The sequence below is a fragment of the Cnephaeus nilssonii genome (genome assembly GCF_951640355.1).
Source record: "Cnephaeus nilssonii genome assembly, chromosome: 13".
Classification (NCBI taxonomy): Eukaryota; Metazoa; Chordata; class Mammalia; order Chiroptera; family Vespertilionidae; genus Cnephaeus; species Cnephaeus nilssonii.
Genome location: NC_137084.1, coordinates 5,382,399 through 5,433,813, shown reverse-complemented (window position 1 = coordinate 5,433,813; position 51,415 = coordinate 5,382,399). Strand labels below are relative to the sequence as shown.

General features: G+C 48.5%; 1 long non-coding RNA gene across 6 annotated transcripts; it reads right to left on the bottom strand.

The window, feature by feature from the left end:
• Nucleotides 1–18,022: 18,022 nt before the first annotated feature.
• On the bottom strand, nt 18,023–48,193 carry LOC307109158. Of its 6 annotated transcripts, XR_013814381.1 has the most exons (5): nt 48,061–48,193; nt 29,118–29,232; nt 26,511–26,645; nt 23,568–23,686; nt 18,023–19,496 (listed from the first exon to the last, which is right to left on the bottom strand). It is a non-coding gene; the product is annotated as an uncharacterized lncRNA (long non-coding RNA). The 6 variants fall into 6 exon arrangements; XR_013814382.1 differs by lacking the exons at nt 29,118–29,232; nt 48,061–48,193 and adding an exon at nt 27,220–28,690; XR_013814383.1 differs by lacking the exons at nt 29,118–29,232; nt 48,061–48,193 and adding an exon at nt 27,220–28,690 and having other exon boundaries at nt 23,568–23,639.
• Between the last annotated feature and the right edge of the window lie 3,222 nt (nt 48,194–51,415).

The following is a 51,415-nucleotide window of genomic DNA, read 5'->3' as shown; positions in this document are numbered from 1 at the left end:
GCTCAGCTGTTTATGAATTGCTCAACCTTGGCCAATTCTTTCTTTGAACCTCAGTTTTCTCACCTATAAAATGGGTGGAATAATCGTATCTGCTCCTCCGTAGGTGTGGTTGTCTGAATAATGTCCACTCAAAGATGTCCACCTCTTCGTCCCTGGAAGCTGTGGATTATGTTATCTTACACAGTCAAAGGGAAAAGGGACTTTGCTGTTCTGATTAAGTTAAGGGTCTAGAGAGGGGGAGATGATGCTGGATTATGCAGGTCATAAGGCAGAATCCTAGGAGACATACATGGGAACAGGAAGGTGGAGTGATGGGAGGAAGGGGCCATGAGCCAAGGAATGCTGGCGGCCTCTAGAAACTGGAAAAGGAAACGGAAACCATCTTCTCTGCAGCCCTCAGAAGGGACACAGCCCTGGTGTCACCGGCGTTTGGACTCTGGCATCCAGAACTATTTTAAGCCACTGAACTTGTGGTAATTAGTTACAGTAGCCATAGGAAACCAATACAGGAGGCATGTTTCCTGTATGCTGAGGATGCGTGAGTTCACATGTGTGAGGGCTTCAGTGTTTAGCACATGGTGAGTGATCGATAAATGACAGCCCTCATGTGGATCCCAGGACTGCTTGTAATAATGGGAAAGGGGGATAATCCAAATGCCCACCGGCAGGGCAGCGGTTGGAAACTCGCTCCACTGTGGGTGGAACCACAGCAACAGTTAGCAAAAGAGGCTGCCCCGCAGGCCCCGAGGGGGAGCGCTCATGATCGCCACATCACAGCTGCCTTCCCACTCTCCCTGCATCATCATTCCTGATCCTCCTAACAATATGCGGGCTCTGTTTCAATCTGAGAAACCACAAAGTAACTTGGGCATGGAAAGTCTAATATAAAGAATTATTGGCATGGCTCAGTGGTTGAGCATCGACCCATGAACCAAGAGTTCACCGGTTCGATTCCCAGTCAGGGCACAGGCCCGGGTTGTGGGCTGGATGCCCAATAGGTTCAGGAGGCAGCTGATTGATGTTTCTATCTCTCTATCCCTCTCCCTTCCTCTCTCTCTCTAAAATCAATAAAAACATATTTTTTTAAAATTTAAAGAATTATTAACGATAACAGGAGACTGGAGTAACAAGGGATTGGCTAGTAAGAAGTAAAGAGATGCCCTAACCAGTTTGGCTCAGTGGATAGAGCGTCGGCCTACGAACTGAAAGGTCTCAGGTTCGATTCCGGTCAAGGGCATATGCCTGGGTTGCAGGCTGGATCCCCAGTGGGGGGCATACAGGAGGCAGTGAATCAATGATTCTCTCTCATCATTGATGTTTCTATCTCCTTCTCTCTGAAATCAATAAAAGTATAACAACAACATCTCGCCCCTGTCTGCCCAGGAGGTTGATACCTGCCTGCTGGCCCCACGGAACTTGCTGAAAGCCGTCCTTTAGGGTGCTGAGAAGAGACCCTCCACCCCTCCTCCCAGGGTGCGGTGGGTCCTGCTGGCCACCTGCGTGGCAGGCCTGGTGCCGGAGCAGCTGCCCCCTGCTGGAGCTGAGAGGAGCCCCTCAAAAGCGGACGCAAAACCTCTTCCTCAAGAAACGCTGTCCGCGCCCTCTACTGGCAAAAGGTAACATCGTGCCAGCTGGCAAAGGGGAAATACTTAAAGGACCCAGATCCATTTCACAGAGAAGAACTCAGAGCTGAGAGCCACTGCGGACGGAACCGGCCCCAGAGGGAAGCAGCGCCGCCAGTGCCAGGGTTTGCTGTGCTCTACAAAGCATTTAGGAAGCTGCCTGCGCCCAGCTGTGGTGGCTCAGCGGTTGAGCATTGGGCTATGAACCAGGAGGTCACAGGTTCGATTCCTGGTCAGGGCACAGGCTGGGTTGTGGGCTCGATCCCAATGTGCAAGAGGCAGCTCTCTTCCTCTCTGAAATCGATAAAAATGTCTTTTTTAAAAAAGAAGACAGGTTGCAAAATAAGCCGTGTTCCATCCCCATGGTAATAACTCCACTAACCATAAACTGCACAGGCATCCTCTCCCGCCTGGAGGAAGATGTGCCAAATGCCAGTGGTTCCCTCCAGAACCCGGGGATCCCTGCTATCGTATTAGGTTGGACAGTATGAAATTGCTGTGTTTGGAGTTAAAAATAGTGAAATAACTGGCAATTTCATACAGTTCAGCATCATATTTATATCTGATGTAATGAGAGTAAATTACTTTTATAAACAATAAATTATATATAGGTATATGTATACTAACACACATACATGTATGTATACATATTTACTTATACACACAATAAATGTGTGTGTGTAGTATGTATGTATGTATCTTTTGGAAAGTCCTCCCTCCAGCTGTCTTTTGCCTGTGGTGGGACCTTTTCCTCCCAAACAATAGAAACTTTGAAGCTAACAGTTCAAGACTTCAGGGGAAATATGTGCTCAACACACTGCATGCTCCCAAGAGCGACTTGCTAATGGCCCACGCTCTGTATCTGGAGAACCCACCATATGAAAAAACTGTCATTTGTGTCCTTTCATTTATCTTAAAAGATTTAAGTCATGCCCTGACTGGTTTGGCTCAGAGGACTGGTTTGGCTTAGAGCGTCGGCCTGCGGACTGAGGGGTCCCAGGTTCGATTCCGGTCAAGGGCATGTACCTTGGTTGCGGGCACATCCCTAGTGGGGGGTGTGCAGGAGGCAGCTGATCGATGTTTCTCTCTCATTGATGTTTCTAACTCTCTATCCTTCTCTCTTCCTCTCTGTAAAAAATTAATAAAAATATATTTTTTTAAAAAGATTTAAGTCATGAAACAGAGAAATTGCTATTAAACAATGGTGGAGCTCATGTGGCAGTTAACCAGATTTCATTTTAGAAAGTATTTGAATCGTGCTTCATCTGAAATCTAAATATTCAGAGTTAAAGAAAACATTTCAATGTCTGCACAAACATGAGAATGACTTTAGGGTAAAGTTACTTTGCCTTCATACGATTGCCTTTCACAAAAACAAAAGGTTGGCTCTGGCCTGTTGTGGTAGGCAGGATAATGAACCCCAATGTCCATATTCGAATTCTGAACATGTGTGAATGTTATGTGACAAAGGGGTGATTAAGGTTAGAGCAGTGGTCGGCAAACTGCGGCTCTTTGGCCCCTTGAGTGTGGCTCTTCCACAAAATACCACGTGCGGACGCGCACATACAGTGCGATTGAAACTTTGTGGCCCATGTGCAGAAGTCAGTTTTCGGCTCTCAAAAGAAATTTCAGTCGTTGGACTGTTGATATTTGGCTCTGTGCCCAATGAGTTTGCCAACCACGGGGTCAGAGTATCCAAGATTATCCAGGTGGGCCTGTACCGCAATCCTCAGTCCTTGAAGTGAAAAAGATCCAACAAGCCGAAACCGGTTTGGCTCAGTGGATAGAGCGTCGGCCTGCGGACTCAAGGGTCCCAGGTTCGATTCCGGTCAAGGGCATGTACCTTGGTTGCGGGCACAAACCCAGTAGGGGGTATCGATGTTTCTTTTTTTTTTTTTTTTTTAAATATATTTTATTGATTTTTTACAGAGAGGAAGAGAGAGGGACAGAGAGCTAGAAACATCGATGAGAGAGAAACATCGACCAGCTGCCTCCTGCACACCCCCCACCGGGGATGTGCCCGCAACCAAGGCACATGCCCTTGACCGGAATCAAACCCGGGACCCTTGAGTCCGCAGGCCGACGCTCTATCCACTGAGCCAAACCGGTTTCGGCAATGTTTCTAACTCTCTATCCCTTTCCCTTCCTCTCTGTAAAAATCAATAAAATATATTTTTAAAAAAGAACAGAGTTGAAGGACTTACTCCAAAGCAGTAGTAATCAAGACAGTGTGGTACTGACATAAGGATAAACATATAGAGACACAGACTAGAATTAGGGGTGCTGTACTATCTTGACTGTGGTGGAGGTCACACGGTACATACATGTATAAGAACTCATCAACCTGTACAATTACAAGACATAAATTGTATTGTATGTAAACAATACGGATGGTTTTGTTTTAAAGAACACGCCTCCTGATCCGAAGAGTAAAGCCGAACAGCAGGCTTCCCAAGCACACCTTCAGCACTCCCCCAGCCCCGAGGAGTTTCCCCGCTCCCACGGCAGGCTGAGGGGTAGGACCACGTGCCATGTCTCTGCTTTTGGCTTACCGGTCACACTTGTTTGCAGATAAAAATCTTCCCCAACAGGTGATTCCTGGGGGGAGACTTGGAAGGAGCCCTTGGTTTGAGGGGGGCGGGCAGCCAGGAGGTGGGCACGGGCAGGCCGCAGAAGGCCCCTGCGTCGGCCATGGAGGTTGACCATCGGAAGAAAAAGGCTGCCCAGGAGGGTGGCACCATCAGATCTGTCAGAACATCCTCAGGGGCAGCCTGGAGGAGGACCGGGCGGAGGGGAGCACCGAGGGGACGCTGGGGGGTGTGGGTGTCGCTGAGGGAGCCTGGCTGGGCCAGCGCAGAGGTGGGGCAGGGCAGAGCTGTGCAGGGGGAGGGAGGGAGGGAGGCCAGCAGAGGACGGGGCAGAGGGCGGGAGCGTGTGGAGCAGGAAGGAGGCTGCGGACTGTGTGGGGCAGAGTCAGGGCGGATCATGTGGGGGTGAAACAAGCAGCTGGTGGGCTCGGCGGCCTCCCGGACCGCGCCGTGTCCCAGCCCCCGGCCTTGTTCTGACTCTGGGCGCCCGCCCTCGGGAGCGGCAGCCAGGGCTGAGGACGCTCCGAGTGCCAGGCCACGTCCGCTCTGCCACTGGGTGGGCACACGCCCCCGCCCGCCCCCGGGGAAGGTGTGTTGAGAGTGTGGTGGGCGTGTGCCAGACAGACTGCCCGGGTTCAAATCTCAGCTTTTTTTTTTTTTTTTACAAAAAATTATTGAATTTATTGAGGTGACCCTGGCTAATAAAATTATACAGGTTTCAGGTATATAATTCTACAACATCATATGTATATTGTATTGTGCGTTTAAAACCCCAAGGCAAGTCTCTTTCCATCGCCATTTACCCGCCCTTTACCCTCTTCTGCCTCCCCTCCTTCCCTCTGGCAAGCACCACACTGTCGTTGGTGTGCATGAGTCTTTCTTTCTTTTTAAAATTAATCTCTTCCCTTTTTTGTTGTCGTTAATCCTCAATGGATATTTTTCCATTGACTTATGGAGAGAGTGGAAGGGAGGGGAAGAGACAGAGAGAGAAACAGGGATCAAGCCTCAACTGTGGCACCGTGCCCTAGACCAGAATCGAACCTGTGACCTTTCGGTCCGCGGGCCGACACTGTCCACTGATCCAAACCAGCTAGGCCCTTCACCTGTCTTCCCGACGGACTGTGGATGGCCTGCGTGTTATTGGGATGAGCGACCGCATGAGGGCAGGTGGGCAGTCTAGTGGGTGGAAGGATGAGGGGCCAGCATTGACTCCCTAACCCTGGCTCACTGGGCGGCAGTGGGCCCAGCTCCAAACACCTGTTTGCCTGTCTGTTGCCTGGGCCCAGGAATGCCTGGTTCCCCGGGGTACCAGGTCCTCAGGGGGCCCATTTCAGCTACGAGGGGGCCAGCCTGGGAACCTGCGGACTCCCACCCCCCCCTCCTCTGCCCCCCGCCCCCGATACACATTATTTCTCTGGGAAGGCGGCCCAGGTCAGGGCAGCAGTGGGAACCCCCGCACCCTCCTGCTCTGTGTCCTTTCATCTTCCTTCCCAGGCGTGCTGGCCCACCTCTGCCATCGCCCCAGGTCCCAGGCAGGCCCTGGGCAGGGATGGGGCTCAGGAGAGGCCAGAAAAAGAAGGGGTGGGGTAGGGTGGAGAAAGAAGGATGGAAGCAGAGGGCTGGGGGGGGGGGGCACTGGGGTGTGAACTGCGGGTTTTCCAGGCTGCTGTCCTGGCCACACTCTGCAGTACCCACCGGTCAGGGGCTTTGGAGCTGAGCCTCGGTGGGGCAGGTGGTCTGGCTAGGCGTGGCACGCCTGGTCCCCTTATAACGTCCAGGGCTTTAAACACCCTTCCCTGAGCCCAGCCCCGCAGTTCCACCGGGGTGTACTGCGGGCTCCTCAAACTGAGCTCTTGATCCCCATAAACCTGCTCAGGCTCGCCTAGCAGCAAACGGCAACTCCACCCTCCCAGGCCTGAGGCAGGGCCATCTCACCCCTTCCTCTCACATCCCACGCAGGGGCTCCAAGCACCTACCCCCCCCATCTCCACCCTCCCATCGCCTCCCCACGCCAGGCCACCGGCCTCTTGGCGGGGCCCCTCACTAGTCCCCCCACTCCCACCTCTGCCCCGGGCAGTCTGTCCTCAGCCGCCAGAGGGACCCTTAGGGGAGGCAGTTGGTCACCTGACTCTGCCACGCACCTTGCAAAGCCCGTTGCAGTCAGGGAGGGTTGGACCCTGTCCTTGGCCTGTAGCCCGCCTGCTTCCGGTCTCCTTCCTGCCACCCTCCTGCTGGGCAGCACCGCCTCCAGAGCAAAGCCCTTCCGTTCAAGCGACGTGGCCCGTGATTCCGCCTGTTCCAGGTGCTTCTAACCGTCGGCCCAGTCCAGTCTGAGTGTCTGTCTGCAACCATAATGTTGAAGTATACGTAATCCTAAGTCTAATTGCTGTGATTCCCAGTAAAAGAAAGAATCATTATACATCCTGGGGTTTCGGCACCAAAAAAAGGGGAAAAAATCATTATAACTTGTTGGACCATTTTTGCAACTTTTCTGTAAGTCTAAAAACATTATACAATAAAGTTTATTAAAACGAAAAAGAGAGCCTGGCCGGGTATCTCAGTGGGTTAGAGCGCCGTCGCCCGGTTCGCCAGAGTTGCGGGTTTGATCCCAGGTCAGGGCACGTACAGGAGTCAACCAATGAGCGTAAATATGTGGAGCAAGCCAATGCATCCCTCTCTCTCTCTTTCACATCAATTAATCAATCAATAATATGTTAATAATCAACAAATAGCCCTGGCTGCTGTGGCTCATGTGGTTGGGCATCGTCCATGAACCGCAAGGTTGCCGGTTCAATTCCCAGTCAGGGCACGTGCCCGGGTTGGGGGCGTGCACACGGCAGCTGGTAAAGGATTCTCTCTCTCTCTCTCTCTCTCTCTCTCTCTCTCTCTCTCTCTCTCTCATCGATGCTTCTCTCTCTCCCCCTTTTAAAAAATATTTTAAAAGATAATAAATAAGAAAGAAAGGGACGGGGAAGGCGAGTAATTGTAGTGAAAAAGGAGTCACTGTCCAAAGGCGGCCTAACTTCGTCAGAGCCGCTGTCCTGTGGCAAGTGTGCAGCACACGGGTCTGTGGCTGGGCCGTCCCGTGCCGCGTGGGGGCGGCGTTTCTCCTGTTTTGCTGAGTGAACAGAGCATGGCCCCCAGGCGGACAGGAAGCCAGGCACCGGCCTGGGAAAGGAGGGGCCCTTGGGAAGCGCGTGCGAGGCAGCGCGCGGCGGCGCCAGCAGAGGGCGTCAGGCACCAGGTTCCCTGCGGGAGCGTCTGAGCTGGACCGGGCGGAGTGGGATTTCCAATGCGGGACTGGGAATCTTTCTGCCCAGGCCCATTTGGGTTTTATAACATCATCCCAGGCCTTACAAGTTTATCAACTTAAAAATTAGCCTGTGGCTGGTGTGGCTCAGTGGTTGAGCGTCGGCCTATGAACCAGATCACCATTCAGACATCCCACAGGCCTCTCAAACTCAACAGTCCAACACCCCCCTCACTGTTTTCATCTGCCTGCCTCCACCCAACCTCCCAACCTGCTCCTTCCCACCCTGCTCTGTCTTGGGGATGGCATATCCATCCTGTGGCCCTGACACCAGAATCCGGGGGGCCTTTTTCAAAGCCCTTCTCTCCCTCAGTCCTAGGGATTTCACTCCCTCCACGCCCTGGTCTCCAGACCTTCAGTCCTGCCTGCTTTCCAAAAATTAATTTAAAAAAAATAAAACTTGCCCCAGCTGGTTTGGATAGAGCATCAACCTGCAGATTGAAGGGACCCAGGTTCGATTCTGGTCAAGGGCACATGCCCGGGTTGTGGGCTTGATCCCCATTTGCGGGGGGGGGGGGGGGGGGAGGAGGCAGCCTATCAATAATTCCTTCTCATCATTGATGTTTCTCTCTCTCTCTCTCCCTTCCTCTCTGAAATCAATAAAAATATATAGGAAGGAAGGAAGGAAGGAAGGAAGGAAGGAAGGAAGGAAGAAAGAAAGAAAGAAAGAAAGAAAGAAAGAAAGAAAGAAAGAAAGAAAGAAAACTTGCTCTAGCTGGTTTTGCTCAGTGGGTAGAGCATTGGCCCTCGGACTGAAGAGTCCCAGGTTTGATTCCATTCAAGGGCACGTACCTCAGTTGCAGGCTTGATCCTGGCCCTGGTCAGGGCATGTGCGGGAGGCAAGCAATTGATGTGTCTCTCTCTCATTGATGTTTCTCTCTCTCTGTCTCTCTCCCTCCCTTCCACTCTAAAAATCAATGGAAAAATATCTTCGGTGAGGATTAACAAACAAATAAAGGAAAACTTTAAAAACTTAAAATAAAACTTCTACTCTTCAAAAACATAGCTACAAAAAAATCAAAAGGAAAGGCACATATATTTAAAACATATGTATCTAGTAAATGAAAAAGCTCTTAACTCAACAATAAAAAGATAAAAGCCCCATAAAAACATTGGCAAAAAAATTGAATAGATCTTTGGCCAGTGTGGGTCTTGGTTGGAGAGTCATCCCCTATACCGAAAGGTTGAGGGTTTGATTCCCAGTTGGGGCACATACCTAGGTTTTGGATTCGATCCCTGGTCGGGGCATGCACAAAAGGCAACCAGTTGACTTAGTAGTTATGTGCCCTTGACCAGACAACTGAATCCTTCTGAGTCTCAAATTTTGATAATAAGAGTGCCTCAATCTCATGAGGCACTCAAAAAAAAAAAAAAAAAAAAGGCAATCAGTTGATGTTCTCTTGATGTTTCTCTCTCTCTCTTCTCCTTCCTCTCTAAAAATCAATAAACATATACTCAGGTGAGGATTTTAAAAAAATTGAATAGACACTTTATCAAAAAAGATATATAAGTGGCAAGTAAACACATGAAAAGATGCTCAACATCGCTAGTTATTAGAGAAATGCAAATTAAGCCACAAAGAGATACTACATATTCACTAGAATGACCAAATGATGGTGATAATGAGGAGCAATTTAGGACCTTGTTGATGGGAATGCAAAATGGAACAACTACTCTGGAAAATAGTTGGAAAATTTATTTAAAAGTATGCATACACCTACAACATTCCAAGAAAACGGAAAGCATATGCTTGCACACACTTGTACACCAGTTTTATAGCAGCTTTATTTATAATTGCCAAAAACTGGAAATAACTCAAATTATAATATTCGTACAATGGAATATTACTCAGCAATAAAAATGTTGAGCCCAGCCCGTGTGGTTCAGTGGTCTTCAACCCATGAACCAGGAGGTCACAGTTTGATTCCCACCCAGGGTTCAAGCTCGATCCCCAATAGGGGGCATGCAGGAAGCACCTGATCAATGATTCTTTCTCATTGTTTCTGTCCCTCTCCCTCTCCCTTCCTCTCTCTGAAATCAATAAAAATATTATTGATTTCAGAGAGGAAGAGAGAGGGAGAGAGAGAGAAACATCAATGATGAGAATCATTCCTCCTGAACGCCCCCTACTGGGGACTGAGCCTGCAACCCAGGCATGTGCCCTAACTGGAATGGAACCGTGGCCTTCTGGTTCATAGTTCAATGCTCAGCCACTGAGCTACGCCTGCCAGGAAATAAAAAATTAAAAAAAAAAAAAAAGTTTGTTGACTGTGTTACAAAGTAGTCCAAGGACAGTTGCAGTACTCCGTTTGCACACTAGATGGCGACAAAAGCCAACTTATGTCCAGTTCCATCAATCAGTCTGTGGCTCCTCTTCCTTATCTGAGCAGGGAAGGCCGGCCATTACTCCCAATTTAACCGGAGAAAAAACTCAGGCCTGGAGAGGGCAGGTGATACTCCAAGTTTGCCAACTTGTCAGAGCCAGGAGCCAAGATCTCACCCATGTCTCCTAGATATTCTGGGCTTCCAAATCGGCCCTTCCCAGGGAGACACTCCCACATTTCAATTTCTACCCACACCCTGTCGGAAGCCTCCCCCCCCCCCCCCCCCCCCCCCCCCGTCCTCTCACTTTCCTAGTCTCAATCCTTTACTGAAGCCAGAAATTTAGCCAGTTTGCTCAGTAGATAGAGCATCTTCCTGCAGACTGAATGGTCCCAGATTCCAGTCAAGAGCACATGCCCGGATTGCAGGCTCGATCCCCAGTGTGGGTTGTGCAGGAAGCAACCGATCAATAATTCTCTCTCATCATTGAAGTTTCTCTCTTTCACCCTCTCCCTTCCTTTCTGAAATCAATAAAAAAAAATTTTTTTTTTAATCTGCTGTCCAAGTCCATACCAACTAGCCCTGGGCCTGGGGGCTTGAGGGGAACCTCAGGGAGGCTGGGATATGGGGGAGCTACCACTTGGATTCAGGTTTGTTTACCCCTGCACTTCTGGGATTGCCAGGATGGAGATCCAGGGAAACATGTATAAAAGACATACATGTTTGGGGTGTATGTTGTCAAGACCTATACTCTTGACTTGGACATAACTTTCAGGAAAGTTTTACATTGGTCTCCTCCATTCTGTGTGTGCTCAGAGGGTGGAGGTGGCTTCCGGCCTGCTTTTCTCTTTGTGCCTTTACATTTCCAGTCGCAGCCAACTGTGAGCCTGTGCAACACAGGAAACCAAGTAGCCCCTAGCAAGTCTCCACTCCTCCTACTTCCCTGCTAGTAAGTCTCAGTGCCTCGGGGAGCCTCCCGCTCTGGACAAACACGGGAGACCTTCCTCCACTGAAGGCTCCTAAGATGCTGTGACTCAGCATCAAGGGAGAACATGGTGCCTAGTGCCGCTTCTCCCTTCCTCTGCCCCTCCTGGACCACTTCAGGAGCAAGCCCCTCTGCCCGCAGCCCGAGTATGCTGGTCATTGGTCATCTGTGAGGACATTCCTGCGCTGAAGAAACAGCGGGAGTTGAAGTGTTGGAAACTGACTAGGGTTCAAATCCCAGCCTTGCTGCCTCGGCAAAGTGACCCAATCAGTCTGCAACCCCTTTGCAGCAGTGAATCCAGCCATTTACTGAGGCCCCTCCACGGGGCTGAGTCACAGGATCCCCACGCAGGGAGCAGCATCTTTGGTCCTGGGTCCCCATTCTCTAGGCCTGGCTGGCTTTACTGGACTGAGCCTCTCCCACCGTTAAAGGAATAGGCTGATTAGAAGCAGAGGCCTCAGATATTTAGTGGCCAAGGGAACCACGTGTTATTTCAGTATTTCATTTGCAACTTGAGGAAATACTGATACTCATGCGGTTGCACAGAACAGGGGAGACATGACCAGTTTGGGCCGCTGACAACTCAACTGACAAATGACAGTGTGACCAGCCCAGGACCTAAGCGGTAACATCAGATGCTCTTTATTGGCTGCAGTGGTGCCTCTTCAAGGCTTGCAGGGAAGCAATGGAAACCCTCTTCCTCCCGTTTCCACCCCACCAGCTCCCAGCAACTGACAGCAACGGGCTGCTTCAAGGTCCTATTGGTTTCTGGGGGTGCTATTTGGGTCCCTCACCCACCACACGTCCCTCCGCTACTTGAAGATTGTGCTGTATCACAGGGATGTCTACTTGTTATTAGACCACAAGTTAAACAGGAACAAGGTGGGACCCCCACAGAACACCCATTTCTCCCATCTCCTCAGGGAAAGAATCACACCAATGAAGACCTTTTAAATTTTTATTTATATAAAATCTTTATAAAGTTTTTAGCCGTAATAAGTGTGGTTCAGTTGGTTGTGTATCAGTCGTCCCAGGCACTAAAAGGTTGCTGGTTCAATCCCCCTCCCTCACTAAAGAATTAAAAAATCATTTTTTAAAAAGTTCATTGTAAGGCTTCTCAACACAAGATGCATGGAAAATACCTGAAAATAAAAAATAAGGCAGTTACATTGTCTCCAGTAAATACAAACTGACTCAGGATTCTGTCGACTTCAAAAGCTACTTTACTCCCAACAGCTGGCCCTGAAGAAAAGAGGAAAGCGGGAGGGGGGGGGGGGATCCTTAAGGCAGAGTTATTCAAGCAAAGACGCCACAGGGACTCGAACCCTGTCCTGGAAACCAGGAGTGCCAACCACCAGCATCTTTTGCTTTTTTTTAAAAAGCTAGGAAAAGGCGAAAAAGCAAAACCTGAGAAAACAAAAGGTTGTTTTCTCAGGAAAAGAAAAACCTTTACAAGCCCTAGTGAAGAGCACTGGAGAATCTGCTTCAGCTAAGATGCTAGCTTGGCCAAATCTGTATGTTCACCTGCAAAAGTCTTAGCAGAGAATTGTGCAATCCCACCCACTCAACCACTAAAACCTATCTTCAGTTACAAGTTCCCACCCAACATTGCAGTTTTTAAATAAATGTTATTCTGCATTTACTGGTTTAAGTCAGTTTTAATCACTGGTAATAGTGCTGAATATTTAAAACATTTTTAGAGCTCAGTGTGGTTTTAGTAACAACCATTTGCAGGCAAATTAATGGCCTTTCTAGTAGTGCAACCCACCAAGACCTCAGACCGCTGTTACCTTGCGACAGGTATGGACCAGGCCAAGGATCCGAGCTACTGGCAGCACCGAGGTGAGGGGTGAAGGGTCTGCGCTAGGCCACAGGCAGGGAGTGGCGATGTGGCAGAGAAGTCACTTGTGGGGAGACCTTGCTTTTTAACAGGCTTCTGGAAAAGCTAGGGAAAAGGGGTTGCCGCTTTACCCCTTTCCCGCCCCTTCAAGCATCACTTGAAGTTTGTTCAGGCTTTAAGAGCTGCTATAAAAACAGCTTAATTCAATGTTCGGACAAGCCCAGGGGTTTACAAGGTATGCAGGCATCCCTTTGGGCGCTTCACTCCCCAGGAAAGAGGACCACTGCATGCCTGCCAAGGGTTAAGGCAAGTCCTCGTTTCTGAGAGGATGGGGTTACGAGGCCGACACCCTTTTGACCTGAGTATAAGAGCGCTTTGTTGTCTCTTGCCACAGGAAGGCTCCGGGTTGTCCTACTTTAAGCCTTCGGTGCCTTTAGTGAGGTATACCTGAAAAATCTTAAAGAACAAGGCTTAGCGCCCACCTCACCCCTCCGCCCCCAGGCCAACAACGTGCTCATGTGCGAACTATTTGCTCCAGCATAAAGCTGAAGCCTATTCCACACTAAGTTCTTTACCCGTGACTGACTTGGTATGAAACAGAAAAGGCTCGGTCACCTGTTGTCCTCATTTTGTCCACTGGTGAATGCACTGGCAGCTCCTTCTAGTCTGAAGAATACCACCTGAAAGAACTAGTGGCTCCCAATCCCCACACAGAATACGAATATTTGTTTGTTTAAGTAAATAAGCTATTTTTCCTTACTGGGGCTGGCTTCTCTGGCCCTTCGCATACGTCTGCTGTTTTGCATGTTCCTGTGTGTAAGAATTAAGACCAAGGGAGGGGAGAGAGAAACCCACACAACAATGCACTAAGACCACTGAACTGTATTAACATTTCCACTTGCCAGGTAAATTTCTTGAAGACTTGCTTGTTTGGGGTTATTTCTTGTCACTGAGTTTAAGTTGCATCTGGAAAAGACTAAAGGCTTCAGTGCCCTCCCCACCCCCCTACCAGGAAAGAACAAAAAGCGTTTTACCTAAAGCACAGCAAAAGGTTACTTGGCTTCAATCACAAACATGAATACTTAAAGCTGCAGAAATGTCCTCAACACACAGCCTTTATCACTCAGCTGGGTTTTCCTTCAACAATCACTACTCCAAGCATTGGGGCAAACACAACTTTTAATCATACTCCAGTCGTCTCACAATGATTCTAATAGCAGCGGATCAGAACAGTACTGCATTACTTGCCAACAGAACAGACAGACCTGAGGTCAAGACAACCGCATTCTGTGTAGTCTGTAAAAAAAAAGCTGACAAGTAAGCCCCACCCCCTCCTCCCTTCCCTCGAAGATCCAGAGGGGGAATGTTACTTGAGTATGCTGAGAAACTCACTGCAAGGTCTCACACACTAGGAGAACAGAAGGCAGAGCCAAGCGCTAGATGCAAGTCAAAGTCCTGAACAGCTTCATGAGGGATGAAATGAAGCCTCTGCAAAGGAAAATTCTTAAAAAACCCACATGCCCCACTTGTGTCTACATAAAAGGCCAATAGTGTGAACATTAGCTAATACTGGGTGAGATGGACATAAGCATTGAAGTTAACATGCAAACTTTGGATATGTAAACAGTATTTTATTGCTCTAAGTTTATAGACCCCTGGACTTTCTGGAAACAGTGTAGGTGCAGTTACCTGTTTTCCTGATTATCTCCCACCTGTCCTAAGAGGCACTTACTCCTTATTTAGAGGCCCTCTATTGCCATGTGCCTGGCATTATTAAATGCTCATCAATTTATGAAGAATAAAATTTGTGTTTCCTGCCTTAAGAGTTAAAGTCCTTCTTCCGCTCAATTCCTGATCTTGTCCATTAAAGAGTGTTCGCAAAGTTTCTGAAAGATTAGAGAAGAATCCCCCCAAGATTGCCCAACACTAACCACAAAACAAACAGTATTTTATTTAAATAAGGAGACAGCTGCTTCCTAAAAGCATACATTCTCTATTAAATGTTTTATTTTGAACGATTTAATGGTTTTCTGCACAACATACAACACAACTTTTAAATTTTAGCAAGATTAACATCTGATTAACAGCACATCTTATCCTATTCTTTCATAGGGTTTTTCAATTATTCCGTGATAAACAAAAAATTCAGTTTTATTAAGTACTAATCTGGAGAGGCTTCAAGAATTAACTTGCCTCTGAGTGAGGTGCTATCCCATCATGGAAGCCACAGGTACAACGTCCTGTCTAACCTTAAAAAGGCTGAATGGGAAAATTCCTCACCATCCTGAGTCCTCAGGGAACGGACCAGGAAGGGGCCATGTTCAGTACTGAAGACCCCCACAGCTCTTAGTAAACAAGCACTTAGCCCTGACATGCAGTACTGCAGATGCAAGTTAAACTTATCTGTTAACAGTTGCCTGCTGTTTTCTGCTCCCAGATGAAATGAAGCAACTCTTCTGATAACGAAGAGAACCTGTCTGAGGCAAACGAAAGATTGGCACACAGCACAGCCTCCTCTCCTCTGAATCCACTTGATCCCAACTCCTCTGAATTATTTCAGCTTCTTTTATTCCGGGATTTATGTAGTATTATCATTTTCATTTCATTTATATTCTGCTTTTGTAAAAGCAGTATTTTGAGATGGACATATGATCTTCATTGTATTTCTCAATTCATTATTTAATTTCTCGATTCATTTTTTTTGTGGGTATAGCTTGGTAAGCCGTAACTTTAAAATGGTAGATTCCATTAACTTTAAATTGGTAGCTTTCATTTGCTTTTCTGGCATATGCAGACAATGTTTTCATCAGTAGTTAGGATCTCAGGGTTATGCTTTTTCCCCAATGAAGGTATGAAATATAATCTTTTCTGCTTTTACTTATCATTCACCAAGGAGTTGTTCCCTCTCCATCTAGGCCATCATTATTGCCAGGCTGGTTATGACTCAGAAGATGTTATCTGAAAAAAGTCTACAGAAAAAAAGATTTCCCCTCCCTCATCAACAAAGCCCACCCTTTCTTTTATCAGTTATGATTTACCAATACTTAGGATGCAAACATAAAATATACAATTGACAATAATTTTAAAGCATACCTTAACATCTTGTTTTGCAGTCAAAGGAGAAATATTTTCCTACACTAAAAAAACACACTTGCTTATGTACAATTAAAAATAGGGTCTTACTTGATAACACAATAGCTACCATCAGAAGAAATCCCTTCAGGATCATTAAGCCACTTCCTCTGCTCTGAAGCTCCTATAGCATTAACTTTTATTAAACCACCTGAAAAAAATTCCAAAAGAGAACCAACACACACTACCATATCCAAACTTTAGTGTTCAAAAAATCCCCAAGATGTTATCTTTGTCAGCCCAGCGGGCTAGACCACCCCGTCCAACACTTTCCTTCCCCAGGCCCTACATTTTGAATCCAGTGGATCTTCATGAAACTTCCCAGCTGCTCAATTCAAAAATTGAGGGAAAACAAAAACTTGAAGATTGGGAGTTACTTGCCAACATGGAAGTTGAGATTTCTTAGTTTTTTCATCCTAAGTACTTAAGTTGTCTGGCATGAGTTTATCTGAAATCATAAACTAAACAATTACCTAAACCCAACCCTCCCAACCCCAACCATAACAAGCTACTGACAAAGGTTAATTACCAAAATTTGCTCCTCCCCTTTTAATAAAAGTTACTTTAAAAGTCACATTATTTGAAAACTTAACTTCAACATTTGGCCTAGTCAAGATCTTCTGAAGTTCTCCTGAGATGACTGAATGTGAACCAAAGCTGCACTGTGCTGTACCTTCCCGCTTCACCTGGGAATTCTCTTCCAAGAAGAAAGCAGCAGCTCCAATCCCTAAAGGCGGTGTTGCCAACAGCATATCGGCCCAATCCTTCTCTAACCCAGTTTGCCAATAGCACTATAGCATCTGTGGAAAGTCTTAGAAAAAAACATTTTGCTCCCCCCACCCTTTTCCCTGTTAAGAACACCCCGAAATACTTCAAATAAAGTTTTAAGGATTACATACTTTAAAAAATCTGATTATGGGGTGGAAAGAAAGAATAACTACCAGCCATTTTTCCAATGCACAGCTCCTCCACAGACCTCAAAGTGAGAACTGCTCGTGCTCTAATTTCTAGAAACTGTAAACCTGTGGTGTTCTGATTATCCTGATACTGGATTTTCTTTTTTTCTGTTACCTTGAGTCATTTGCCTTTGAGATTCTAGACAGACCTAAGGGAAAAGAACTCAAGACATTTTGCCCCCCCCACAAAAACTTTCCCCCCATACACGCCCAAACTTGACATTCACAAAACTCAAATGTTTCATTACCCCAAGCTATAAAAAAAAAAAAGGCCGCTTACAAAAGTTGCCTTAAATTTTGTCTCAATTCATGTTTCCCTCAAATTGGTTAAAAGACAAAAACCATAAAACTTGCCATCTACCATTCCTCCGGGCCTTGGAAGTCTGCCCTCAAAAGCTTCAGACAAGATGCATGAGAAAATAAGCCTGAAAAAGAGAAACCTACAACACCCGGAAATCGGCCTACATTCCATAAGAAAGCCCTTGCCGCTTCAGTACAACTCCCCCATTACCATTAGTAAAGGAAAGGTTACCATACTCGTTACCAAAAACCAGGGCGCGGCCGACCTCCCGGACTTTTACCACCACTGGCTGCCCGCACGCGGCCTCGCACACTGGGACGCCCGCTGCTCTAGGCTCCGCTATCTATCCTCCATCCTCCATCCTCCTTCCTCCACACGCCTGCTCGCCGCCTCCGCGTGGTCGCCAAGTCGCACGCCGGCGTCGGCACACCGCACTGGCTCCTCCTCCTTCCCGGAGGCCTCTCCTAGCTGCACCGCCTCAGCGCTCCTTCCTCCGCTCCTTCCTCCGCGCTAGCTCCTCCTCGCGCTCTGGCTCCCGGGCTCCTGGCCTATCTTCACGATCGCCGCTGGCGGCTCAGTCCTGCCTTCACCACACTGGCTCCTGGGGTCCTGTCTGTCGCTCCTGTCTTCCTAGCTTCCTGAGTCCACTTCTGCTGGCACCTGGTCAGCTGACAATTAACGCTAGTCCTCGGGTTTAAATCATCTGAGCTCAGTCCAAACCAAAAGCGTTAAGTTGATGATTATTCTTGATCTCGAATTACTTCAGTTATGAAAGTCCTTTAAATTTTCCAAGGAGAACTAAACTAATGTATTTAAACCTTTCAAGTTTTTTTAAGTCTTCCAAAAAACATCCTACCCTTAGTTTTGAAATTAAACTCATGGGCTTTTATAATAAATTCTTATTAAATTATAAATTATTAAAAATTTAATTTCCTCCTTTTGTTCCTGTACTATCTTCTAGCTGAAATACTTTTCTTGACAACCTTCTATCTTCTCGTTTTCTATCTTCTACTTTTCTAACTTGTATCTTCTCATTTTCTAGCTTCTATTTTTCTAACTTGTATCTTCTCATTTTCTAGCTTCTACTTTTCTAACTTGTATCTTCTCATTTTCTAGCTTCTACTTTTCTAACTTGTATCTTCTCATTTTCTAGCTTCTATTTTTCTAACTTGTATCTTCTCATTTTCTAGCTTCTACTTTTCTAACTTGTATCTTCTCATTTTCTATCTTCTATTTTTCTAACTTGTATCTTCTCATTTTCTATCTTCTATTTTTCTAACTTTATCTTCTCATTTTCTATCTTCTATTTTTCTACTTAAACTGTTATCTTCTCATTTTCTCTTCTAGTTTTCTACTTTATCTGTATCTCATTTTCTATCTTCTATTTTTCTAAACTTGTATCTTCATTTTCTATCTTCTATTTTCTACTTTATCTGTATCTCATTTTCTATCTTCTATTTTTCTAAACTTGTATCTTCTCATTTTCTACTTTTCTATTAAATCTGTATCTTCTGGTTTTCTACTACATTTGTATCTGTGCCCTTAGTTGCTTTGGTTAGTTTGTCTCAACACTTTCTCTTCTGCTTTCTACCTTTTGGACTTAGTTTTTCTGTCTTCTAAAATACATGTTGTATCTTCTATTTTCCTGTCTTCTCTAAGTCTTTTTCTTCACCTTCCTGTACACTTCTGTCTTCCAAGTTTTCCACTTCAAATTTTTCTCCAAAATTTTATCCTACGACTTCTAAATTAACAATTGCCCCATTTTGAGCTGCTAATGCCGTAAGAGCAATTTGGCTTCAAATGACAATCTTTCCTGCGCCATGAATTTGAAGGCCTCTCTTAAATCACCTTCAATTTTCTCTTTTAAATACGGCATTTAATATATAGTTTAACCATCTCCAACTTTCTTTAAATGACAATTATGTCACCTACGGTTTAATGGTATTTTTAGTTTGCCCTTCCATTTATTTAAGGCTTTTTTTTTTTTTTTTTTAGTTCAGGCTTTGCAATCCTATCAGCCATTTCCTTGAAAATTATTTTTACTTCGTAAAGAAGTTTCATCTCTTAATCTCCGTCATGTTCTGGAAATATTTTTCTTCTCTCTTCCTTTCTGAAACTACTTTTTAGATAAGTCTTCATTATATTTTCCCTTAAGTAAGATCTTTGTTATAAAGGTTAAAATATTAATGCTAAGCAATATCTCAGTAAGCACCTTCGCTATTTACATTTCCTAAATAATGTTATTTTCTAGCTCTTTTTAATAGAAAAAAACTTATCTGGTTTCCTCAAGTAGTGCCTCGGCCTCTGCAGTCACCTCTGCGCTCGCTGCCTGAATGCCTGCCGCAGAGCCGGGAGAGGCGTATTTATGGGCGAAGGACAACTCACGCTGTTGGCATTCAGTAACCCTCCGCAGCCTTTGTGAGGGAAGCAAAAGTAGTTCCTAGAAAAGGTTAAAAATAGAATCTGGTTTACAAGCTTTTCTAGTTTTTTTTCTAACCGTTTATGCAAAATAATTGCAAACCATGTACCCAGAAACATTTAAGACTCACTAGCAAGTAGATTTGAGCTGAAATTTTAGGCAAAAACAATGGAAATCACATTTAAGTCAACCATCAAACAGCTCACAAAACCTCAGAGCCATTGCTTGGGAATTTTTTAGCAGCTTTGAAATACCTTTCCTCGGAGTTCAGTGGGTACTATTTAGTGCTTTTTCCAAGGCAGGTTAATACGGGTTTTCATTACGTAACAGACCGCAGCCATTTTGGCTGTGGCAAAGTGCTGAGGTTTTCCCCCCAAACTGCTCACGTCCTGTGAGTTGGTTCTGGGGTTATACCACGTTCTGATTACCCTTTTATGTGAGAAACCCAGGGGTCTGGATTATCTGCTTAACAATTCTACTAACTGTGGAAACCCTCTAACAAAACGTCTGACACACGATGGACTGCTGTCTCCGGCAGGAGTCGGCACCCACCTCAGAGCCCTCCACAACCGGAGGCGTCTGGGTGGCTCGCTGTGGTTATTTTCATGCTTAACGTCTTTCGTTGTTGCCCTTCCTGCCAGCTAGACGCCATGCTTTTGGTCGCCTGCTGAGACACTTTCAATCGAGCCTGGGTTAACTCGTTCTTCCCCAAAGTGGGCCCTTCCTATGTGCCTAGGCTTTTCTCTCCTCAAAACCCAAACCCGCTGTCAGAGCTGAGTTACGTGCCCTCCATAAAGCATCCCACACAGCGAGGGGTGGCCTCTGAGGACACAGCGGCCTCGGGCAGCCATGCCGGACAGGCTGCTCGGTCACCGTGAGGAGTCGCTTTTCGGGCTGTTTCACAGCCTCCATCGTTTCTGGTTTGGCCGCATTCCGAAGGCCTTTTGACTTGGAGCTGGAAGGACGGCAGAAACTTCTGACAGCCTTTTCTTCCTGCAGTTCGGCTTTCTGTTAGCCGCCCAGGCTCTCCCCACAGGGGAAGCTCAATGAGTTGGGCTCCGGACACGGAACCGCAAACCCGGGGCCCAGGCAGCGAAGAGCCCTGCCTCCCCGGCGAGGCCTGAGGGACTGGGGACAATGGCACCGGGGGCTCCCCACACAGGTTTCCACGCAGCCAAAGTGGCTGCACAGGGAAGGCAAAACCAGGGTGACGCGGCGCGGGGTCCCCGCGGCTCCGCTCCCCTTAGTTTGCCGCGTTTCCAGGCCTGGGCAGGGGACGAGGCTGGGGGAGGGGCGCGGCCCGGCACCCACCCCCGCCAGCCCGGCGCAGGGATACGCGGGCAGTGAGCCGCCGCCTGCCTTTGTGAGGTGTTGGCTTCCGGGCGTCACCGGTTCCAACCGGTTCCAGCAGGTTCTAGCAGCCTCGCGGAGCCGGCGGTTGGCGCAGCGCGCCACTGCGCAGGCGCGCCCCGCCCCCAGGGCTTGCGCTCGGCCTAGGAAGGGGCGTTGGGGGAGGGGGAGCAGGCGCCGGGCGCGGGCTTCCTGGCCGCCCCTCCTCCCATTCCCTACGCGTGGGTTGGCCTCCCCTTCCCCCTTCTTCAGTTTTCAGCCTAGGCCTGCTTTTTCTTCCTTTGTCAAAGTCACCCATTAATTTAATATCTAAAATGGCTCGTCTTTAGGCAGTAAATTCCAAGAGGGGAAGATGGAGTTTAGTGACCCGATATAGGTTAGAATGGCAACTAAATAAAGACAGGAACTGATAAAATCAATCCTCTTTAAAACCCCTTTGGCTCCTGTAAATGACAGTGGTTGTGAAAGGGTTGAGGAGCTGGCCTGGGGTCTCTAGCAAGTGAGGGTACTGCCTCATGCAGACCCCACCCCTCCTGCACCCCAATAAAGCAGGGCCAATTTAAGCAGCTACTGAGGGACCCTGGTTTAATCTTTCCCTTTCTCTCTTCTCCCCCTTCCCTTCCCGAGTGGAATGTTACTGAGATGCAGATGGTTCCCTTCAGACACGTCTTGAGTCTGCTCTGGGACTGGAAAATTTTTACAGAATCTTAGCACTGAAAGGAGGAAAACTGAGTCACCTCCTTTTACAAATGGGGATTGGGGAGCCTGGGAGTTTGTGATTTGCCTAAAATCAGACACAGCTAATTAGTACCAGAACCTATTCTTGAATCCCAGAATTTAGACTTAATGGTGCCTCCCCCCTCACCTCCCAGCCCCCTGCTCACCGTCTCCCAGGACTTCTGTCAGCCTCCGGGGGAGGACCTAGGCCCCTCTGTTATCTATGATCTTTGTCCCACTCTGGAGCCCATGGGATGAATGTTAAGAGCCCTAAAGTGCTTAAAATAATTGTCAGAATGTCCCTAACCTGGTCATTCCCATTCCCGTTACAGATTATAGCATTTTTCTTAGATTGTGAAAATGGCTGTATATTATTTGATTCATTCTCCTTGGGTTTGGGGAAAGAAACAGGATTTGAAAGCACCTCAGCACCGTGCTAAGAGATGGCTTGCCAAGGCCAGAGAGAAAATTCTAATTTTTCTTTTCTGATTGGTAAATGAAAAATATTTTAGAGATGATTATGGACACTGACTCCTGTTTTTACTGTTCAGGCCCAAACATTGCTTGCCTTCCTCTCTCCTAGCTTTTGCTTCACAAAACAGTCTTTACAATATTCTGATTCCTACCTCCTCTCCTTCATATATTGATTTAAACAAGAGGGTAAAATCACCATGTTCTTTGATGAGATTAATATGTGCCTTCTCTCAACTCTATGATTTAAGAAGATCTTTCACAAAACTGCATTTTTTCCAGGCATTTTTCCCCTTGCCTGCATCCATGTTCCAATTAACTTCAGAATGTCCGGTTGATAGCTGCTGCTCTTTCTGCTGGTACTTCATTATCCTCCTCAGTCTAAAAATCTAGTCTTCATCTGAGCCTAAAGATACCAATTTAGAGGGCAAATCCATTTTAGCTGGTTGTCTCTTGTTCCCTGCCCCCACCCTCAAAAAGCCCAGGCTAAAAATAGGAGGTCCTTGGTTTCTGGCAATCACTCCAGGGAGGAACACCAATGTGACCTTGGGCACTAACCCAAATAACTTCTCAGCAATTTTCTTCCGTGTAGAATGAGGAGATTAGATGACAGAAGTGATGATGCTAAGTCTATAAAATGCAGTGAACAAAGCGATGGGAGGAGAACATGGGGGATTTTAGATCCTGGTTTTGGCTTCAAGGAGGTAGAGCACTGAAAAGGGCTAAAGTAGCAATAATTTAGAATGAGGGCTCTACCTAATCCCCAGACTCACACCAAGGCCAAAGAATGCCCGAATCCTTCCCTTTTCAGCCAGGCTTACTCAAGGGAGAAGCTTCTGGGGCCCTTTGTATTTGGCTCTGGGGTCCAGAGGCCAGCCGAGGTGAGGCTTCAGCTACACCTGGATCCCCTCCAGGCCTCTTGTTTGATTTCAATCTCATCCGTGATTTTTTTTTTTCTAATCCTGCATTACCAGAGACTGTTCTAGAAGTGCAATGGGTGTCCCAAAGAAACAACTTGCTTGTTTTCCAAAGACGAGGAATTTGGAGTTCCCAGCCCCCTCCTGCCGCCCGCCGTCCAGAGCTGATCTCTGGAACAATGACTGCACAAAACGTTCAGCTCCCTCCTGTGCAGAGCAGCCAGATCCTGCCACAGGAAAAAACCCAGGGATGACTCAGCTCACAGCTCCATTATGCGGAAGAGAGATCAACAGCAATTGGAAGTGGCTAAAGGAGAAACATTTTTAATCCCGAATAATTGTAAACCAATCACAATACAATGTGGTAATTGTATTTGTGATATCTACAACAAAGATATATGCTATGGAAAATAGGTCTGGGGTGGGAGGGATGGAGGGTAGTATAATCCTCTGAGTGCTTCATAGGAAGTAGGGGGTGAGGGGGCACTAACCACTACCCAGAACTGGGAAACGATATAGAAAGTAAGAACTTATCTGTTGTCAGCCGAGGAGTACCTGACCTCTAGAATATAATTCATAATGACCTGAAAGTTTCGTCTTTTAATAACAAAAAAGTTAGAGATTCCATTTTACTTACCAATGTCAAGAGTCATCGGTTCACTTGCCTCACTGGCTGAAACATTGATACAAGCTCGGGCCTGTTGTTGAGCTGGAAAGAGTCCAGAAATAATTCTTGACGTTATTTCTTGTTCTACCCTAGGGGATAAAAGTTAAGGATTCCTAAATGTGATGGAAATGTATAGTGTTAGAAATTCCACCCTTAAAAATAACCTCTAACCATGAACACAAACACTGACGTGTGAAAATAGTCATTCTAAAAGCTGAATCGGGAAAGAAGAAAACATCAAATATACCCTCTAGCAAAATAAATCACATGAAAGAGGAAAAGGGGGTGGTGAGGGCTAGAAGGGGCTGTGTAACCCTGGTCTTCCCCCAAAATGCTGCCCGGAAGAGGCAGCCCCTGGCCTCTCCCACACAGACACGGGCAGCACTAGGTAGAAGAATAAGGGAAACATTTTCCTCTCATCTTCCTGAGAAAAGCATCCATCTTCTAAACGCACCTCCCCGAAGACTCCGAAGGGTTGTGTGTGATAGAACCCGCCTCTGGGGAGGGGACAAAGGTATCTTGAAAGAGCAGTTCCCCACCCCCAGCCCCAGAGCTCCATGCGGCTAGTTCCCTTTAGTTTATTCCCCACATAATGTGTCTGGCGCTGGGCCCTGCAGCCTGCTCTGTGGATCTTTCTAGAAGGCCTGGGTGTGGCGGCGCAGCTGTAGCACTGGGAGCTGTGGGAGGACAGAGGGGCAGCAGCGGCCAGAGCATGGCTCTCAGAGGAGCAGCTTCAGCCCCCGCCCAGCAGAGACTCACTGACCTCCTCTCCCCAGCAGAGAGCTGACTGCCCCGGCTCTCCTTGGCCCTCCATTGCCCCTGGTGTGTGTGCAGGACAGGGAACCCAGCATGCAGCTTTCTGTTCTGTGACATCTAAAGAGCACCGGGCATGATCTCTCTTCAGTTCTCTCCACCACCCTGTGAGGGAGGTGCTGCTGTTACCCCCTCAGAGGGATGAGGAAACGGAGGCCTAGGGGGTCTGTCTTGGTAACGTAGTGCTTGGCGCACAACAGAAGCGCCACACGTGTCTATTGAATGCTGAATAAATTGGAACAGGATGTCTTGAGATTAGAAACCCAAGCAGAGCAGTGAAGAGAGCCTGGTGACGGATGCCCAGAAGGTGCAGTGTGACTGAGCCACCCAAAAGCCAGCGCGGAAGGGGCTGTGAGAGAACCGGGTTCCCCCTCCTGGAATGTCCTACAGAGGCACTGGCCATAGTAGCTCAGTGGTAAGGGGGGTTTTCAGCAGGTTGTTGTGATGTTTAAGGACTGGGGAATTGTGCTGAGTATTGCTAGTAAGGAAGAAGGAAGTGTTGAGGCGATTTGATGTGACTACAGGAACAAGATGAGTTAGATTTGACATGAACGCACCGCCATCAGGATGGAGTGACTGCATGGAGCTGGTACTGCGTAAGGGGGAACTGCTTCCCTCTCTGAAGGAAGAATCTAGACAGACTGTGATCCGCGAAGGCAGGAGAGAAAACCCGAAGGCCGCCTTAGGGCCCCATGGAGCTCCAGCTGGGCATTCACCCTGGAGTGGAGGGAGCGAGGGGAAGGCTCAGGCTTGCTGTCATTCCCCTGTATGACTCACTGCGGGGAGGCAGTGTGTCCAGCCCTCACTGGTGCTGGGCCTCTAGTTCCTCACCCTCTGAGGCCTGCTGAGTGGACCCTCAGAAATAGCCTGAAGGAATAGGGAGGCTTCCCAGTGAATCATGTTTACCTTCTTGCATCCCCACCTGTGATCTGCTCAGTCACCCACTTTGAGGTGCCAGGCAGATGTTTGTGTTAGCATCACAGACGCATTGCACACCCAGCAAGAAGCTCATTAAACATTTCACATCTTCCGTGTGTGTTCATTCTTTCTCAACACAGCTGCGGCCCACATCCCACAGAAACAAGTCTTGTAGAACAAGGGGGCAGAGGTCACCCAGTTCCAGGAACTTTGCCAATCGTGTATTTCTCAACACATGCCAGGTAAAAACAAGCCCATAGCATTATGGATCCTTCCTGGGGCTAAAGTCATAGTAGAGCTGTACAGTGACTGGGGTGGAGTGGAGCTTACAGCTCATTAAGTGATGGGAACCCACTAGAAAGTAGGGGAAGCAGGAAGGGACACTAAAGTGAGGTCTGCCAGAGCTTGAATTTCCTGGAGAAGGGTTTGAACTCGACTCTTTGGGCAGAGGATGACTCCTGAGCGGGGAGGGGCCCTGGCTTTGGGAAATGCCGTGGCCGCTCTTAGCAAGGTGGCTGAGGGGGGAGAGGTGGCAGAGGGGCGGGCACTGGAGTCCATTTTTGCAGCCCAGGCAGGCCAGAGGTCATGGAGGCCTGGATTGAGGTGGGTGGTGGCCATGGGGCAAGGGACAGAACACAGGTATAGAAAATCTGCCTGATGCCAAAACCGGTTTGGCTCAGTGGATAGAGCGTCAGCCTGTGGACTGAAAGGTCCCAGGTTCGATTCCGGTCAAGGGCATGTACCTTGGTTGCGGGCACATCCCCAGTAAGGAGTGTGCAGGAGGCAGCTGGTCGATGTTTCTCTCTCATCGATGTTTCTGGCTCTCTATCCCTCTCCCTTCCTCTCTGTAAAAAATCAATAAAATGTATTTTAAAAAAATAAAATAAAAAAATAAAAATTATTCTGTCTGTAATGAGGCCAGATACCTCAACTATCTAATTAAAAAAAAAAAAAGAAAATCTGCCAGAGGCTCTCTGAGCTTCCCACACTGGTCTCTGCAGCACCCCTGGCATTTCCAGAATCATGTTCTTTACTCTTGATGACACATCTGCTTGGAATATACCTCCCTGCTCTTCAGATGAGACTCATTCTCTTTACCCAGCCTAGACGGCACTCCTCTGCAAGGGCCTCTCAGGCCAGCATATCCAGTCACCCGGCTTCATCACCCCTTAGTTATCTCACCCTCTGTCTCAGCACGGCCTCTATTTTCCTGGATGATGCTGTGTTGTTAACATGTCTCCTGGCTCCTCTGAAGGTCAATGGGAATGCGGGGTTTGCAGCCAGGTTGGTGGGAGGATGAGGTGCCACTGCTGGAGCCTGAAAGTGGACAGAGAAACCTCAGGCTCACTCATGCCCAGACGTGGGAGAGGTGATCTGTATCAACCTCACTGAGGGAGACCCCCCACCACCACCACCGCCCAGCTGTGGACAAAGCATGCAGACACCATAGAGATGCCATTTTGTCCTGTTTGGTAACCTCACTTTATTGCCCTAAGGCCAGGGCTCCATCTGGCCCCCACCCCAGCGGTGGGAGAACCTAACTGGAGGTGGGCGGAGCTGGGATCCTGGGCAAGGAGAGGTGGGGTGGGGAGGGGGAGAGCTCCCAGTGTCTTCCCAGCTTCCCTCTCACACACAGTCACTTTGTCCACTTGGGAGCTGTTAGAAATGAATATACACAATGTCCCATTCCCCCGTCCCCCCCCCCCCCCCCCCAAGAGAGCTGAGCAGAGTGGCGCATTCCCCCTTTAGGTGCCTCTGGGCTTGTTCTGGGCCCGAGGCCTTGTGCTCTGGGCGGCACAGCCACCAGAACTGGCCCGGTTTCAGAACCCTGACAAGATGGTGGGAGCTGCCATTCCTCCCTTTGCCTTCCCGGGAGCGGGAATCCTGGGACCTGTCAGTTGGGGTGACAATTCCAGTTTCCAGGGTGGCACAGTGTCCTGGGTGCCTGAAGCTCTGACCACCTTCTGTGGCTGTCATGGTCTCTGGGGGAGCCCTTGTCTCTCAGCCTGCAGCCCATCCAAGCAAAAGAACTTTGTGCTCAGCAGGGCCTGGGAGGAAGGTGGAGCTGAGAACAGCACTGGGAAAAGAATTTGGGTGGAAATTTCCATGGCTGCTGTGCTTCAGCAAAGACTTCAGCTGAGACCTTTTGGCCCAGGCAGAGACCAGTAAGCTACAGATCATCAAAGTCACACTGAGTCCCCCTTCCTCATTGTCCAGATGCCTTTCACTTACTGTCCCATCCTGAACCAAGGCCGTAAGGCTCAACCAGTTATGTCCCTCTGTCCCCTCTTTCTAGCCCTGCTTGCTCTCAGATCCCTAGTTCACAGGATATGGTGACCTGGTTCCTGAGCCCCACCCATCAGGAACCAGGCCAGAGTCCTTTCCTCCTGCAGGAGGCTGCTCAATGGTCAGTCCTTCCTGCAGACTCCTGTGATCACACCCTTCACTCAGTGACTCATCTTCTGTGACCTTAAGCTATGGCATGTGACTTCTGTTCTTTGTCATTGTCACTTAACATCCTTGAAAACAGAGTTGGGGTCTTCCTATTGCCCTGCCTCAGCTCAGAGTAGCTCTGCACACTGCCTACCGAGCATCCGCTCCGGGAAGTTGCTCCTGTGTGGCCTGGGGCTGGTGGGGACTCTGGGAGGCTGGCCTCGCCCCAGGTTCCAGCTGCTGGTTCTTGGCTCTGCCAGCAGCCACACAGCACTTCCCCAGCAGCAATGTTTGTAGACCTGACTCCCTCCCTGCCCCCGGCCAGAATCCCAGCCCAGCCAGTTCTACAGGATGAAACAAGGACTGGGGCTGGGCTGGCCTTACCCACCAGCCCTCAGCTCCATATCCTTCCCCTCAGCCTCAAAGTCACCCTCCTTGTTTGGTGAAGCCTTCCTTCAGCTCCCCTGAAAACCATGGCTCTCGCCCTCCTCTGCACCCCTCCCCCACCTCATCCGGTCCTGTACACCGCAAGCATTAGAGCGCCATCATGGAGAGAATGGCCTGAGCGTGCCGCACACTCCTCCAAGCCTGCTTCCTCAACATGCTGGCTGTGCTCTGTGGCGTAGGCAAGTTCCCTCACCTCTCTGAGTCAAGTTTATTCCTCAGTGAAATAGAAATGACCTGTGCCCTACCCTCTTGTCAGGGTGTGAGGCTACCAGGAGCAGTGCCAGGCTCCAATGATTTGCGCTATAAATGCCGGCTGTCACTACCAACTTGGACTACCTCCCTCCCCCTCCAGCACCAAGCACAGTGCAGGGCATGCGCCCCCCTCCCAGGCCCCTGGATTTGACTGGGGCCAGGCGCCGCTGGGGAAAGAGTTAAACACTGGCTGTGACTTCATCCCGGGCCCCGCAAGCAGGAAGGCGGCAGAGAAGGTAACAAAATCAGGCTGAAGGCTGGGTGGAATTTTCCAGTCCGCATAAACAGGACCAGTCTGAGTTGCTAAGGGAGGTCACCATGGAAACGGTCACGTGTGCCGGCCTCCTTGTTATTCCAACCTGGCTCGAGGCCGATGACTCAAGCTCCAGGCCTCTTTATTGGCTGCCACCATCCTCTTGCCACTGAAATCCAGCAGGAGATTGGCCGATGGCAGTAGCTGGGCTCGGCGTTAGGCCTTCCCCACCCCCACCAGGAACCTGCTGGAAGCCCTTGTTTGAGCCCGAGGAAGACAGATAGGCTGCCAAAGATGTTGCCATAGCAACTGCCTTCCTTTCTGCCCTACTTGGAGTTAATAGTTAACTTCTTTGTAGTTGACTTTTCCAAAGGCAGAGAGGGTGTCGGCCATTTTACACAAACCTGACTTCATTCTTTCGAAGAGGACAGCCCTCAACTTCCAGAGGAGTCAAGGCATTTCTGAGCCTCCACTTAACAGGCCTGCGTACCAGTCCATCCTGGGGGCCTTGGTTTCCTTCTGTGAAATGAAATACAGGGTGGGGCAAAAGTAGGTTTACAGTAGTTCATATGGAAAGTAATACAATAATCCTATATAATAAAAGGCTAATATGCAATTCTATATAATAAAAGGCTAATAAGCAAATAGACCAAACGGTGGAACAACCAGTCACTATGACGCACACTGATCACCAGGGGGCAGACACTCAATGCAGGTGGTCAGTGTGCTCCCACAGGGGGAGTGCCGCTCAGCCAGAAACCCTGAGCTGGGCTCACTGCTGGCAAGTGCAACAGCGGTGGGGGGAGCCTCTCGCACCTCTGCAGCAGTGCTAAGGATGTCTGACTGCCGGCTTAGGCCCACTCCCTAAGCCAGCAGTCCGATATCTCCCGAGGGCTCCTGGACTGCGATAGGGCACAAGCCGGGCTGAGGGACCCCCGCAAGTGCACAAATTTCATGCACCGGGCCTCTAGTTAATAAATAATAATACAAGAATAAACTCTGGTCCTGCTGGTGTGGCTCAGTGATTGAGCATCAGCTTATGAACCAGGAGGTCATGATTCAATTGCTGGTCATGGCACATGCCCAGGTTGTGGGCTCAATCCCCAGGGGGTCCTGCAGGAGGCAGCCCATCAATGATTCTCATTATTGATGTTTCTCTCTCTCCCTCTCCCTTGCTCTCTGAAATAAATAAAAATATATTTTTTAAAAAGGATAAACTGTATTTTGTGTACTTACAACTGTAAACCTACTGTTAGGTCTGATCAAAAAATGAATCAATTGAATCCATACCCCCTCCCCTGAGCACTGACCTTTAGGCCACTTTACAACTGACATTCCCTTTTTGCTTAGACCACACTTCCCTTGTTAGACCACACTCCACTTGCTAAGACCATTATTTTTCCCCTCAGGACCCGCCCAAGAGAATTCTCTGCCCAGAAAAAGCCCGCCTAAAGTCTTTTAAAACCTCTAACTCCGACTCCCCAGTCCCTGGATGCTGGCGCCATTTGGGGGCTCGGCCCATCTGGTTTTCCAGATGACCTAATAAATTCATAATTCTTTACCACTTTTGGCCTTGTGTGTTCCTCCTTCAGCGACCCTAACACCTACTTTGCCCCACCCTGTATTCACTCCAGGATTTACCACGTTCTACAGCTAGAGTAAGGCTCCCACTGGACCAAGTTTGCAAATGATCATTGTAAACTGTAAAGCTCTGTGCACTCACCATGTGTCTTTAATTTACTGGCATTGACATTAGCTTAGGGCTCTATGAGGTGGAGTTGACCACCCACCCCCCCACCCCGGGCTCCCAGAGGAAAGCCCAGAGCCCCCAGAAAGGTGTGTGTGTGTGTGGGGGGGGCTTTGGAGTTTAATTCCTCTTCTGCCAACCAACTGCTTCCTGGGACCCTCAGCAGTTCACATAGCCCCCCAGGGACTCATTTCCTCTTTCTGTAAAAGGACTTCCTGCAGATGATCTCAGGAGGCCCATTCCAGCTCTGTCATTCCTGCTTCCCACAACAAACCTGTGGAACTCATCTTGCCCATAGGAAGTAAGAATACAGGCAACTGCCCTACACCGAGCACTTTCTATGCAGCAGGCACTGCAAAGGCGTTAGCTCAATCTTCACAGCAACCTTAGAAGGCGAGTGCCATCATTACAGCACCTACCCATTTTACAGATGAGGAAGCTGAGGCCTGAGGAGTTAGGTAAACCTACCCAAGGTCACACGACCAGCAATTAGCAAGGTCAAGATTTAAAGCCTGGTGGTCTGGCAGCACGTCTACACAACTACCTTTCCAGGCACTAACTTAAGACAAAAACAATATGTATTGATTCAGAGTAGGTAAAACATTGGGTGGAGCCAACCATGGAATAGCAATGAAAAGCCCTGGGTTCTTCTCTAGGTTCTGCCATTAAGTCACACTATGTTACCTCCAGCAAGTCACTTTTCCTCTCTTGGCCTCAGTTTTTTCATTTGTAAAAGTAAGAGGTTATGCTACACCTCTGAGGACCTTTCTGATTAAACACTGAGTCTTTGAGAGAGAAATATTGGCACTGAGGAGACAAGTGACAGCCTTCCAGAGTCACAGAGCAAACAAGCGCAACCTGAAATAGCCTGTCCATTAGCTATGATCTCAGTTTTTCAAAAACAGGTTTGGGAAGGATTGTTTAAAGCTGGGGCTCACAGACTGGCTTTTATTCAGAGATTAGAGGCCCGGTGCAAGAAATTCGTGCACTGGGGGTGGGGGAGCGGAGGCGTGTCCCTCAGCCCAGCCTACACCCTCTCCAATCTGGGACCCCTCGGGGGATGTCCAACTGCCGGTTTAGGCCCGATCCCACAGGAGATCAGGCCTAAACCGGCAGTCAGGCATCCCTCTCACAATCCGGGACTGCTGGCTCCTAACCACTTGCCTGCCTGGCTGCCTGATTGCCCCTTACCACTCTGCCTGCCAGCCTGATAGCCCCCTAACCGCTCCCCTGCCAGCCTGATTGACACATAACCGCTCCCCTGCTGGCATGATGACACCAAACTGCTCCCCTGTTGGCCCAATCACCCCCAACTGCCCTCCCCTGCTGGCCTGGTCGCCCCCAACTGCCCTTCCCTGCTGTCCATCTTGTGACAATGTGGGGGCAGCCATCTTGTGATGACGTGGTAGTGGCCATTTTGTGGTGGCCATCTTGTGACGACGTGGGGGCAGCCATCTTGTGACAATGTGGGGGTGGCCATCTTGTGGCGGCCATCTTGTGACAATGTGGGGCAGCCATCTTGTAATGACATGGGGGTGGCCATCTTATGATGGCCATCTTGTGACAGTGTGGGGTGGCCATCTTGTGATGACGTGAGGGCAACCATATTGTGACAACATGGGGGCGGCCATCTTGTGACATGAGGGCATGAGGGCCAATTTGCATATTATCTCTTTATTATATAGTATAAGCCCTTTCTGCATCTTTGATGTTATAAAGACCACTAGAGGCCTGGTCCACAAATTCACGCAAGGGTAGGGTTTGGAGGGGGGGACACAGGAGGTTGGCTGGCTGGCCCCGCCCCCTGGTCGAACTCCTGGTGGAGGGGACAATTTGCATATTAGCCTTTTATTATATAGTATTTTCTTAGGAAATGATGGTGCTAGTGAATGGTAGCTACTTTGTTATAATCTTATTTGGGAAAAGTTGGCTAACCTTATATCAATATATACAATTTTAAAAAATGTTTTATTATGAAAAATTCCAAACATATAAAAAAGTGTCTCTGGATAGTATGGCTCAGTTGATTGGAGCGTCGTCCTGTATACAGAAAGGTTTCTGCTCAATTCCCAGACAGGGCACATACCTAGGTTGCAGGTTCAATCCCTGGTCCCTGGTTGAAGCACATATGGAAGGCAACCAATTGATGTTCTGTTCTCTCTCACATTGATGTTTCTCTCTCTCTTTCTTTCCCACCCTTCCTCCCTTTCCCTCTCTCTAAAAATCAATAAGCATATCCTCAGGTGAAGATTAAAAAAAAAAAAGTAGTAAGACCAGTTTAATGAAATTCCCTTGTTACTAACTACTAGCCACTTTTGCTTCCCAACCCCCCATGCCCTGCATTATTCTGAAGCAAATCACAAACCCCATATAAACTCACCTGTAAATAAGTTAGATTAACATAATCACATTACCATTTTCACACTTTGTCTCAATTTAAAAAATTTTTGCATTTGATTTGTTTAGTCGGGATCTAAACAGAGTGCACACATTTTCTTTCCTTCTATGTCTTTTTAAAATATATATTTTTTATATTTTATTGATTTTTTTACAGAGAGGAAGGGAGAGGAATAGAGTTAGAAACATCGATGAGAGAGAAACATCGATCAGCTGCCTCCTGCACACACCCCACTGGGGATGTGCCCGCAACCAAGGTACATGCCCTTGACCGGAATCGAACCTGGGACCCTTCAGTTTTCAGGCCGACACTCTATCCACGGAGCCAAACAGGTTAGGGCATAGTTTCAATTCTTTATATGATCTGGAACAGAACTGCATTCATTCAACAAATACCCTCCTTGCAAGGCAAAGCTAGTGAAAATAAGGTTTCTGCTTCCTGAGCTGACATTTTCGTGGGAGAGTCAGGCAACAATTCCGGTGAACAGCAGCCCTGTAAGTGTCTGAAGAAAGGAAGGTGGTGGTGGGACAGAGAGAACCAGAGGAGGAGACCCCTCCCTCTAGACAGGGTGGACAGGGAAGGTGACGTTTGAGCAGAGTCGAAGAGGATGAGCAGGAACCAGCTTTGAGAAGAGATGGGTGAATCTGGACCAAAGGAACAGCAAGGGTGGACAGGCAAGGTCAGGGTCACAGAGCTGTCCCTGTGGGGGAAGGGCTGCTCCCCAAGGCCAGAGGGAGGTTCCTTCCCCTCCACCCATGCAAGACGCTTCCAGTACCAGGCCGCCTGTCCTTGGCTTATGAGTGTGAAATATGCAACTGTTGTTACTGCTTCCAGATACCTGTGCTCAAATACATGCCTACAACCTTCTTCGTGGGTGGGAGCCCCAATCCTTCTGACCTCCCGGCTTAACCTCGGACGGGTCGCTACTGGTGCCCTGGCTTCCTGCACCTGTGTCCTCGGTCCTCCTGCTCTAGGGGCTGTGCCAAGGGGCAGGAGCCAGGTTTACATGGACCAGCACAGCCCCAGAGGAGCCACCCCTAGTACCCACTTGCCTCCAGAGAGCAGAGCTGGATGCTGGGGAGGTGGGGGTGCAGTTTCAGGCTCAGGATTCAGCTTTCACTGGGTGTTGGTGCATTAGTCATCACCAAACACCTTGGTCAAGTCCAAACCAGAAGGGGCTCCACCTTCTCCAGTTTATTGTTTATTTTTTTATAGCCAAGGTAGAAATTTGAGAAACAAGCACAGACTCCCAGGTGGGGAGGGGGAAAAGTCCCCTTCTCCAGTTTATTTAACGAAGGTGGGTGGGTGCTGATGGGGAGGAAGCCTGGGGAGCTATTAGGCAGAGCACAGAAGGCTGTAACCCAGAGGACAGAGCCTGGAGGGCTTCCAGGGGGAAGTGATCCACAGGCTCAGAAGAATCCTAGAACATGAACCAAGAGGCTTGGGACTTGGGTTTTATCCCCGTAAAATCCTCATTACCTAAACCAGTGACCAGTCTCTGCCACATAGTAGGTGCTAAGTAAACATTTGCTGAATAAAAAAGTAAGCGAGGCCTAAGGGGATGTCAATTCAAGAACTTTCTCAGTAGTATTAAGTAGTGAGCTCCCTGCCGAAACCGGTTTGGCTCAGTGGATAGAGCGTCGGCCTGCGGACTGGGAGGTCCCGGGTTCGATTCCGGTCAGAGGCATGTGCCTTGGTTTCGGGCACATCCCCAGTGGGGAGTGTGCGGGAGGCGGCTGATCGATGTTTCTCTCTCATCAATGTTTCTGACTCTCTATCCCTCTCTCTTCCTCTCTGTAAAAACTCAAAAAAAAAAAAAAAAAAGTAGTGAGCTCCCTATCAGTGGGAGAAACCAAGGAGCAGATGGATGGTCACTTGGCTGGCGTCCTATCTCAGGGGCCTAGAGGAGCCTTCCATTCCAAGTGTGTGAGGTTAGTCAGAATCACCTCAAGTGGCGATTGACTTCCTGCTTAACCACCTGAACCCCAGACCCCCTCCGTGCCCGGCCCCCCCCCCCCCCCCCGCCCCCAGCCGCGGTCTAGCCCACGCCCTCCGGTACTGGAGGCTGCGTATACCAATCCTGGCCCCAGACCGGAAGGCCGGGCTGGCCAGGCGCCTCCCCCTCGTGCAGCTCTGGCTGGAGAAGTGGGGAGAGGGGAGGGCGGCCTAGCTGATGCAGCTGTTAAGCTAGTGCTCCGGGGAGGCGAGGCAGGGCCGCGATTGGAGCCCGTGTCACCGTAGGCCCCGCCTGCGCCCTGCGGCAAGGGGAGGGGAAGGGGCGCGGGCCTGGTTCGCAGTTCCGGACCCCACGCCCTTAACAACGATTCCTATGGCGGACGAGTGACCTGTCCACTCAGCTCCCAGCCCCGGGCGGTTCCCCAGCCTCAAAGCCCTTTCACGGAAAGTGCCAGGCCCTGTGCTAGGGCGGTTCACACGCATTGGTTCCTGGGTGGTGGTGGGGGAGGGGGGAGAGTGGAGCTGGTAGACACGCCCAGAGGAGGCATTCCAGAAGGGGTCTGAGTTCACCAGGGACAGAAGAGGGCGCAGAGGGCAGTCTGGGTGCAGGGAACGGTATGTGCACAAGAAGGGTGTGCGAGCGCCCCCTGTCGGAACAGGCAGGAATGTGCGCAGAGGGCACTGGCTGGGATGTGAAGGGCTTGATGCCAGGCCGCCAATGGTAGGGATCCAGAGAGTTGTGTGTGTGTGTGTGTGGGAGGGGGGGGTGGGAGATGGACCACGCGTGAGAGGCCAGTCTGAGGTCCCTGAGGTGCCAGCCCAGCTGAGGCCCAGCAAGGGCTTGAAGCTGTTTCGGAGTGGGCGGGACAGAGTGCTGTACAGGTAACCTTTCTGCAGACCCACAGTCCCTCGGCTCCACCTCTCAGGCACATTGTGGGAACCGTGCCAGGTCCCCAGATAGTCAAGGCGGGTGGGAGCACAGAGGCCTTGTTATCCACACACCAGAATGGCCACAGGCCGCTCTGGGCATGTGCCTAAAAGGGATGTTCAAGGACTCTGAGCCTGAGAACCATAATTAGGCCAAGACACCAAGCAGATGCAAGGACACGGTACAGTGTGCCCTCCATAGCCAATATGATTGATGTAACTACTGGCAGGAAGCCTTCTTTGTCTAAATAGGGTAAAAAGTAGGTTACTGACCAGCTTGTTGGATGGGGTGTGTAAAGAAGTCTGCTAGAGAGAGCGGCTGGGCAGGAGAGACAGGAGAAGCTGCTGAGCCAGAGCTCAAGTACCGCTCCATGTGAGGGGTGAGTCTGGGCAGCATGCGGCCGTTCAGATACCAGCTGTGGGCACAGAGACTAAAGCTGCTGTGTGAGGAAGATGTGTGTTCCCAGCCGGTGTCCGGCTGCCTGCCTGTATGGACTTTGCTGTGAGGACTGCTCTAGCCTGATGGCTCTGTGGCGCTGGCTTCTGCAATAAAGCCTCCTTCTTATACAGCCACAGCCTCTCATGGCTTCCCCGTCTGCCCCGCCGCCGAGAACTGACCTGTAACTAGTGAGCAGAGAATAAAGGAGGAACTTGGACTAAGTCCCCAGCAGTTAGTACAGTGGGCAGGGTTCGAGAAGGACCAGGCCTGGCGTAGTCGATGGGAGAATTTAGAAGAATACAGGGACTCACAGCCACTCAGAGCACGGGAGCCGTGCGGGGCTCTGCTCTGCTCTGCCACACATGCTCCCGAGTTGTCCTCCCCTCCCCTCCCAGGATGTTCCCCCATCCTTCCTCCAAGCCTGGGACACTCCCTCCCATCAGTCCTGACCCCCCTCTCCTCCACCCCTGCATCTGTACCCCAGTTATGAGGGTTGCTTTCTAGAGCCCTTTTCTGCCTCCAGATTCCCCTCCGCAGCCTGGAAGTCCTTGGTTTTCTAATCCGTAAAGCCAGGGCAGAGACCCAAGCGCTCCCACCCCACTCAAAATTCTCTGCAGCTTTGGACGTTTCTTACATCAACAGTCCTTAGATCAGCTCAGCCTGCAGCCTCCTGGAAGACAGGGGTGTAAAGATTCTGCCGCAGGGCTCCCTAACCTTGGGGAGAAAGCTGACTCATTCTTGCTTCCTGGGGCCCAGCTCAGGCCTCCAGACAAGGGAACCAGTGACACAGGCCCAGAGTGTCCCCTCAGATCCCAGACGGCTGCCACCAAGTGTGCTCAGTCCACTCTCCACTCTCAGACAAGTAGCTCTGGGGAAGCTAACTCGGCAGAGAAGATTCGGAGAAGGGGTTACGTCACACTCTTCTGTTAAGAAAGAATTATTCAGCCCTAGCCGGTTTGGCTCAGTGGATAGTGTCCACCTGTGGACCAAAGGGTCCCGGGTTCAATTCCGGTCAAGGGCACATACCTGGGTTGCGGGCTTGATCCCCAGTTGGGAGCGTGCAGCTGATCAATGATTCTCTTTCTTCATTGATGTTTCTATCTCTTTCTTCCTCTCCCTTCCTCTCTGAAATCAATAAAAATATATTTTTAAAAAAATGATTCAATTTGAAAATAAGGCAAAAGGATGACTGCCAGTCCCAAGCTGGTGATAAGCAAGTTGATAAAATGTAAGTAACTGTCAGGTAGAACAGATGGTCTGACCTCCCTGTAGGTCACTGGCTAGTTTGGTAGGAGTACCTACGGAATCTTACTCCAGTCCTTTTGTTTCTTTTTTTTTTTTTTTTAAATATATTTTATTGATTTTTTTACAGAGAGGAAGGGATAGGGATAGAGAGCTAGAAACATCAATGAGAGAGAAACATCGACCCGCTGCCTCCTGCACCCCCCCCACTGGGGATGTGCCCGCAACCAATGTACATGCCCCTGACCGGAATCGAACCCAGGACACTTCAGTCCGCAGGCCGACGCTCTATCCACTGAGCCAAACCGGTTTCGGCATAGTCCTTTTGTTTCGGTGCCGTTAAATACTTCTGTCTCTCCAGTTCTCTGTAAACTAGCTCTTCGCCATACTGGTACCCTCCTTAAGGAGTTAAGTGATCTCTGACCCATTCTCTATGTTAAGGAAGTCATGCCTCAGCTTTGAAAATTATATACTGTGACACTTTGGGAGACTCTCACGGAGACGTCCAATTGGACGCAGCGGCCAGAGCCAATTACTCCTTGTTGCAGAAGTGAGTCTCACGGGCTCCCCTGAAACACTGCCTCTCCTACCTCAGGCTTCCTGGCTCCACCTGTGATTTGTTGTTATTATTATTTATTTAGAATACTCAAGTACAGCCCTGGCCAGATAATTCAATTGGTTAGAGCGTCATCCCAATACACCAAGGTTGTCAATTCGATCCCCAGTCAGGGCACATACAAGAGTCAACCTCCTTGAAGACATGGGTGTAAAGATTCTGCATGAATAAGTGGAACAACAAAAATCGATGTTTCTCTTTCTCTCTCTCTATCCCCCTCCTCTCTCTCTCTCTAAAAAAATAAATACTCAAGTACATGGGTGCTTTCTTGTTGTAAAATTTAAATAGTACAAAGCCCCTTGTATAATCACCTCCCATCCTAGGCCTGTCCTAAAGTTGACTACAATTATTCTGCATATTTAATATATTATGTAATATCTCATATATATTGCAGTATGTAGGATCCACATACTCATTTATATACACATCATATATTATACAATATGCTTGTATATGTTTATATATACATATCACACAAATATATATTTATACACCTATATATACAACCTATTTGATATATGTGTATATATGAATATACATATATAAAAATGTCTTATCGCCCTGACCAGTTTGGCTCAGTGGATAGAGTGTCGGCCTGCAGACTGAAGGGTCCCAGGTTCGATTCCAGTCAAGGGCATGTACCTTGGTTGTGGGCACATCCCCAGTGGGTGGTGTGCAAGAGGCAGCTGATCGATATTTCTCTCTCATCGGTGTTTCTCTCTATTCCTCTCCCTTCCTCTCTGTAAAAAATCAATAAAATATATTTTTAAAAATGTCATCACTTTAGTGGTTGGGGGATTGTTTTCATAAAAGATATACAGCCGAAACCGGTTTGGCTCAGTGGATAGAGTGTCGGTCTGTGGACTGGAAGGTCCCAGGTTCGATTCCGGTCAAGGGCATGTACCTTGGTTGTGGGCACATCCCCCGTGGGGAATGTGCAGGAGGCAGCTGGTCGATGTTTCTCTCTCATCGATGTTTCTGGCTCTCTATCCCTCTCCCTTCCTCTCTGTGAAAAATCAATAAAATATATTTTTTTAAAAAAGAAAAGATATACTGAAGATATTCTTGCAACTTGGTTTCTCACATTAAAAAATAGGGCTGGAGATCTATTTTGGTACATGAGACCTACCTTATTTTTTTAACCATTAACACAGCAACACAAGCCATAACATATGTAGAAATAAATTTAAGAAATATGTAAGGTTCTATGTAGAAAGTTATGAAAGATTTTGGTATTTTATAACAAACATTTAAAACAAAACGTTGTGATATTTAAACCTGTTATACTGATATATTTTATGAACAATAATGAATGTATAAAGCAAAAAGTACAAACACCCCTCACCCCCACCCCACTAGGCAACAGCACTGCGTTGTCCCAGGCTTCTCCTCTACCTTTGTAAGCATATTTCTGGAACTTGCTTTTGGGGCTGAGTCAGAGAGCTGAACACATCTATAAATAGCTGTGACGCAGCTTGGCTGTGCACCCGGCACTGGGAACCTGCGTCAGGGAGACGGTCACGAGCAGGGGGAGGCTTCCGTGAGGGGGTGGGACTTCAGTTGGGCCCGGAAGGATGAGTTGGTGAATAAATTGGGCAGAACATTCCAGACGGGGCTTGGTCTGGAGGTGGGATAATAATTTCTACATAGCAGATCTCTGACAAGGTGAGACTGAGGCCCACAGAGAGGTGTGGGGCCGGCCAGGCCCATGGCCAGTGTCCTGGCTCAAGCCTTGTGGAGAGCCAGGCTAGAAGCCTGTGTCCATAGCCAGACCCATAGCTTGAGTTCCAGGCCCAGACACAGGAAGGGTCCAGGCTGTGACCCCGCACTGCTCTGAGTGGGGGCCACAAAGGAACACTTCACTGCAAAAATGAAAAGTCTGTACCCCTAGAGGGGCTTTCCAGAATGTCGAAGCTGGGACCATGCTTGGTGCAGGAAGGGCAAGTACTCATGCCACCCCCAGGCAAGGCCGGGCATTGCCTAGAGATGGAGCCCAGAGCTCTTCGGGCCCCACCGGAGGTCAGTGGGAGCTGGTGGGGAGGCCTGGCCTCCTGTGTCTCTCTCATCATTTCATTAGTTGGCAAATGAATGTGTGTTGAGGCATAAGACCTTTCTGCCCCAGGGAGTTGCTTTGAGGAGCACACTGCCCCCTGAGGCGCTGATGCCTGTGGTGCAGCCCAGCAGTGTGGGCAGGGGGACACCTGCAACCCACAGGGGGCAAAACCTTCACCCGCTCAGCCTCTCCGTAGCCCTGGGAAACAGAAGCACAGAGACAGTCAGGCCAGGCTCAAGGTCCCCAGTGAGGAAGTAAAGATAGCTGGTCTAGATTTCAGATTTCTTGCTCCTCAGTGTCAGGTCAGGTCTATGTCTGGTTTTTTATTTTTTACCTTCAAGAGACAGGCCCAAGCCAGCCAGTTGGCTCAGTGGTTGAGTGTTGACCTATGAACCAGGAGGTCATTGCTCAATCCCCATCAGGGCACATGCCCGGTTGCGGGTTCGATCCCCAGTGTAGGGCATGCAGGAGGCAGCTGATCAATGATTCTCTCTCCATTGATGTTTCTATCTCCCTCTCCCTCTCCCTTCCTCTCTGAAATCAATAAAAATATTTTTTTTAAATAAAATAAAAAAGAGATAGGCCCAAATCCCATTATGACTTGCTGGAGTCCACTAGCTCAGGCGTGGCAGCATGGCGTGCAAGGTCAAAGTCTAGGTCTAACAGACCTCCTCCTATTTCATCTGAAACTCCCACCCTAACCCAAAAAGGAGTATTTATTGTATTGTTTAACTTCAAAACACAGAGGTGGTCTAGGCCTCTGGCCGAGGTGGCCCGTGCACACCACAGCTCTCCCTCCACCTTCAGGCTCTGTTACCCTCTGCCTTCCTTTTCAGGCTGGCCTTGTCACATCACCTGGAGAACTGGTTTTTATTGTATACTAGAGGCCCGGTGCACAAATTTGTGCACAGGTGGGGTCCGGCTGGCTCACCCCGTGGTTGGCAGGCCAGCCCCACCCCCTGGTTGAACTCCCAGTGGAACTCCTGGTAGAGGGGACAATTTGTATATTAGCCTTTTATTATATAGGATAATAAACAGGAAATGCTTGTTAAACTGGTTTAACAAGTATTAAAAATGGACATGCTGTGGGATGCTACAACCTGGAAGGGACCACAGGGCTTCACGGGAGGTTCCTGGAGGTATTTCAGAGTTAGCCAAATACTAAATTCATTAGACCGAAACGAAACTGCAAGGCCTGTGTCAAGGTCAAAGCAAAACAGACCAGGCTAGAAGAAATGCGAAGAGGATGTGACAGTCAAGGGGACAGAGGACAAGGAAAGAGATAGGCCGTAGGAGTCTGGTGTGGAAGTTCAGTGAGAGTTCAGGAAACTCTGAAGTGGGAGGGAAGGCCAAGCTTAGCCCCAACTCAAAGATGAGGACAGGATGACCCTGACTCATTTCCCACGCTCCGTAACTGGGGGCTTACAGTACATGGACCAGTTTGTGGCTAACGGGGCCTTCTTTCTGCAGCTCGTGCTCGCTCATGTGCCTCATATTTGCTTGGTGTCCCTGGTTCTAGTGCTTTTCCATTTTCCGGCTGAGCTCTGCTGAGCTCTCCCAGTGTCCCGGAGCCTTCTGGCCCCACATGCTATTGGGAGACAACGTCAGCCATGGGCAGGAGAGGCCACGAGCTGTTGTTTTCAATTAGAGACTCGACATTCTTTATGGCCTCCTGTGGGGCCCTGGAGCATGCACCTCTCCACTGGGTCTGCTTCCTGGTCACAGGACAGTGGCCTTGGCCAGGAATTAATTTTCCCCTCATCAACGTTATAACAAGATGACATCATTTGAGGACCTGCTGTGCATTGTTTTTTCCTTATATAGTCAATTCTCTTCTAAAGTCTTTTAGCCATATAGTTGTCATTTCTGGTATTCTTTACTCCTTTTTGTCTATCCACATTTCCAACTTGTGTAGTTTCCCTTCCATCTGAAGGACTTCCTTTAACATTCATTGTCGTGTGGCTCTGCCGGAGATACATTCTTTCGCATTTATATGTCTGAAAAAGTCTTTGTTTTTGAAATACACTTTGCTGTACACAGAATAGTAGGTGGACAGTTTTTTTCTACCAGTACTATAAAGAATCATGGGGGATCAGGCAAAACATTCAGAAGGGTTTTGTCCAGGTAGAAGGGAAAATGTGCCCGAGATTAAAATCTGCCCTGCTCTTACCAAAGAAAGCTGAAAGCAAGGTCCAAAAAGAACTAACCATTTCCAAGTGACACAATTGCGTCCCAGAACACGGTCTTCTGACTGGCATGGCTTCCCATGAGAAATAGGCTGTTGTCCTCATCTTTAATCCTTTTTAGGTAACAGGTCTTTTTTCTTCGGCTGCTTTTCCACTCTGGCTGGTGGGATCCCAGTCTTATGTGATCTCTGGGGATTCTCCCTGATGATCCCTCCTGGTGGCTCTTTTCGTGGCTGTGGGTAATTTCCATGCACTCATGCACTGATCAGAACTCCCCTGAAGGCCCAAGGGAGACCCTCTGCAGATCCTCGAAGTTGCTGCTGCTTCTCTGCACTGTGAGCGTTAGCTCCCTCTGCCTGGGTTCCCCTCACTGTGCCCTGTGCCTCGGATATTTTCTCTAGACAGCAAGCTGGGCAAATCCTAGGGCTCACCTTGTTTTCTTCCTGCCTCTTATGGTTCACAGTCTTTTAGTGCCCGATGATCAACATCTTAAAAACTGCTGTTTCTTACATTTTTTCTGGTTTTCCAGTTGTTTGAGGTGGCATGGCAAATCCTGTCCCTGTTGTCCCATCTTTGCTGGCAGTGGAAATTTAATGTGTTTTACATTTTTTTCATCTATAGTTCCATACAATAAATGAGGCAGTAAATGAGCCTTGGCCAGGTAGCTCAGTTGGTTAGAGCATTGTCCTGGTGGGCCAAGGCTGCAGGTTCAATCCCCAGTCAGGGCCCAATAAGAACCAATTAATGAATTGTAAATAAGTGGAAATTTCTCTCTCAAATCATTAATATTTAGCCCTAACCAGTTTGGCTCAGTGGATAGAGCGTTGGCCTGCAGACTGAAGGGTCCCAGGTTCAATTCTGGTCAAAGGCACATGCTCGGGTTGTGGGCTTGATCCCCAGTAGGGGGTGTGCAGGAGGCAGCCAATTGATGATTCTCATCATTGATGTTCCTATCTCTCTCTCCCGCTCCCTTCCTCTCTGAAATCAATAAAAATATTAAAAAATAACAGTAATAACAAAAATATTTACCTTAGTTGGTTTGGCTCAGTGGATAGAGCGTGGGCCTGTGGACTGAAGGATCCCGGGTTTGATTCCAGTCAAAGACACATGCCCAGGTTTCGGGCTCTACCCCCAGTAGGGGACGTGCAGGAGGCAGCCGATTAATGATTCTCTCTCATCATTGATGTTTCCATCTCTCTCTCCCTCTCCCTTCCTTTCTGAAATCAATTAAAAAACATTTTTAAAAATAATATTTATATGGTTTAATGGTGAGATTTGAGAATACATTCCAGTCTCCTCTTTCAGGATATGTAATGTTAATGTCTTCTCTTTTTATAGTTCAAAATGGACTCATGCCTTCTCAGATTTGTTATAATGCCAGTTGATCTTGGCCAATAGTCTCCTTTTGATGCTTAAATATTCTCAGTTTGGTCAGTGGGAGCCCCTCTTCTATGGCCTCCATTATTTCAACTTGATGCTATTTATCTTTCAAATTTTCCTTCCTTACTGGCATGCTAAGATTTCCCAGGCTCACCTTGTTCTCGATAGAACCTATTCCTCCAGTTCTTGTGAAGACGAGTCAAAGCGTTGTGGTAATAGGACCATGGACTTGAAAACCTTGAGGCAAGGCTTTTGTTACTTCCTTAAGATCTGTATGCAGACTTACCATGAGGGAAATGACCAACAGCAGCTGGAGATGATTGCATCTCAGTTTTAAAAGATCAACTTTGTTGAGATATAATTTACATGCTATAAGACAGACCTATTTTAAGCATATAGTTCAATGAATTTTGACAAATGTAACCACAACCATAATCAAGATAATAGAACATTTCTATTGGCCCACAAATTTCCCTGTGTCCCTTTACAACGAATCCATCCACTACCACCAGGCAGACAACCTCAGATCTGCTTTCTGTTACTTTAAGAGTTCTTATGGCTTTCTGGAATCTCATATAAATGGAATAATACAAACACAGGCAAGTCTTTTGTGTCAGGCTTTTCATATATATACTAGAGGCCTGGTGCATGAATTCATGCACAGGTGGGGTCCGGCTGGCCCGCCCCAATGGGGGCCCATCTAGTCGGGGGAAGGGGCTGCGGGCAGTTCGGGCTGGTTGGCTGCCGCAGTGTCCATCATAGCCACTGGTCGTTCTGGTCATTCCACCATTCTGATCGCTGGGCTTTTATATATATAGATATGTGTGTGTGTGTGTGTGTGTGTGTGTGTGTGTGTGTGTGTAGGGAGCAGCTCTAGAGTTAAGCCTCGGATTGACCTGTGGCAGCGCCACAAACAAGTCCCAGCTTAGAAGGCAGAGCTCTCTTAGCATAATTAAGCTTAACCATATGCTCCCTAGATCCTTCCTGGGTAGCTAATGGGCTGTGGGAGGTGCAGCAAGTGCTGCCAAAACAAGTGAAACTCACAAGAACATTGTAACTATGTTGACCACTACCTTGTTTTTCTCTGACTATAAAATAAAGCCTCAGCTTGCTGTCTGGATCCTTCTCTGTGGCCTCACTCAGGCACAGGAGATCCACCGCCCCAGCTATATTCTCTTTGTCTGTCTTTCCTTTAATCCTTCACTACCCCTCCTCAGGCTCACTGAACCCTTGGCTGTGCTGACGTGGCACATATGTGTGTGTGTGTGTGTGTGTGTGTGTATACACACTAATTATGGTAACTAACTCCATTAGGCAGAAGTCTCAAACTAAGTTTGGGTAGCCAAATAGGTTACAAAAACAAGTACAATAAGCCAGTATATGAAAAAAATCAAATGTGGGGGCGGGGGTGCGGGGATCTAAACAATTTTTTTTATTGGACCACAGTGCAAGCAAAACACATACAAAATTTATAATACTGGATATTTCAAAGATAAAATTTAAAAATATACATTGAAAACTAGAAATCTTTCATTATTAAAATCTTTCATAACCTCGTACTCCTTTGACTTAGAACCAGAAACCTGACACCTTTTTTCTGGCATCAAGATGTCAATGTCTTGCCAAAACCGGTTTGGCTCAGTGGATAGAGCATCGGTCTGCGGACTGGAAGGTCCCGGGTTCAATTCCGGTCAAGGGCATGTACATTGGTTGCAGGCACATCCCCCGGTGGGGGGTGTGCAGGAGGCAGCTGGTCGATGTCTCTCTCTCATCGATGTTTCTAGCTCTCTATCCCTCTCCCTTCCTCTCTGTGAAAAATCAATAAAATATATTTAAAAAAAAAAAAAAGATGTCAATGTCTGGTCTCGTATTTCGAGATGCAATACGAGAATGTAGAACGGAATCCAATCTTGCATCCCTTAACTGGGAACAAAATTTCGTTTCTATTTCATAACAGAAAACAACTGTTCACAGACTTAGGTGCTTCCAAACATGGACAGAATCTTTGCACAATGGTTTCCATGCCATTGCTTGGGTAACTCTTGCTGAGGTATTTATAGAATTCTGGCATTCCAATGTCGTCATATTTCATTTCCAGTACCGCATTACACTGCAGTTCAGTAACTTCCGTTTGTAATTCTTCTTTAACACTAGCAATGTTAATTGAGAAAGGTGAGCTGAACAATGTGAGTTCATTTACATAATGTTTGAAATCAGAGAACCTTTTCTGGAATTCAACTCTACAATTTTGGGGATGTAGATTAAGCCATCACTTTCATTTCTGGAAACTGATTTCAGTGTAGGAAAATGAGCCAGGTTATTTACTGCTAAATGAGTTTCCCAAAGATTCAATTTTGCTAGGAAAGAGCAAACTGAGTCATACATTTGTGTAGCTACTTGTGAACGTATTTGAGGAGAAATATTCAGCGTTTAAATGACTTATAATGTCAACCAAAAGGCCAAGTCTCTGATCCAATATCTGAGCTGGGGGAGGGATTTGCCCTTGGATGACAAGAATAAATCTCTATTCTCAATTCAAAAAATCTCTTCAGCATCATGCCATGACTAAGCCACCTGACCTTCGTATGGTAAAGCAGGTTACCATATTGTGCATTTAATTCCTCAAGCAAAGCACTGACTTGTCTGTGGTTGCAGCCCCAAGAGCGTAACCAGTTCACTGTGTTAATCATTACATCTATGACATGTTCTAGTTTTAAGTTTTTAGTACAAAACAATTTCTGGTGAATAATTCAGTGACTGGATTTAAGTTCTGCATCCCTGCAAAACATTTCGACCTTGGATTTAAGGTTTGCAACAAGACCAGTGTGATAACAAGACCATTGCAGGAGCACCATCTGTGGTCACACTTACTAATTTTGACCAGTCTACTAATTTTCAAGACTTTTCTCAACATAGAAAAATAAGTCATTTTCAGATGTTGGGTCTCTTATGGGTACCATGTCCAAAAGTTCTTTAGTGATGTCAAAATTCTCAACAACAACACGGATAAATATAATTAAGTGGCTCATGTTATTTATATATGTGTTCTCATGAACTGCAATAGAAAATGTCACAAAGAACTCCACTGTTTTTTTGCAAGTTGTAAGTTTTCAGCCATATCTTTTACTCTCTGATCAACAGTGTTTCCAGTTAGACTTATGTTTGCAAATGCTTGTTTCTGTTCAGGACACATGATTTCCGCTGCCTCAGCAGACAGACTTTTATAAACTCACCATCTGTAAAAGGTTTTTATGCTCGGGCAATTTTTTTCACTTTTTACATAACTGCGTTTCACAGCAGCATCACTTATTTTGTTTTTATTCGTGATAAATGGTGAAGTAGATTTAGACCTTTTTTGAGCTCATTAAGTTTTTCTTTTTCTTTTTTTTCTTTTTATTTATTTTTTAATTTCTTTATTGATTAAGGTATCACATATTTGTCCTCATCCCCCCATTCCCACCCCACACCCCTCCCCACACATGCCCCCCCCCCCTGTTGTCCTTAACCACTGGTTAGGCTCATATGCATGCACACAAGTCCTTTGGTTGATCTCTCCCCTTTACCTCCACCCTCCCCTCCCCTCCCTCTGAGGCCCGACAGTCTGATCCATGCCTCCTTGTTTCTGGGTCTCTCATTAAGTTTTTCATCACGCATCTTTTCTGTGTACCAGTCAAAATTCTTACTATGGTTTGTTTCATTATGTTGCCTTAAGCTGTATTCTTTTGACACAAAGTTTGGTTACATATTGAACACACAGGGCTAGTCTTTACTTCCACAAGGAAATACGCTCCTTCCCACTTTTCTTGAAACATGCAATGCTCTCAATCCACCTTTCGTTTTCCCACTTTTGACAGAGACATAGGTGCAAAAAGAGAGTTGACCTTTATTTACTATAAGAAATAGCTCAAGCCTGATGATAAATGGTAACTGACATTGGCTTTGAGGACCATAGCAAATTTCTAGAGCCTTCCAAAGAGAGCAGCCACTTCTCAGCTATGGCAGATTGTTGGCATGTGGGAACACAGGCCCATTGTCCGCAGATCGCCTCAATTAAAAAATATTTTTAATTGATTTTTTAGAGAGGAAGGGAGAGGGAGAGAGAAAGAAACATCAATGAGAGAAACGCCTCCTATTAGGGATCGAGCCCCAACCCGGGCATGTGCCCTGACTGGGAATCAAACCGGAACCTCTTGGTTCCTAGGTTGAAGTTCAATCACTGAACCACACTGGCTCGGCTCTCCCCAATGTTTGGAGCAAAACCACACATTGAATTTTAACATAAAATCAGCTGACTTTCAGATATTGTAAGTTAAATGTAAAAATGTTAGACACTGTGAAAGGCAAATAAATAAGTCTACAGGTCATGAATTGCACCAGTCTGGGGCCCCTGTAGCCCCACTCACCTCCTAGCATGCGGCCAACTACTTCCGGGGTCGTCAGGCCTCTACCCCACACCGGCCCAAGGTGGCTTCCTCCTTGGGGGAGAACCCGGAAGCCCGACCTTAGCTTCGGTGCGAGGCCCTCCAGGGAGGCTCCAGGGGCCTGGGGAGGAAAGGGAGAGTCAAGGGTTCTGAGGAGCCACAGGCCCGGCAGAGGGCGGTGCGTGAGGGCCGCTCAGGATCACACGATTGTCTGGACCTTGATGGGGCAGCGGCCTGCAGGCCAGTCCCTTCAGGCGTGTGCAGCTCCGGGCGCGGGCAAAAGCTGCCTGTCGCCACTTGGGACAGGGAAGAGTGAGGTCGGCAGCTGGCAGAGGCAAGGGGGGACGTGGGGGTCCAGGACAGTTCGTGGGGCCGAAGGGCGCTAGTGGACGGGAATGGTGGGCAGAACTACTAGAGCCGCAGGAGGGGCACGTAGGGGGGCGGCCTTCCTCCCGCGGTCCGGGTCGGGCCCCGCTTCCCTCTCTCCCCGTCCCCGCGTCCTGCCGCCTTCAGTCCCTCAGGTTTCATGTTTCAACGGAAACACGATTCACCCGCAACACGGCCTCGCGCCGCCGTAACCGTGGAAACGGAATCCGGAGGCGACAGTGAGGGCGTGAACTCACCCGCCACTAGGGGCGCCCGGCGTCCCCGCCTCCGCCGTCCGCCCAGGCCACGCCCAGCCCGCCTCGCCACCCGCGCCGCGCATGCGCCGCCCGTGGGCCTGTGGGATGCGGCCGGTGATGGAGCCGCTCAGCTATCGCCGGTCGGAAGCCCAGCTATTTGTCGGGACCTCGGAGCAGCGAGTCCTCGGCTGGGACCTCGTGTTTTCTTTGACACAGAAAGGGGGAAAGCGAGAGAGTTCGTGAAGAGTGTGCGAGGGGCTTACGGGGCTGGAGCTGCGGCCGGAGCAGAGGCGGCGGCTGGGGAGGTACCAGGGGCCCAGCTACACGGAGCCGCCTGGCAGCCCCTCTTGCTCTGCTGTCCTGCGCTTCCCCAGCGCTGCGGTGTTGTGTTGGAGAGAGAGAGACTCGAAGTGGATCCTTAAGGCAGAAGAGTTACGTCATAGATTGTTGGGGGAATCAGGTCTGAAGGCTAACCCAGAACTTACCCTTTCCTAGCCTGATTCTTCTCTTCTGTGAAGTTGTGTAAAAAGAATTGCTATCTTGTAAGATTGCAAGATACATGTCTGACTCTCACTTAGCATAGTGTTGGGTGTCGGCATAAAACCAAAACTGGGAAAAGCCTGTCCCAGGAAGACAGACTTTCAAGAATGGAAAACTCTAGATCGTGGCCTGGTATATCGTTCAGGCTTTGGAGCCAGACTGAGTTCAAGTTCCAGCTCCGTCGTTTGCAGTCCCTTACCTCACTTTTCTTATTGGAGAATGGAAATACCTACTCATGTGAGAATTAATTACAGGGAGGGAAAAGTAGTTTTACAGTTACATGGAAAAAGACATGCCGGTTATGATTATTACAATAGCTTTGTTAACGCAAAAGAACGTCACAATACAACTGTGAGCCTACTTTTGCCCACCCCTGTATTTATAAAGCATTTAGAACAGTGGCAAGCACAAAGTAAAACATAAATTATTGTTACTGTTTTTTAAAATATATTTTTATTTCAGAGAGGGAGGGAGAGGGAGAGAGAGAAACATCAATGTTGAGAGATTCATTGATTGGCTGCCTCCTACATGTCCCCCACTGGGGATTTGACCCGAACCCCCCCGCATGTGCCCTGACTGGGAATTGAACCGTGACCTCCTGGTTCATAGGTCGATGCTCAACCACTGAGCCATGCCAGCCGGGCTAAATTATTGTTAATAAATAAAACAGAAATACCATCTTGAGTTTGAGTTTGTGATCCAAACATTTTTTCAGAATTTTTCAAATGCATCTCCTCACTTGAGACTCACATGTGGGAAAAGCAGATACCTCAGAGCCCAACCCTTTTCCAGCCGTGTACCCCACTAGTCGGCACTCCTGGCAAACAGCCCAGTGCTTTTCTACCTACCCTGCTTTGTGGTGTACTTTCAGATGCACAACATCCTCCACCTTGTCTACAAGGACCAGCTATACCAAGCTCCGGGTGAAAAGAGGGGGACACCTGGCAGACGGGTGTCTGGGTCAGACCTCTGGTCTCTGCCTCTTTGCGCCTAGGGAGTGGGAGCCGGGAAGGCTGAACTGTCCTCTCTGGCCTCTGGAGGGGGACCTGAGTGAGGTGAGGGAGAGTGGAACAGGAGGGCTCCTGGGAGAGAGGCACCCCATCCTGACACCTGTCCTTGGGGAGAAAGATGTCCCTGATGGGGTGGGGAGGAAGGGCCTGGAGTGGGAGCTGGAAGGAAGCAAGGACACCACAGGGACTCGAACCCTGACCCAGCAGTGTTGGGTGTGCCACCACCAGTGCCTTTTGCTTTTTCCTGCTCATTTTCTCACAGATTCAAAGGTGAAAAGCAAAACCTGAACGCGGCCATGAGCCGCGTCCAGTAAAAGAAACACCTGCGGCGGCTCCGCGCCTCCCTCCCAGGTCACTCCTTCCTACCGACGCCCCTTCCGAAGTGCAGCCAGGGGGACACACGTCCCCTCGGCTTCAGGGCCACGTTTCCTGTTGTGCTCGTTCCACTGCAGGAGCCCATGAGGTCAGACGGGCAAACTGACCCGCGTTATGGTCCTGCCTGCTCTAGCGGTGACAAGCTGTGTGTGTATAGAAATGTCCAGAAAGTCTCAAACTTGAGGGATGGGTGAGGGAAGGGGATTTTACTGTCATTTTGAATCTTTTCCAGGGCTTGGATGTTCAACTCCATGCAGATTATTTTTATATTTAAAGGTAAAAATCCTAAGCTTTTTCATCAGAACAGGAACCCTAAGAACTAGGGGACAGGTTGAGCACTCCGGCCGAGCTCAAACGCCAGCGCTTATCCAGGTCTGCTGTGCCCCAGCCACGGGGTTCCACAAACGCGCCCACCTGCCGGGCCTCAGGCCTCCTATCGCTCTCCAGCGCCGCTGTGGATCCTCCCGGGAACTGCGGTACTTGAACATGAAGTCGGAAGCTCAGTGCCCCACCGGCCTCTCTCCTCTCACTGGACTCCCCGGAGTCTGAGTTCCGGGGAGGACGGGTCTAAGTAGCCAGGGCCCAAGGTCCACGAAGCCCAACCTGGACCCTTGGCCAGTATGTGCCCCAGGCCACCCTCCCAGCCCGCTGCCCGCAGCACCCCTGCCCCCAGCCCAGGCTCTGCCCCCGGCCCCCGGCGGGTCCGGCAGGAGCAGCTCCCATAGCTCTGCAGTTCCGGTCCAGGAGTCCTGCCCCGCCTCTCACCGGAGGGCTCCTGCCCCTCCTGTC